The sequence below is a fragment of the Salvia hispanica genome, chromosome 4 (assembly GCF_029641045.1).
Source record: "Salvia hispanica isolate PSC_SH4W2 chromosome 4, Shi_PSC_v1, whole genome shotgun sequence".
NCBI lineage: Eukaryota > Viridiplantae > Streptophyta > Magnoliopsida > Lamiales > Lamiaceae > Salvia > Salvia hispanica.
In genome coordinates, this window is record NC_142695.1 from 6,791,784 (window position 1) to 6,842,798 (window position 51,015).

Consider the following 51,015-nt stretch of genomic DNA (forward strand, 5'->3'; position numbering starts at 1 on the left):
CTGAAAGTGATCTCTGCGAAAACTTTTTATGGCAGAAATTTTGGCTTCGTCAACCTGAATCCCAACTCCACTTATGACAAATCCTAGGAATAACAATTTGGACACCATAAATTCACACTTCTTGACATTTAAGAATAATTTGTTGGCCCTCAATGCTTCAAAAACTTGTCTTAAATGAGCAATATGTGCCACCTCAATTGGACTGAAAATTAGTATATCATCAAAATATACTACAACAAAAACACCCAAAAAAGGTTTGAGAACCTGATTCATTAGCCTCATAAATGTGTTTGGCGCATTTGACAACCCGAATGGCATTACAAGCCATTCATAGAGTCCCTCCTTAGTTTTGAACGCCGTCTTCCACTCGTCCCCCGGCCGAATCCGTATCTGATGATATCCATTCTTAAGGTCCAGGCGAGAGAACCATTGTGCTCCATGCAACTAGTCAATCATGTCATCCAAACGAGGGATTGGAAACCTGTACCCGACGGTGATTCTATTAATCACTCGACTACCAATGCAGATCCTTTGAGACCCATCTTTCTTCGGTGTGAGCAAAGCTGGTACGGAACATGGGCTCATACTCTCTCTAATTTGTCCTTTCTGTAGCAACTCCTCCACCTTATCTTTCAATATACCACTCTCTTGCGGACTCATTCGATAATGAGGGAGGTTCGGAAGGCTAGCACCAGGAATCAAATCGATGTGATGTTGAATATCTCGTAGTGGTGGCAATCCTGATGGTGTATCATCTAGTCCAATGCCAGAAAATTCAGCCAACAATAGTTGAACTCCATGCGGCAGCTCATGAGGTCGAGAGGTAGCTAATTTGGCTTCTTGTTTCACGATCAAGGCAAATCCAGTGTCAACACCTTTGAATTCCTGCTTCACGTCAAACCAAGAAGAGCACAAGGAAACCAATTCCTTGTCATCCGAGCCTGGTCGCTTGCAGTTTAATGGCAGCAAAACAAACTTTTTTCCTCCCTTTTCTATAGAATATTGAAAGTCCAGTTTTATCGATGTGTGTACTTGAAATATTGGTCAAACTTCCTAGATCCAGAGAATCCGCTAGATCACAGGGTCTAGGCAGGGAATCTTTGAAATCCCCAGTCGTTGGGCACACAATCTTTTTCTATTTCAAAACCCTCAACCCACAATACTAAAAACTAGTATAAGGAAGTAGGATCGAATCCCACAGAGATGGAAATGTAAATGATCTATTCTAATAGCTAGACCTAGGAAGAGGAAAAGATAACGAAGGCTTGCATAACGAAAACATAGATGTAAACAGAACAACACTCCAGTGACGAAATTTTACCAGACCTAGTGAATAATTTCCTTAAAATGACTAGACAGATGAAGAACAGACCATGGGGACCATTTCCTAAAATAGCAAAGGTACGAATGAAAAGCTGCAAATAACTAACTATGAATTTAAGTAACAACTAGCTTCATCTTCACCAACGATTCATGATCACAAATGCAGAAAAACAGAGTAAAAATCAAATTGGAACAGAGCATGTCGAATTACACGAACGAATTACGATTAACTACGAAAATAGAACAGATCTACTACAACTAGACGAGGTAAATGAGAAAACAGGAACTAAACTTCAAAACCCATGCAGAATTTAACAAATATAAACATCGAACGCTTTATCCGCTCCAGATCCAAGCCATCCACGACAAACCACAACACTTCCCATCTACGATCACTCCGATCCAACCAAATTCAACCGATCAACTACAATTCTGGCACAATTCAACTCAAACAACACAGATCAAGTGCGAAAAGCATCCAAGGTAAAGCAACAATCAACGCAAATATAATATGAAAACGTAACATAAACCTCCATAGCTAAACGATTATGAATTCAACAACGATTCAACAAAACAAGGCCGAGCTTCAAACGGCGAAGACTCGGGGAATTCAAAAGCAGAAATTAAAACTTAAAGCAGTAATTGTTTCTTCGCCTCACGTAGAGACGGTGGTACACGACGATGATCAAATTACGAACCCCAACCCCATGAATTCTGCAATCCCCAAGTGTATGTGTAGAAGTGTGAAAAGTGAGCTAAGAGCAAAAGTGAGAGAGAGCTCTTTCAGGTGTGTTGCGTGCTCTTATTTATAGGCGTGGAGTTGATCTTCTAGAATCTTCTTTTGAATTTTCCTTTTTGCCCTCCATCTAGAAATCTCCTCCGTCTGGTAACTTTTTCCTTCTTCTGCTCACTTTCCCGCCAGATTCCTTCACCAGGTGATTTCCTCCCTTCCTTCCTGGATCTGTTTTTTCTACACATCGGACATAAAAGTTATGTTAGACCTAGGAAACTGTTGAATTTAACCCCATAACCAATGCATGATATTAGCCTTATCAAACTGCTCACACTTAAACCATACTTATCCTCAAGTATAAAAACAAGAAAAAGAAATAAGGCGAATTTCAATGCATGGTTATCTTATGACCGACCATAAAGACACTTAGACACCTAGACCTAGACACACTACTTGACATAAGAAGAAAACACATACTTAAAGAAAAAAAAATACAAACAAATACATATGCATGAACTAGCTCCAACTTTTAAGAAGCCGTCCCCACAAGCTTAAGGTCATTTGAAAGAGCATGGGAACTTCTCGTGTGTAATAATAGTCAGACTTCTCAGATCCAGGAAATCCGCTAGATCACAGGGTCTAGGAACTCAAAGAACCTTTGAAACCTTCGGTCGTTGGGCACACAATCTTTTCCTGCTTTTCAAAACCCTCAACCCACAGTACTAAAAACTAGTATAAGGAAGTAGGGATCGAATCCCACAGAGATGGAAGCGTAAGAAAACATGCAAGAGATTTTGGACAAGGGTTTTGGCTGCTGCCACGCATTTTTTTGAGTTGAGAACTTAACTACTAGACTCGGGAAATGTAATGATCTATTCTAACAGCTAGACCTAGGAAAACATAACGGACACATGCATGATGAAAATAAAGATGCAGATAGCATAACACTCTAGTGATGAAATTTTACGAGACCTAGTGAATAACTTTTCCTAAAGTGCCTAGACAGATGAAAAGCAGATTGTGGGGACCATTTCCCAAAATACCAAGGTACGTATGAAAAGCTGTAATTAACTAACTAAGGATTTAACTAACCACTAGCTTCATCTTCTCAAACCAATTCTCGATCACAAAATGCAGAAAATAGAGTAAACCATGAATCAAAACAGAGCATATCAAATGAAGCTATCAGATTATGATTGACTAAGGAAATTAAACAGATCTACTACTACTAGACGAGGTAAATGAGAAAACAGAAACTAAACATCAAAAACCATGCAGGAATATAACAGATCTAGGCATCAGACGCTTCATTCACTCCGGATCCAAGCCATCCACAACAAACCACAACAATTTCCATCACCGATCACAACGATCCAACCAAATTTCAACCGATCAACTACAATTCAACACCATTCAACTCAAACAACTCAGACCAAGTGCGAAAAGCATCCAAAGTAAAACAACAAGCAACATAAACATGAAACGAGAACATGGCATAAACTTCCATAGCTAAATAAGTACGAATTCAACAAAGATTCAACAAAATAAAGCTGAGCTTCGAACAACGAAGACACGGGGAATTCACAACATAAATTAAGAACAGAAAATGGTAAATTGTTTCTTCGCCTCTCTTAGAGACGGTGGTACACGATGATGTTGCAAATTCTGAACCCCGAACCCCAAATTGGTACCCCTAATCTGTGTGTAGAGTGTGAGAAGTGAGCTATGAGCTAAAAAGATGATGGCATGATGCCCTCAGGCGTGTCGCGTGCTCTTATTTATAAGGGTGGAGTTGAGCTTCTAGATATTTCTTTGAATTCTCCATTCTGCCCTTCGTCTAGAATTCTCCTATGTCTGGTGATTTTTTCTTCTTTCTGCTCACTTTCTCTGCCAGACTCCTTCTCCAGGCAATCTTCTTCTTTCTTCCTGGATCTGGCATTTTTCTCTACACACCTGGCTTACAAACTGTGTTAGATCCAAGAATCTACAGAATTTAATCCCATAACCAATGCATGAAATTAGCCTTATCATCAATCCAATAGTCTACACACAAATCCTCCCCTCCCCTTCGTCCAGCTACTCGGTCTGTCAGTTCGTCCAGATAGCCTATAGCTTCACCAATTGTTGGATACACTCGATCACTCATTCCCCACCAGGGATGTTAGGATCGATTACTCTAAGTTATGCCCTACCACTGATGCGTCGGGTTTTGAGAATTTCTCCTTCTAAACCCCGTTTTTCTCTTAAACATTTTTTCTCCTGGCTTATACCTCCAAAATATATATTTATTTATTTATTTATTTTATATTTCCTCCCCTGGACTTCGTCCAGCTTATACCTCCTTTACTTGGACTTCGTCCAGCTTATTCCTCCAGATATATATTTATTTTTCTTTTTTTTTTCCACCACTATTTTCTCCTTTCTATATTCTCTCCCTAAGCATCAGATGACAGCCCCTCTTTTACATGTTAGCACACAGTATTTAGGCTTATAAACTCACTTATATACTAGAGCTTCACAACTAGGTTAGCTAAGACATTTTCTATCGTTCTTACTTCTTCCAAACCGATTTCAGCTTATTAAGGAAAGAGGCCTCAAAGTTGTAGTGCGTCCTATCTTCAATTACTCTTACTAAGGGGATCTTGCCTTATTATCTTCACCAGTTCATGCTAAAAACACATAAATCTTAAAAAAAACTAACTTCTAGAGGTAATGACTCTTACGCATGCTGAGCACAGATTGCACTAACTCCCTCCCCCCTCCCACTTCAATCCAGTTTGCTCCAAACTATCCTAGTGAAGGGGTAACTGTTAGAGTTTGTATACTAGAAATCACGTTTCGAGTGATTGAATACTGTAAAACTCTTATTTTATTTTCCAAGGAATAACACAGATTATTTTTGTCATAATGTTGTTATGTTTTACATTTAATGGATGTTAATGCATGTTTAAATGTATAAGTTAACTTAACAAAGTCTAAGTCTTTGTTTTAGTAGACCGGTTGTGGGCGTCGTCCACTTTAAGGTAACACGGTCAGTTCTAAACAAAGAAAAAGATGAATTTCACAACCTAGATGGAATTTGACTATCCATCGAGAAAGGTTGCAATGTCATTCCGCATATTTCTAAGCCTTACTGAAATAAGATGACATTGGTGTGGTATAGCACTAAGGATCTAACAGTAAGACTTCTCCTTGGGCTATCTACTGAAAGGCGAGCTCTTGATAATATTTGTTTCTTAATCAATGTAGGTTAGCATTGAGCATACGGTATTGATTATGCACTACTTTGACTTATCAAATGGTGCGGGTTTTTCGTAACCCAATTATCCTGATATATTGGGTAGTGGTGATCATTATCTAGCGGTGCTAGGATTGCTATTATATTGAATCGTGCACGAGGAGAGTCTCGTTTGATAATGTCCTCAAGAGGAGTGTGAAACAAGGTTTTATTATTCGGAACCTAGCTAGTTGGAGTTTGATTACTCTATGAATAATAAATAAGCGTTTCATGCTAAGTCCACTCTTGGAATTAATAAGAAGTTAATTAATTAAGTCAATAGCAGACATTAATTAATTAATGGACATTTTAATCTTAAGCACGGGAAATGAAAGTTAAACGGAAACCCAGATTACTTGTAATTTCGGATTTGGATGGGGAGAGTTCAATATTACTTCTGTAGTGGCTGCTCGTAATATTCCAATTATAACTTATATTAAATTGTGGGTTCAATTTAATTAGTAAAAAGTAAATTGGATGAGCCCATATCCAAAACCTTCCATAGATCCCTGTCTGGGCCCAAAAGGACCTTAATATAAATAGGAGAATAAAGGAGACAGAAAAATTTTAATTTCATTATTTGTGATTTTCGAAAATTTCAGCCTCCCCAGTCGTAGGAATTTTCTAATTCCACTCCAATTCTCAAAAGGATTTCTTCTGTCTTCTTTATTTAAGTCCTAGTATTCTAGTAAGATCAGCCCACACTGATATTGGGATACAGTTCGGGAACCAGAGAGAAGATTTGTGGTCTAGTATTCAAAGCATCACGTGGAGAAGGAGCTAGCCATCTTCAATTCTTTGGAGAATTAATTAGGTATTTTTCTGCTCCGTAGAAAAGCATGTTTTAGGTTTCAATATTCTTAAAGCATGATTAATTCAAGTTATGAGCATGATACATGTGATAATTACGCGAATAGGTTTTGTCTAAATAATCTGCTAAATAGATCTGATTATTATGTAATTGATTTATGTGAGCGCTTCCGCTGCCAGTTCCTTCAATTCTCACCGAGCCACTCCGCCATTTTCTTCATTAGCCTGACCGCATCAACCATTCTTTTATTTTGGGCTGATGATCTCTCGGCCAGGAAATCCATGCTCCCCTTTATGGCCTGTAACTCCAGTCGGCCTCTATCCCATCTGGTTCTCTCTTTCCCTTCTCCACCACCGTTCCTACATCGTAGAAACACACCTCCTGGCCCTCCATGTACAAATGCCCCTTGTTGAAGAAGTATTCCAAGCTGAACAGCTCGGGGGGCTCGCACATCATTACGTCGGGTTCCGCCTTTCCTATCTTCATTATAAAGTTGCGTTGAATGTAGGCACCGAGTAGATGGCATGTGAACATGTGTCGGGGGGGGGGGGTTGGCAGTCATCTGGTGGCAAGCTTGGGCCAAACAGTAACCGAGGTGGACCTTGATTCTCTTTGACATACACCAGGTGAAGTAAACTGAACTAGCGGTATCCATGAGGTTGTAGCCGATGTACTCCTGAGCAATCGGAGGAGGTGGTTTGTGATGTGGATCCCTTTAGAAACACTGGTCTTGAAGTTCCCACTCCGTCCATGTGTTATTGCCTCCCACGCCGACTGTAGTGCAAATCCCGGAGTGTTCCTCGGTGGGCCGAACATCCTCTCATTCCATATCCCTTCTTCGTCCTCTGCATTCGTACACAACCCCATTCGGAGGGACCACTCTCTTACACTCATTAGATGCTCAATGTTGAACAGGCGGAAGGAGATTGAATCAGCGTCTGGGTCTGTAGTAGCTTTGAATCGGAAGGTAGAGAAAAACTCCCTTGCTGTGACCAAAGGTACCTCATGGTCACTATGATTCAGCAATCATTCAACGCCGATGTCCTGAATATGGGAGATGAACTCTTCCTCCGACTCAATGTGTCTTAGGGACTATGAATCATAGCGCTTGTCCGACTTTGCCAATTTCCCAACTGCACTCCTTTCTTTGTAAGTCTGTGCTCTCTTGGAGTTATCAAACTTTTCCATGGACCCCAGCAGCTTTTTGGTGACCCATATCTCAATCCGCTCATAGTTGGGTACCCTCTCCTCCTCTAACTCTACTTCCTGTTCACTCTCAGCAGCTGGACTACCAAGTCAGTCCAGGAACCTTGGTTGGTGCAGGGAGTGGCACCTCAACCTCCTTGACGGAAGGAGTTCTTTTCGATTTCCTGGGCTGGGGAGTGGCCACATGCTTTCCTTTGCGTTTGCGTTCCATGTCCAAGCGGCGTTCTTCCGCATTATCAACCTCTTCGTCAGACCCAGGAGCTTCCTCCTCCTGCGCATCTCCTAACACCGGGGCAAGGAATTGGTTTGGTCGAGGTCATCCACCTCGTCCAGCAAGCTTCGGCGCGTCCTTCGCCTAGATTCCCTCGGATTTATCGGTGAGTCATCTTCTTCTGGTACATCCACTAGATCAACAATTTCCTTTAGCCCTTCCTCCTCGGGCTCCCGAACTTCAGTAATTACGGTAATCTCCTCCCCCACAGACTTTCCCAGGGTTTTCCCCTCACCAAACATAAACGGGGTTTCCCCCTCAGACATTTTCGGGGTTACCCCTCAGTAACCAAACCCGGGGTTTCCCCCACAATAGATGTAAATGGGGTTTCCTCCTCAACATACACAAACGGGGTTTCCCCCTCAGAATTCCTTAGGGTTTCCCCCACAGCAACTGACCTATGGGTTTCCCCCTCAATAAACTTTAACACAGGGGTTTCCCCCTCTACACTCTTCTCAACAAGGGTTTCCCCTGTTAGAGTTTGTATACTAGAAATCACCTTTCGAGTGATTGAATACTGTTAAAATTCTTATTTTATTTTCCAAATGAATAAACAGATTATTTTTGTCATAATGTTGTTATGTTTTACATTTAATGCATGTTTATTGCATATTTAAATGTATAAGTAACTTAACAAAGTCTAAGTCTTTGTTTTAGTAGACCGGTTGTGGGCGTCGTTCACTTTAAGGTAACACGGTCAGTTCTAAACAAAGAAAAAGAATAATTTCACAACCTAGATAGGCTTAGACTACCTATCGTGAAAGGTTGCAATGTCAGTCCGATTATTTCTAAGCCTTACTGAAATAAGATGACATTGGTGTGGTATAGCACTGAATGGATCTAACAGCGAAACAATCTTTATGCTATCTACTGAAAGACGAGGTCTCGTAAATTATTTCTCAATCAATGTACGTTAGCATTGAGCATACGATATTGATTATGCACTACTTTGACTTACCAAATGGTGCGGGTTTTTCGCAACCCAATAAGCCTGGTATATTGGGTAGTGGTGATTAATATCTGGCGGTGCTAGGATTGCTATTATGTTGAATCGTGCGCGAGGTGAGTCTCGTTTGATAACATCCTCAAGAGAAGCTTGAAATAAGGTTTTATTATTCGGAACCTAGCTAGTTGGAGTTTAATTACTCTATGAATAATAAATAAGATTTTCTTGCTGAGTCCTCTCTTGGAATAAATAAGATATTAATTAATTAAGTCCATAGCAGACAATAATTAATTAATGGATGTTTCTATCTTAAGCGCGGAAAATAAATATAAAGTATTGGAAACCCGAAGTACTTGTAATTTCGGATTTGGATGGAGAGTGCAGTATTACTTCTGTAGTGGCTGCTCGTAATATTCCAATTTTTAGCTTATATTAAATTGGGTTTAATTTTATTAGTAAAAAGCTAATTGGAGGAGCCCATATCCAAAGCCATCCATAGATCCTTGTCTGGGCCCAATATGTGACTTATTATAAATAGGAGAATAAAGGAGACAGAAAAGACACTTGTTTTTACTCTCAAATTTTCAGCCCCCCTACTCCTAGTAGAGGTCGAATTTTTCTCCTTCGTGGGAAAGGATTTCTGTCTTCTCTATTTAAGTCCTAGTGCACTGGTGAGATCAGCCCACCCTGATATCAGTTCACAGTCCAGGAACCAGTCAGAAGATCTGTGGTTTTGTACTAAAGTTCTTCACATGGAGAAGGCGCTAACTATCTTCGATTCTTTGGAGAATCATCAAGGTATAATGGCTGAACCTTAGAAAAGCATGTTTTAGGTTTCAATTAATTTAAAGCATGTTATTATTTGAGTTATGAGCATGATACATGTGATAATTATGCGAATAGAATTTGTCTAAATAATCCGCTAAATAGATCGGAATTATCTGTAATTGATTTATGTGTGCGCTTCCGCTGCCAGTCCCTTCATCCCCTTCATTTGCATCCTCATTCCCCAGATCATCTACCACCATCTTGTCCATCTCCTCTGCCAGATCACCACCATCCCCCTGAGGAGCTAGGTGTTTCGAAAATATTTTTGGAAGATTAATTTTTTTTCTTTGTTTGGATTTTTTTTTCTGAAAAAGCAATTAAACTATTTACACTTGCAGCTGAGTATTCTCGAGATCCCCTAGGCCAGTGCATAAAAGAAAAAACATTCACATTTTACCTGACCTAGAAATTCGCCGAGAATACTCACTTGCTTGACTAGTTAGGCGATAATAGAAGGTGTGTGTAGTGGCACTTTCTCCACTACACAACTCCGAATTATCCCTAAAGACTTTTACTCGATGACCATTAACAAGGAAAGGAACAGAGTTAGAGGCGCTTCCCTGGATTTCCATAGCTCCATTTGCTCGAAGGCCAACAATGGTGTATGGACCTATCCACTTAGACTTCAGCTTCCCAGACATTAGATTGAGCCGAGATTGAAAAAGGAGTACTTTCTGCCCAACTTGCAGTTCCTTGACCCGAAGGTTCTTGTCATGCCAGATTTTTTTTCTCTCTTTGTACCACATTGCCGAATCATATGATTCCAGCCTTAGTTCCTCCAGCTCTTGCAATTGCAGCTTCCTCTCTTCTTCACAGGCATGTGCCTTCATATTCACCTCCTTGATGGCCCAATAAGCCTTGTGTTCTATTTCCATGAGTAGGTGACACATTTTTCCAAAGACCAACCTGTAAGACGATATCCCGATAAGAGTTTTAAATGCAGTCCTATAGGCCCACAATGCATCGCCAAGCCTCCTGCTCCAATCTTTCCTTGACGGGTTAACAGTCTTTTCCAATATTGCCTTGATTTCCCTATTAGAAATTTCCGCCTGGCCATTAGACTGAGGGTGGTAAGGTGTAGATAACCTATGGTGGATACCATATTTCCTCATCAATGCTTCGATAGTGTGATTGCAGAAATGTGTTCCTTGGTCTGAGACTATAGCTCGAGGCATTCCATACCTGTTGAAAATATTTGCCTTTAGAAACTTTGCTACTTCTTTCGATTCACAGGTGAGTGTAGCTTTAGCCTTTATCCATTTGGACACATAGTCCACCGCGACCAATATATAAGTGTTACCATAGGAAGACGGAAATGGTCCCATAAAGTCCATCCCCCACACGTCGAAGATCTCGCAGACGATTACTGGAACTTGGGGCATTTCATCCCTCCTTGAAATTCCTCCCATTTGCTGGCATCTCTCGCAGCATTGACAGAATTCGAAGGAATCCTTGTTCGGCGTTAGCCAGTAGAAACCACTGTCTAAAACATTCCTAACAGTCTTCCTAGGTCCAAAGTGACCTCAACACGCCAGGGCATGCAGTGGTTAAGTACGACCTTCTGTTCCCATTTCGGAATATACCTTCTTATTACTTGATCTGAGCACATCTTCCAGAGGTAAGGATCGTTCCAAAAGTAGTACTTGGCCTCGCTCTTCAACTTCATCTTCTGGGCCCGGGAAATTTCTTGTGAACTCGGTACCTCTCCTGTGACCAAGTAGTTAGCCAAGTCATCGAACCATGGTTCTGTATTCAGTGGATATTTTCCTTTATCAGATTTTCCTGTTGCTGCTAACACCGCTACCCATATGATAGGGCCAGGAGATCCCTTTAAGTAGTACAAATGTTCCTCGGGAAATGCATAAGGTACGTCTTCCTCATCTTCTCCTTGTATAATCCTGCTTAAATGGTCTGTCACTTTATTTTCTATCCCTTTTTTGTCTCTGACTTCCCAGTCAAACTCTTGAAGCAGTAGCACCCACCTAATCAACCGTGGTTTGGAATCTTTTTTGGCTAGCAGATATTTAATGGTTGTGTGGTCAGTGAACCTATCGCCCTCGACCCCAGTAAGTATGGTCGAAAGTTTTCAAATGAGTACACCACAACCAGCATCTCCTTCTCTGTGGTGTCATAGTTTTTCTGGGCCTGGTTGAGAGTTTGTTAGGCATAAAAGATGACATAATTTTTCCCTTCGATCCTCTGGCCCAAGACTGCCCCTATTGCAAAGTCACTCGCGTCGCAAATTACCTCGAAGGGGTAATTCCAATCGGGTGCCCTGATTATTGGAGTAGAGATAAGCTTATCCTTCAGTACTTGAAATGCCTTTTTGCAATCTTCGCCAAAGACGAATTCAACATCGTTGTGCAGGAGATGAGTAGGTGGCTGAGCAATTTTCGCGACATCCCTTATGAATCTTCTATAAAAACCTGCATGCCCTAGGAATCCTCTGACTTCTTTCTGATTCGTAGGGTAAGGAAACTTCGAAATCACATCAACTTTGGCTTTTTCCACCTGAATACCCCTCTCTGAGACTACATGGCCTAGGACGATTCCTTCTGGCACCATGAAGTGGCACTTCTCAATGTTCAGAACCAAATTCTTCTCTTGACATCTCCTTAGTACGAGGTCTAGGTTGGCTAAGCAGGAATCAAAAGAATTCCCATACACAGTGAAATCATCCTGAAGATCTCAATACACACCTCTAGTAGATCTGAGAAGATACTCATCATGTAACGCTGGAAGGTGCCAGGTGCATTGCACAAACCAAATAACATTCTCCTGTACGTGTATATGTCAAACGGACATGTAAAAGTAGTCTTTTCTTGGTCATCGGGGTCTACATAGATCTGGAAATACCCACCGTATATGTCTAGGAAACAAAAATACTGCTTTCCAACAAGTCTCTCTAGTATCTGATCAATGAAGGGTAATGAAAAATGATCTTTTCTAGTGGCTTCATTCAACTTACGATAGTTGATACACATTCTCCATCCGGTCACCAGCCGAGTTGTTACCAATTCGTTTTTATCATTCTTGACCACTTGTATACATGACTTCTTGGGTACCATGTGGACTGGACTGACTCATTCACTATCCGGGATGAAATTGATAATGCCTAGAGACAGCAACTTCAAAACTTCCTTAAGAACTTCCTCCCTCATGTTCGGATTCAGCTTTCGTTGTGGATCCCTACGAGCCTTTGCACCTTCTTCCAATCCGATATGGTGCATGCAAAGATCGAGACTAATTCATACTAGGTCTGAGAGGGTCCATCCCATAGCTTTCTTGTTCCTTCTGATCACCTCCAGTACTTCCTTTTCTTGTTCATTGGTCAAGTTGCTGTTGACGATGACTGGGAACGTATCATTTTCCTCCAGATATGCATACTTGAGGCCAGGCGGAAGTGTTTTCAATTCCTTCTTAGGTATACTCTCTTCCTGTGGCAAAGGATTCTTTTCTGTTGCATCAGGTATCATTCCCTTCCCTGACCCCCTTGACCTGGCTAATTCTGGATCCCTACAAAACTCCGAAATAGCATTGGCTAGCTTTTCGTCTGTCAACTCCCTTGTGTGCATTTCCTCACACCAACCTGCTACCTCTTTATCAATAGAGTGGCTCAACTCTGAATTATCAATCTGCTCCTACATTAACTCAGTCTCAAGATATTCCTGGACCAGGGGGTTAATAACATCGATAGCATGCAAATTTTCAACATCCAACGGTTTTTTCATAGCTTCATCAATGCTAAATGTATATTTCTCCCCATGATAATTGATAGTGCGGCCTAGGTCTCTACGGTTCTTGATGGTTTCGCATGTGGAATTGGAGTGTATCCAACTGATCAGGAAGAGATTCCCGACCCAGCTGAGTCGTTGATACGACGACCGAGACCTGACTTCAAACAAATTTCCTCAACCCACTTCTACTGGCTAGTATAATGGAGGTAAGGGTCGAATCCCACGAGGATGGACACGTTTTGATAACTGTGGTGACTTTCCTGGGTGTTTTGGTTAGCTACCACGCTTGGGTTGAGATTTTACCTAGACGGGAAATAAAGGTGGTACTCTACTGACTAGTAGGCGGAAAAAATAACAGACATGTGGGAGTGTTCGTGAAAATGGGGGACAAGGTGTATCAGAGACATATGAAAGTGGACAGTTACTAAAAGAGGAAAGTTAGAAAACAAAGTGTTTCTGATGGCTGGGGGCTTCTGACAAGTCTGGATAGTACCTCTGAAAAGTAGGGAACAAAAGTAAAAAGTAACTTAAAAGTAAAAGTGGTTCAAACTAAAGTTGATTTTAACGTTTTCTTCTTCACCAAGTATTGACAGAATTCAGATAAACACAAACACCATAACTAAACTTCAGATTCATGAATTTAAACTTAATATCCATCGATTAAAATGCTTAAACTTAATTTAAACGGTAAACTGCAACTTTTACTTCTACTGACTGACATGCAAGGTGGTAATCACGGCTCAGAAAAGAAACTCATGCACGAAAACTTGGCTAACTTAGCTACAACTTCAAATCAACAGCTCTCGACAGGAAATAAAACTTAGAAATTGAAAGCAATGACTAAATCTAACTTTCCTAGGCTGAATGAAGCAAACTCAAACCAAAGTGACATGCGAAATAGAAACTTCATAACGTAAAAGCTGGAAAATAACAGGGTACTTCAAAAGAGCACTAACGATGAGTGTTTGCAAAATAACTAGCGACGAAAACAAGTAAACTTTAACTAAGAAAGCGATTAAGATTGTTTGTGCCACCCCGGGCGATGATACTACTATACTACTGCGATAACTGGCTGGAAAGGCGAACTGATGACTTCTCCGGCAGACTCTTGGACGTCAAGTGACCATGGCTGTGGCGAGGAACGAGAGTTAGGATAATGCTGAAGGATGGATCTTCTAGAGAGAATTCTACTAAGTGATTGTCAAACTCCGAATTGAACTGCGAACTTTTTCTCTCTCTCTCCAAGTGGCTCCTTTTATAGGGAGGCTTGCCCTTGCTTTTAGGGTAGACTTCTCCCACACTTTGACCTTTTTGCCCTTGTCAATGATCATCCCTGCTATCCTCCTTCTCCATCTCGAGCCTTTTCTCTGGCATGCATTCTGGTCAGTATCGTTCTAGTGCCCTTTTCGCTTGCGTCACCCGAATCGTCACCTACTAACTTGGATCCTTCAATCCTGCACACTTTAGCAACTGTTTTGCAGATAATACATGTATTTCACGACATACTGACCAGTAACCAAGGCTTAGAATACGACTTATCAATAATCCAGACATATGGTTCCATCAAAAACATTTTATTGTCTTAGTAGTGCGTAGAAATGGTCTACCTAAGAGCACGCCGCTAGACTCAGCAGATTCATTCTAACTCATTTTTATAACATGAAAATCAACAGGATACAAGAAATCATGCACTTTAACTATTACGTTTTCCAGCACACCTTCGGGGGAGATGCATGTTCTATCAGCCAATTAAATTACCACCTTCGTGTCAACCAATCTAACTCCTATCAACTTCTTGTAAATTGAAAGTGGTAAATGATACGCTCGGATTTTGCACTGTTTTAAGGCCATTATTTGGTCCGTTTTTGATGTCAAAGTCACTCTATACGTCCATTATTTGTATATTTTATCTATTTTGGTATTTTGACGTGTTTTGTGAGAAATGTGCATAATTGAGCCGAAAAAGGGAGTCAAAACGCAAAGTCTGGAAATCTGGAGTCAGACGGCGACCGACGACCGCCTCGAAGTTGTACAGCAACCGCTGGCGCCTGACGGTCAGAGCGATGAAGCGGTCCGCCTCGAAAAAATTACACTTGAAAGAGAGTCTCGCCCAGCGACCACCGAAAGTCATGCTGCGGTCCGCCGTCGAAGGAACAGAGACTCTGGACTCCAACGCGGCGACCGCCAGCCAAGGTGCGGCGGCTCGCCGGAAAAAGGCGGCGAATCTGAATTGCCCTAGATCTGTTCCAAGATTTACCATATTTTGAAGATCTTTTCCTTCTACAATAAGGATTGGCTTTTTCCTATAAATAGGACCTCAAGCTTCATCAACCAGAGAGCTTTTACATTGCAACATAAATTCTCAAAGATTAAAAGCTACAGTACGTCTTTGTGCAAGGAGTTGAAGAAGGATTTCATGAACATTAAGAACGACAAGGATTCAACCTAAGAGTTTTATTTGCTTTAGTTTTATGTTCAAATTGTCTTCCATTCAATATATGTGTTTAGCTTATTTCATTATGTGTAACTAAACTCATAGGATTCTAGGGATATGTTAGTAACGACTTTGGTTATACAATTCCAATTTTCTATTTAATATCCATTTTGTTTTTACTTTGTTTCTTCTCTAAGTAATTCTGATGTTGCATGATTGAGTGACACAATCTTGTATGATTTAATACAACTTGCTTCATAACTGTGATAGAGTTCTAGCGAGTTAGGTTCACTTAGTAGACGCTACAGTTAGCTTCCCTTAAAATGGCACTGTTAATTGAGAGTGAGAACTTTTCAAGGGTCTTAGGAACTTTTTGGAGTTACGTGTTAGGATTGACAACCCTAATCTTGTAATCAACGTTTGTATCGCATGAGCATAAGCTAAGCGACTCGTCCTATCAAAGTAATAACTGTGCTAGGGTATTGTAGTTTGGAATTTGTATAACCATAACTTTGAACACACATCCCTGGAATTCCCTTATCTCTATATTTTATCTCTGTGTTTTATTTGCAGTTAGTTGTTATTTGCCTTTCATTGTTTTCTGTTTTCAAAAAGCTTTCAAAAAGCAGTCCGTGTTCGATATTCAGTACTGACCTTTAGCTATACTATATATACTCTGTATACTTGCAGGTTTATTTAGTGCTAAAAAAGAGTGTATCAAGTTTATGGCGCCGTTGCCAGGGAAGACAATAATTTTACTACTTCGGATTTTAATTGCTTTCTGCTTTTATTTTTAGTTTTAATTTGTTTTTGTTTTTTATTCTTGCAGGTTTTGTATGTGAACGCGCTCTGGGAAGGACAGCCTAGAACTGCTCGATTTAGAAGTTGAAAGAACTCGTAGGAGAATAAGGAGTGAAAAAGGATCAGGATCAATGGGTGACAAAACGGATCTCGAAAAGCTGCAGGAGATGGTCCAGATGTTGATAGACGAGAGAGATGCGGAAAGGGCAGCCTAAGAGGCGCTGGAAAAGAAGAACAAAGAAATACTACCCGTGATGAACATGTTCAATCATGGGAATATGATTACTTTTCCCGAAGGTCCTCATATTGATGCTAACAGTTTCGAGTTACGCATGACCCTTATACAAAGGGTCGAGCAAACTCCTTTTACAGGTAGAGCCGCAGAGGACGCCAGCCACCATCTCTCCAAATTTGTGGAAATCGCAAACACACTCAAGTTAAATGGTGTCGACGACGATGCCATAAGGGTAAGACTCTTTCGTTTTCATTAACTAATTCCGCTAAAGAGTGGTTTGAGTGTATACCCTCAGAGAAGGTTTCCACATGGAAAGACATCGTAGCTACCTTCCTCGACAAGTATTACCCGCCAGGCACTATCTTGAAGTTGAAGAGCGAAATCTTTCAATTCATCCAAGGCCATGACGAGCCCCTTTATGAGGCATTTGCTCGTTTCAAAGCTCTCCTCCAAAAATGCCCTAATCACGGTTTTACCGTGGACCACCAGGTAGGAATCCTTTATAATGGATTTAACGAAAAAATTTGTGCTATGTTGGATTCAGGGGCAAGCGGAGGTTTCTTGAGAAGGTCAAGTGAAGATGCCATGGCAGTAATCGAGGAATTTTGCCACCAACAGCAAGGGGTGGTTGAAAGAAAGGCACAACATGAAGAGGATAGCTGCAATCGAAGAGGCCGAGGAGAGCTCTTTTGCGAAGGAACTGGCCGAGCTCAAGGTTAGGGTAGACCAAATGGACACATCGAGGAAGGAGGATCCGATTCCACCAACCTCCATCATAGCGGTCTCTAAACCCGAAGCCCCTGCCCCAATAGTGGAGGAAATCAACTATATGCAAGGAGACGGTTCCAACAGAAATTACAACAACAATTATCGCCCTAATCAGGGGGCGGTAATTTCAACAATTACATTGGAAACCGACCTCATCCAAACCTTTCCTATTCTAACAATAATTTCTTACAACCCCATGTAGGATTTAACGTTAGGAAGGGAGGAGTAGTTGAACCAATCAAAAAGGATGAGAAGTATGATCAAGGAATCACGAGGATCTTGGAAGTGATTACATAACACAGAAAAGTTAATGATGCCAAGATCGGAGTGGTTGAAGCTAGAATAAACAACCTCGAGCAAAGAATGAACGCGATCTCAACTGCCTAGCAAACATCAACACTCAAATGAAGCAAATCCAAAAGAAGTTAGATGAGGACAAGGCGAAGGCAGCCGCACGAGTGGAAGACATCAACAAGAAATGGTTGGCGAAACAGAAATCTGGGGACTGCCCAGACACCGGCGGACTGCCGCAACCACAGCGGCGGGCCGCCGCTTATCCACCGAATAAAGTCTGCCAGACCGCCGGCGGACTACCACACAGCCCGTGGCAAACCGCCACTGAGACGGCAGAACCATCTACTCAGCAGGGACTCGTGCGGCACGATGGGATTGTGTTCTCTTTTCAGCCAAAGAGGAAGTTTAAGCTCGAAGAGCAGTTCAAACACTTCTTGAACATGTTTTGTAAGGTTCATACTAACATTCCTTTAGTTGAATCGCTGCAGGAAATCCCCAAATACGCAAAGCTTCTAAGGGAGGCGGTGATGAGGAAGAAAAAGCCAACAAAAGCCGACCTTAAGCTACCGCATCATTGTAGCGAGAACATCCAGAAGGAGAGGGCGGTGAAGCAGAGAGACCCAGGCCAGTTCATTATCAGATGCCAGATTGGAGAAGGGAAAGTTGACAAGGCCCAGTGCGATCTAGGGTCATCCCTCAATCTCATGCCACTGAAGTACTACGAAAAGCTCAACATCGGGCCGCTCAAAACTTCAGACGTGACACTAAGGTTGGCCGACAATTCGTTAATCAAAACAATAGGTATGATTGAGGATGTCTTAGTGATGGTTGACGATTTCATTTTCCCTGCTGATTTTATTGTGCTTGGCATGAAAGTAGACAAGAATGTCCCTCTAATCTTAGGGAGAGATTTTCTAGTCACTTGCAAAGCTTTGATTGATGTAGGTCGTGGTGAGATCACAATTAGTGACAACTATAGTCACTCCACCTATAAGATCGAGAGCGTGATGCTCAAGTTTGATGAGGCAAAGCGGGTGAAGATGGAACGGCAGTGCAGGGCAATCATGGTCACGGACTTGACCAAGCCCCAAGACCCATTTGAAGTGGAGGATCCTTCTACCTCCACTATTTACATTGTCAACCAGGTCAGACGTTTTCCCAAAAAGGACGACCCTAACTCCCCTACCTCTGTTCCGCAGAAGAAGAAGCAAAAGAAGAAGAAAGCACCCAGGGAAGACCCTGAGATATATGTTATCAAAACCAATAAAGGGAAATACAAGTGGTGGAAGAAGCTAGGGACCAAGTTGCTCCCTATGCCAGTTTTCAACACTCGGGTCGCTGATCCGCCTAATTAGTGGGCCACTTCAAGTCGAGCTAACGACTAAAAACAAAAGCGTTTGTTGGGAGGCACCCCAATTTCTTTTTCGTTTTTGTTCTTTACCTTAGTTTCGTTTTTTTAAAAAATAAAATTTAACGAGTGGCGGTCACCGCACTTAACATGGCGGTCGCCACACATGTGTCCGCATGTACAGGATAGGTCGGGTCTAGGGCGGGCCAGAGAAACCGTTGTGTGGGCCGTGGCGGCCCGCCGGGAAGCACCGTTTTACGAAGGCCCGTGTGGCGGCACGCCACGCATCACGCGGAGACCGCCGCACGCAGTCCAGAGACGTGAATGGTTCAATATAAGGCATGTTTTCCATTCCTTTTCCCATTCCTTCTCAAATTCCTTCCTTGCACACAACCCCCACCTTTATAAATCACCGAATTCACACACTCACACTCTCATTCCCTCAATTCTCTCCAGGTTTAGAGTTCTTCTCCTACAATTCTCATCAACACAAGGTATGAATCATACACTCAATTTCTGAGTTTTGCTTTAATTCTTTCATGGAATTTGGTATGTATTGGATGAATTGTTCAATAAAAACTCTTATTCTATTATTAGAGATGATTGTGTGTGCTTATTTTTGAATTTCCATGGTTAATTTGTGTTATGGGTGGTGAATTGAAGCTTGGTGAATAGTGACCCCCTCTTGTTTATACTTGATAATATGTTGTAATCATGTTCATAGCATTGTGAGGCTATTATTACTACCATGAATTGCAATACTTGTGACTTTCTAAGAGATTGTTGATTAGTATTGATATATTGTTGATACATCTCTGCATGGGGGATGAATTCACGTTGGGGGATGGATTAAAGTGTCCTATTTTGGTTGATTATTGCTCTACATGTTTACATGCTACCCTATAGGATGCTATGATACACAAACTTGCACATGAATATTGATTCTTGGTTTTTAGTTATATTGAGTGCAAGTTTGAGGGACCCTTTGATTGCCTATTTGTTGGTATTCTTTTTAAGAATATAAATTTTCTTTTGGAGGATAATGGGATCAAAGGGAAAACCCGAGAATGCGAAGAACTATGGCATTAGCCTTGCCACGGATGAGCAAAAGGCTATGTGGAAGAAGGTATCGGCGAGAGAGACAACGCCCTCGAGATACCCCCACGATCTCCCTCTCCAAACTTTGGGGATCGCGGATGACTTTTGGGCGTTGTGCGACATAGGTGACGGTAACGGTCTCAGCTACATGTTCCAGAGGAACTGGCCGTCATTTAGGAAGTATACTCTTGAGTTTCTTAGCTCATTGAAGGTCACCAAGGATCGCCGTAAAAATGTCCCGCTTAGCATTGACTTCCGCCTAGGCAACCGTTGGCACTCGCTTACCATGGACGAGCTTAGTGGAGTGTTCCATTGCTTCGACCCCAACCCCGAGGAAGACAACGACTATGATTTTTACGAGGTTTGGGGTGCGATGACGAATGAGCACAAGCACGCCGCGGGCTATGCCAAGTCTTCATCGATTCACAACCTCGTTTTGAGGTACCTCCACCGTGCTATGACCCAACTCATGTTTGCTAGGGTCGATGGGGGAAGTGTCTCCTAAACGGAGCTCAATGTGATTTGGTGTCTTCTCAACAAGAAGGGATTCGACTATGGAACCCTCTTCACTCTCTATGTGGACCGGATTATATGTTGTGGGGGCTTGATCACGGCGATTGCCGAACACTTGGACATATCTTTCGTCGGATTGACGGAAGATGGCGGGGAGCGCTTTATCACTTATGAGGTGCTCTTCTCGGTGGGATTGTTGAAGACCGACTATTGGGGTCAAGGATTTTTCTCGCAAGTGGCAGGGGATCACTTCCCCATTCCGATCCCGCAATTGACCAATGTCGACGTTTGGGCAAACCAAGTCAATTGGAAGCTCGACACTCCAGCCCACGGAAGAGCCATTGAGGCCAACCCCATCAATGGGGAGTTTAGGAAGAGAAATATTCCGGCTCGTATCCCCGTCTTTGAGGCCGACGATGACTCCACTTATGAGGCCATTGATCACTATAATGAGGAAGGGGAGCACTCGCATGCCCAAGATAGTGGAGTGCCGCCGCCACTGCCGCCCCAACATCGCAAAGAAGAAGAAGAAGTGGAAGTGGAGGGCCATCGCCGCCGGACTCGAGTTTGGGGGGATGAAGTGGTGGACCGTGAGTTTAGGTTTTTGTTTTAGGGTTTTCTTTTTGTTTTAAAGTTTTTTGTTTTTGTTTTTTTTCAAAACCCCGTAAGAGAATTTTGTGTTCTAAAAATGTTTTCTTGAATCCATGTCGTGAACTTAACATGAAGAACTTAGAAACACGCATGCTTATGGACACACTTTAGACCGAGTTGCCAATGATATTACATTCCATCTATGTTTAAGTATGGCTTAACGTTTTGATTTGATGGTTTGGTGAAAAGGTGCATAATTAATGAATTGCTTGTTTGCCTTGATTCATGCTTATACCTTGTGAGGATTTGAGCCTTAATTTCCTTCTTGTGTTATTTATCTGTACTCGTCTATATGTTTCTAGAACTTGCTCTTAGTCTTGCCTAAATTTACATAGTGTTTAATTTGATTTAGGAGGATGATTGACCATCTTTTCTAGCCTACTTTTACCCAAAATTTTTGACTATCTCAAATTTTCAAAATTTTACCCTTTGGAGCCAATTTTGAGCCTTTAAGCCTTTTCTTTGGAAGCCAAAATAATGGGGACAATTCCTTGGGTTAGTATAGTTTCTATACCTTTTGTAAAGGAATTGGAGAGATAAGAAAGAAAATTATAAAAGTAATGTGCTTAATGTAAAGAAAATGCAAGATGCGAAATTGAGAAAAATTCCAAATATGTGCTTAATCTTAGAAATGATGCGTATGAAAAAGAAAGAAAGGTTAGAAAGAAAAAGGAAAAAGAAAAAAAATGTGAAAGGTAGTCAAAAGAAAAAAAAAAGAAATCAAAGGATTGGAAAGTGAGTTGAAGGAGAAAATAAAGTGTTAAAAGTGTCTTGGGATTATTAGAAAAGTGGAGTTATTCTTACTCTACTTGGGATATTTTTATTTTTAGTCACTTTTTAGCCAAATATTCCTCACCTACCAAAGAGCCTACATTACAATAAAAAATAAAGACCTTTCCAACTTTTGATGCTTAATCACATCTAGTAGAGGAGGGATTAGACTTTGAGCAAGCCTTTGGTAAACTTTGCATGATGCATGATTTGAGTGCTTATCCACATTACCTTTATACACTTTGAGAGTGAGAGAACACTTCTCATCTTTGGAAGTTTGCCACATATGAGTGCATGAATTCAAGGTTTTCCACGAGTTAGTAATGAAAGTGCACTAATAAGCCTTACTTGATTTGATTGCGTTAATACATGCTTAATCTGTTCATTCATTTTTTGAGGCAATTATGACGTCTAGTCCTTGTGCATTCCGTGCGTCTATTTTTGTGTATTTATTGTTTTGTTCGAGGACAAACAAAAATATAAGTTTGGGAGAGTTGATACGCTCGGATTTTGCACTGTTTTAAGGCCATTATTTGGTCTACTTGCAAAATAATTCATAGAGATCAAAAGCTAGAGTACTTCACTTGTGCAAGGAGTTGGAGAAGGATTTCAAGAACATCAAGAACGACAAGGATTCAACCTACGGATTTTATTTGCTTTAGTTTTATGTTCCAATTGTGTTCCCTTCAATCTATGTGTTTAGCTTATTTCATCATGTGTAACTAAACTCATAGGATTCTAGGGATATGTTAGCAACAACTTTGGTTATACAATTTCAATTTTCTATTTAATATCCATTTTGTTTTTACTTTGTTTCTTCCCTAAGTAATTCTGATGCTGCATGATTGAGTGACACAATCTTGTATGATTTAATACAACTTGGTTCATAACTGTGAGATAGTTCTAGCGAGTTAGGTTCACTTAGTAGACGCTACAGTTAGCTTTCCTTAACACAGCACTGTTAATTGAGAGTGAGGACTTTTCAAGGGTCTTAGGAACTTTTTGGAGTTACGTGTTAGGATTGACAACCCTAATCTTGTAATCAACGTTTGTATCGCATGAGCATAAGCTAGGCGACTCGTCCTATCAAAGTAATAACTGTGCTAGGGTATTGTAGTTTGGAATTTGTATAACCATAACTGTGAACACACACACATTCTTGGAATTCCATTATCTCTATATTTTATCTATGTGTTTTATTTGCAGTTAGTTGTTATTTGCCTTTCATTTTTTTCTGTTTTCAAAAAGCTTTCAAAACCTTTCATTCTTCCAGATAGTAATTGAGTCTTAGTAGAAGATAGACAATCCGTGTTTTCCTTCCCCGTGTTCGATATCCGGTACCGACCTTTAGCTATACTATATATACTCTGTATACTTGCAGGTTTATTTAGTGCTAAAAAAGAGTGCATCAGTAAAACATTTGTTGACGCTCCTAGATCACACATAGTATGTTAAATTTTTATGTCATCCAAAGAAATAGGTAAGGTAAACATACTTGGGTCTGTGCATTTTGAAGGCATTCTCTTCTTCTGTATCACAGCTGACACATTTTCTCCAATCACTATCTTCCCATCAGGCTTGGTTTTCCCAACAATGAATTCTTTGATGAACTTGCTAAAGGTAGACAACTTAAGAGCCTGCAGAAACAGCAGGTTGATCTCCAATTTGCCAAAAGTCTCTATGAAGTCCTCGGTATCATCCTACTTCTTTTTAGCTTCCCCTCGGTATGGAAACGGCTTCATGCGTTTCAATGAACCTCCAGCTGAAGGCTCTCCACTTTCCCTCCTTACCTCTTCACTCTCCACCTCTGGCTCTGGGTCTAGGAAAAATGGATCAGCCCGGGGTCGCGGTTTTTCCAAATCATCTTTTTGAAGACCGTCCTCTACTCTGATGCTCCTTATCTCAGTACTTCTTTGGTCAGGGACCAAACTTTCCTTCTCCTTGCTTATCACGGGGGGTACATCCTCATCATCTTTCATCAATAGACCTTCATAGCCACGCCCTGATCTCAGAGTAATCTGACTAATGTTTGCCATGTCGGGTGATTTCATCGAGGCTGGTATCCTTCCTTCATTCCCTCGCATTTCACTCAATGAAGTAGCGATCTGAAACATTTGCTTAGCCAACATGGCCAATGCAGCCTTCTGCTCCTGCTGTGTATCCTGAAGTTTATGCACCACGTCATTGTTGGATTGCATGTGATTCTGCATATGTTGTTGAGAGTTGACTAGGTCATGCACCATGTCATCTAGATTCCTCTGGGGTCTATAGTTGGGCTGGTTGGAACTTGATCCTTGACGATGGTTCGGTCCACTCCCCTGATCCTGGCGGAAGTTCCCTTGACCTCCCTGAATGTTGTTATGTTGGTTTCCTGACCCTTGATTCCCTTGGTGGTTAGGCTGGAAGTTCTGATTATTCCCGGTGGTATTTCTCTGGTGTGGTAGCACATAGGAACTTCCTTGGTTATTCTGGTTCCAATTGCCCCAATTAGGCTGGTCTCCTTGAGTTCGGTAGCCCCAGTCATTTTGCCCTTCTTGACTCCTCCCTGACCAGTTCGAGTTGTGTTGCGGCCCTTCTTGATTCCGGTAAGGCCAATTCTGTTGGTTCTCAGTTGGACCAGGATACTGAAGTTGAAGCTGTTGGTTCCCGTCAGCCCATCTGAAACAGAGGTTGTCTCTCCATGGGGCCTCTTTAATCTTCCACTCGTCCCAGCTTGTATTCTGGTTATTCTGATTCCAATTTCCCACAGCGTTCACCTGGGCTTGGAATTCTCCATCAGTTGACGGACCATAATAGAGTTGGAGTTGATTTTCTTCTCGACCTGGCAACTTCTCTTTCTCCTGCGAGACAGGGGAATTCTTCTTTTCAATTGCGCTTAGAAGTGCCTTCTCCAATCGATCTATTCTGTCTCCAACCCCTTCTCCTTCCTACTCTTTCACTGCATTTGTTGAGCTTCTTCCCATAAGAGTACATGGGTTATCATAAGCCTTCTTTGCATCGATCAACCTCCCAAGGGTTTCTCATGCTTCACTTGCTTTATTCTTAGTGAAATTCCCCCCGCTCGAGAAATTTCCCCGTTTCGGCCTCCATCATTCTGTGGTTGAGGCAAGCATCGAGTAATCCCTTAAATCGAGACCAATACTGACTCAAAGACTCATCGTAGTCTTGCTTGCTGATAAGGCTAATTTCATGCATCGGTTATGTGGTGAAAAACACTTTATTTTACTGGGTCTAACGCAGTTTTTAAGCCAGCTGTGTGAACGAATCGCTAGATCCAGGAAGAGCTGGAGGCAATGGACTAGCGAAGGAAAATGAAGGAAAGTGAGCAGAGTTGAAGAGAAAAAAATGGCTAGACGAAGGAAATCAATAGCTGAGGGCAACAAAGACTATTCATACCTCGCTGGACCCACTTCTACGCCTATATATAGAAGAGTATGTAGCACACGCAAAAGAGGATTTTGCTCTCAGCTCACACACTCACACACACACTAGGTAAAAATGAGAATTCTGGGATAGTTAAGGGTTTCTAGGGGTTCATCTTCGGCAAAAGCTAGTGGTAACACCGTCCTCACGGAGGGCGAAGAAACAATCAGTTTACATTCACTTTTTCTGCACTTTTATTCCGTCGAACTTCAACGTTTTGGAAGTCGATTGGGTTGTTTGTTGGCTACTTATCGATTATCTATGCATTTAGTTTATGTCATGATTTTATTTTGTGCTGATTTACGTTGATTCTGTGTTTTGAGGTTTAATTTCGGAAGTTGAATGTTATTCTCTGTTTTGGATAATTCTGTGCTTGATCTGGGAATAGGTTGTGGATTTGTGTTGTTGTTGTTGATCTGTGGTTGTTTGGCGAATCTGTAGCTATGGATATACTTTTGCTCGGACTTTGTTCGGATGCTTGGATCCGGAGTGGATTTAGCATCCGAGGTTGGATCTGAACAGGGGAATCAAGTTGTGCATGAATTTCGAACACTTTTGCTCTCTTTTCATTTTACTTCGTCTAGTAGTCGCAGATCTGCTTAGTTTTAATTGTTCTTCGTTTAATTGTTTTTAAATTCAGTCTGCTTCGTTTTTGATCCACTTTCCATCTCTGTTTCTACTCAAATTTTATGCAAATTGTTGGAGAAGATGATGTCGCCGTTAGTTAGTACTTCACCTTTTCAGCAAATGGTCTCCACCGTCAATTCATTTCCCAGGTCTAGGTAATTTAGAAAATAGTTTCTTAGATCTAGTGACTGTCTCGTTTTTCCAGTTATATGCATGATTTCTGTTCAGCCTAGATCTAGCTGTTAGCGTAGCAGATTTCACTCCAAGTTTAGTTTAATTTCCTCAACCCAAAAATGCGGGGCAGCAGCCAACCCAAAAATAGTCCTGAATCCTTGAGCATGTTTAATTACGCATTCAGGATCGATCCCTACTTCCCTGTGCTAATTTTAGTATACGTGGTTGAGGGTTTTTGAAGCGATATTTTGTGTCCGATGACCGAGATCTTCCAACGATCCGTGAGTTCCTAGACCCTGTAATCTAGTGGATTCGCTGGACCTAGGAGCCTTGTTATTCCTTTCTGAGCACACAGTCTAAACACAAAAAGTTGTAGTAGCGACTCAGCTTCACTTGCACTCCTGACTCTCTTTCTTAAGGGCATTGGTTTTGTTCGAAGGAAAGAAGTAATCCAGAACTTCCAACTTAAAATCCTTCCAGGTATGAATTGAGTCCGGTGGCAGCCTTAACAACCATGTGTTGGCTTCTACTTTCAAAGTGAACGGGAATGCGAGTAGGCGATAGTCCTCCTCCGTTGCATCATTTGGCCTCTTCTGGATGCTGCATAACTTGCTGAACTCGTTCAGGAACTCGTATGGACACTATTCCTTCGCCCTGGAAAAGTGGGTAAAACACCTAGCACGTTCGTCTTTATGTCGATGGACCTTTTATGCTGATTTTAGACAATAGCATGAGCCGGTTTGCCATCTAGATGTGCAGTGAGCGAACCGATCTCAGGATCAGGATCTACTAAGTTTGCCATGTCACCGACTGCTTTCTCCTCTGTTTCTGAGTACTCTGTTTCTGATGACGACTTGGGGTCCTCTCTGCCTGAGAAATTCCAATCTTTGTCACTGTCTTAACCCAACGGAAATGGATCTCCTGTCTTAACCCCGATCCGGTGGTGACTGTGGATGTTGACTCCTTAACTTGCCACTTGAATTGAGCGTTCCTTGACCCAGACGAGTTACTCCAGTTTCCAAACCGTGAGCCTCTGCTCATAAACTGAAAAGAAAGAAAAACAAAAAGGAAATTAAAACTATATACGCCAAAATCTCTAAGCACTCACACAAACTACGCCATCCATCCCCGACAACGACGCCATTTGAAAGTCCAGTTTTATCGTTGTGTGTACTTGAAATATTGGTCAAACTTCTCAGATCCAGAGAATCCGCTAGATCACAGAGTCTAGGAACTCAGTGAATCTTTGAAATCCTCGGTCCTTGGGCACAAAATCTTTTGCTGTTTCAAAACCCTCAACTCACGATACTAAAAACTAGTATAAGGAAGTAGGGATCGAATCCCAGAGATGGAAGCGTAAGGAGGCATTTAAGAGACTTTGGAAAAGGGTGTTGGCTGCTACCACGCAACTTTGGGTTGGGAACTTAATTATTAGACTCGGGAAATGTAAATGATCTATTCTAACAGCTAGACCTAGGAAGAGGAAAAGATAACGAAGGCATGCATGACGAAAACAGAGATGTAAACAGAACAACACTCCAGCGACGCAAACATAATACGAAAACGTAACATAAACCTCCATAGCTAAACGATTACGAATTCAACAACGATTCAATAAAACAAGGTCGAGCTTCGAACGGCGAAGACTCGGGGATTTCAAAAGCAAAAATTAAAACTTAAAGCATTAATTGTTTCTTCGCCTCACGTAGAGACGGTGGTACACGACGATGATCAAACTACGAACCCCAACCCCATGAATTCTGCAACCCCCAAGTGTATGTGTAGAAGTGTGAAAAGTGAGCTAAGAGCAAAAGTGAGAGATAGCTCTTTCAGGTGTGTTGCGTGCTCTTATTTATAGGCACGGAGTTGATCTTCTAGAATCTTCTCTTGTATTTTCCTTTTTGCCCTCCATCTAGAAATCTCCTCCGTCTAGTAACTTTTTCATTCTTCTGCTCACTTTCCCGCCATATTCCTTCACCAGGTGATTTCCTCTCTTCCTTCCTAGATGTGGTTGTTTCTTCTACACACCTGACTTAAAAGTTGTGTTAGACTCAGAAAGCTACTGAATTTAACCCCATAACCAATGCATAAAATTAGCCTTATCAAATATACATTTGTTATACCCTCATTACGAGAGTTAACATCAAATTGCCACAGTCTACCAAGAATTACATGGCACACATCTAATCCTTCTACCACATCACAAATAACTTCATCGGGATAATTTACAATTGAAAATGGTACCTTACATTGCTCCCCAACTCTAATTCCACCAGCTCCAGATGTGATCAAGCCCAACGTGTACGGATGTGGGTGAGTTTCAAATTTCAATCCCTGCTTTCGAGCCACTTTACCAGCAATGATGTTCCCCATACTCCCTCCATCCACCAACATGGTATAAAGTTGACCTCCAATTGTGCCTCTAGTTCGAAACAATTGATGTCGTTGAGTGTTAGCATCATCTACTTTGGGTGCGATTAGTAGACGTTGACACACTCCAGCCAATTGCTTAACTTCTTCATCACAATCATCATCATTGTCATCTCCATCTGGTTCACAAAAGTCTAACTCCTCGTCATCTATCTCCTTCCCAGGAATATTAACAGTGCGTCTCCCCGGGCACATATTTGATGTGTGACCCGTCTCCCCGCAACGAAAACTTTTACCCCCAAATGGTCGGGCATTTGGGTTTGTATTTGGTTTGTTACCCACATGCGGAGCACCCTTATTGAATTCACCATACCCTCTCTTTACCACCGGACCATTCACTGGATTACTCCCATCTCCGCCTGATTGGCTGTTTGGCTGACCCGTCATCCTACTCTTGTCACCTCCTGAATTGGTTCTAAACAAATTTTGTTGAATCATTTGTTCGGCATCCCTCAAAGAATGGATTGCCTGAATGCCGATCTTATTACGTATTCGGGGCTTCAACCCATCAAGGTATCGCGCCACCTTTTGCGCCATGGTTTCCGGACACTTATTCCTGGTTGTAAGACGATTAAACTCACATGTATACTCGTACACCGATCGAGTTCCTTGTGCGCAGCGTTGGTACTGTTGAAACAAGACTTGATCATAGTCCATTGGTAAAAATTCATCTACTAGCATCCCTCTCATTTTCCACCAAGTACAAACTCTTGCCTTCCCAAGTTTCTCACGCTCTTGCAGCGTCCGATCCCACCAAGCAGAGGCCTCTCCTTTCAAATGACAAGCAACCATGCTGACACGTTGTTTCTCTTGGACATCGGCATGCTCAAAGAACCTATCACTACAAAAAAAGGCGTGCAATAGTGACGTTTTCAATTCATAATTCAATAGCTCAACAATTAGTGACGGAATTAGTGACGAAAAAGTGTCAGTCAATAATTAGTGACAGATTTTCCGTCACTAATGTGATAAAATTGTCTATTATTTCCGTCATAGTAACTTTAGTGATGGAAAAATCCGTCACTAAAATTTTTACTGGCAAGTTATTAGTGACAGATCTGCTGAAACTTGATTTGGCACTAATTTATTTAGTGAAGAGATTTCACTGTTAGTGATGAATTTTTCCGTCACTAATTGGAGAATTTTTTGTAGTGTATCTACTTCAGCGACCCAATCTAAGAAACCTTCAATATTTAGTGTCCCGTCAAATGTGGGAATGTCAATCTTCAATCTAAACCCCGGTGGAGTCCTTTGCTTCCTCGGTCTTTCACAATCCCTTTCCATTACTACATGACGATCACCACCATGTCCCTTACGGAGATCCCTCATACGATTATTTCTTCGTATCAATGCAGATTCATTAACACTCTCCTCTAGCCCATCAGAAGTTTCACTATTAAGACGTCGTGAACCCCCTGATCTCGTCATTGATTTTGAATGTCTTGAGCGCCTTGATGGGCCCGATTCATCAGATTCTGACTCAGACGATACCTCCACTCGACTCTCTCTACGGAGACGCCGACCGTCCTCCAGTCTGATCCTTTCCGTCCTGGCTGTAGAGCCTACACCCACTTCCAAGAAATCCAGCCTTCTTCTTACCCCTTCAATCTGCATTTGTATGGTATCAAAACTCAAATCAAAGAGTTGCTCCAAACGGCGCAACAACGAGCAATCTCTCATCGGCATAGGACCATCGCCGTGATCATGTCCGCAAAGATTTCCTACCACGGAATCGTCAGCCATGGCTCTGGTAACATCTGACACAGAGTGCGCAGGGCGAGGGATCGAAGATCCGTTTTCTATTCATCTCAAAATCTAAGATTACGGCTAATGAGGATTACAACTTAATTTAAAGAAGGAATTCTAAACCCTAAAAGAGTCATTGACGTTGACTTTAAAAGAAAACTAACTAATAAAAGGAAACTAGCTAATAAATTATAGCTAATTAATTGGAGATTAACAATAAAAGGAAACTAACTAATAAAAGGAAACTAGCTAATAAATTATAGCTAATTAATTGGAGATTAAAATATTTAGAACAAATCACAAAGTTTCCTGCTCCGCATTAGGTAACCTTTTTCTCATTCTCATTTATTTTTTCATTTATGGGCTCACCGTCCATTCCACAATTTCAACAATTTTTTTTCTCCTTCTCTCTTACTTTATCAAATTACGCATTAAAACCCGTGTCAATCCTAAAGGGCTAATTTCCATGGGACGGAGGGAGTATAATTTGAGTGGAATGAGTTAGTGTAATGTAGGGTAGTGAAATGACACATTTTGTGGCGGACGGATGGAAAAGGAAAAATGAGATATTTAATGGCGAACAGAGGAAATACTCCCTCTGTACCTGCCAAAATGTATAAACTGGAGTTCACATTCCAATAACTCATATCCCTATTTTTTTTTCTTTATAAAATTAAATAATTTCTTAAAACTCGTATCATGTCAAAATGAAACTATAAGAAGATGAATGGATTAGTAGTAATATTAGTGTTACTCTTTTCCTGCCCCATTTTTTGGTCAATTTTTGTCATTTTCGTGCCCCATTTTTTGTCAATTTTTATCATTTTTCGTCTTTCCCTCGTTCAATTCCTCTCTTACTTTACTAATTTTGTATTAATATTCGTGTCATTCACATCACAACTTTATATATTTTATTTTTGGATGGAGGTAGTATTGTTTAACTACTTCCAAGAATTGACCGTGTCACATACTTCAGCTACCCGTTGACATATAGCTTAAAATAAAAAATGTTTCAACTATAGCAGATAAACCATTATTGAGATGAAATTTGTCTGTCTGTATTTCGGATTCGCGAGATGTGTAAAAGTGAGATGAAAGAGGAGCCAAAAGATATAAAAGCTGTAGGCCTTGATTATAATTAGGAAGAGATTCGAATTGAAAATGTAATGAAATTTAGGCCAGATCTGCGTACCGCGACCACGGCTCCATTGAAAATGTAAGAAATTTATAGTACTATGAATTGAAATATCATGTACAACCATAACCACATGCAATTGCTAACATCAAAATTTAACACATGTGAAAATAAGTAATTTGATCCATAGCACATATTACAAACAGAGAGACGCAGGTAAAGTAATGTTTTGCAAGTTTAAACATAACAAAGCAAATCAGCAAGTTTATTTGAAGAAGGGCAACCGTTCACCATATAACCGATTGTACACCTAAGAAGAACAAATTGAAGCCCAGCACTTATTCAATCAAGCCAGCCATGTTAATCCTACAATTGCAAACACCGCGAGTCATTGTTTTACAGTAAATGTTAACAACAAATTAAGCATAAAAATAGTTTGAGTGGTTGTCTAAAACTGCATATAATTGAAATACTGCAAATGAGAATTGACATATTAGATCAAATAAACTCATGCAAGGAGTTAGCATTTAAATGATGGGTTACCTGGCAAAGATAAATAAAAGTTGATTAATCAATGGGAGGATAGATGGAGAGCACGAATGCAGGTAGTGTCCTCTTCTTTGCTTCTGAAATTTCCTTGGCTGATTCAGCTGCAGATATGCAATGATACAACTCCAAGTTTTGCAGGCTTGGTATCTCAGCTAGCTCTACCGGAATTCCACGAAGCCTCTCGCAGGACTTGAGCACAAGGTTTTTGAGACTGGGGAAATGATCGGCCGAAGCTTTCCAAACAACTAAATCTGTGTCCTCAATGTGCAATAGTAAGAGACGCTCGAAAGCTGCACCAACTGCCTTGAAGATTCTCCCACTAAATGCATTATCCTTTAACTTAAGTACCTCGAGTTTCTCCAGTGATCCAAGGGTAGACATATGTTTCCAACTGAGGAAAGTACCACTTAAAGTAAGGCTTGTAAGGCCAGATGGAAATTGGTCACGTCTAGGAAATTGAACAATTTCTCCCCTTTGTGGTTTAGGATATGCGTCATTTATTAGTTTCAGCTTTTGAAGACTTATTTTCTTCAAACATTCGAGAGATCCGCTCCTCCCCTCAAAAAGCAAGCCTAGTTTCCCACGAATGCCCAAATTCTTCAAACTGGACGCCCTTTGAAAAAGTTCTTCCATGCAGCTTTCCACTGAGATATATCCGAGTGTTTGAAGCTCTGAACCGTATTTGCCACTTTCAGTTAACTCGGGCAAGGTAGCTGAGGCGTTTGTCTTGAAATGCCTCAACTGTTTCATCTTCCATATATCTGCCTCAACTTTAAGCATAGGAGATGTGGTGTCAATTATAAGAGTTTGTATGTTCCAAAGTTGGTTGAACTTAGAAGGAAGAACTGCCAATACAGACGACAAGGCAAGGTACCTTAAATGATTCAGATTATATATGTCACTGTCAATCTTGGTGAACTTGAAGGGCTGCTGAACATCTAAAACTCTGAGCAATTTGAAGAATCCAAAGATTTTGTTTTCCGGACATCCGACATAGTTGTCACTAGAAAAACAAACAAATGAGCGAACTCGAGGGGCAGTTGGAGGTCTTGATGAGATGAAGTCCAAGCAATTGGAATTAAGATAAATGCGACGACCAATTATCTCATCCATTGAAGGTGTGGGCCCTTCGTTGCTCCGACCCTTGATTTCTTGGAGAAAGATTTCATCTGCAGCTTCAGTTTGGAGGAGATCATATATTATAGAATAAACCCAGCATCTTTTAACTCTACCAACATTGCAACTTTGCACTAAGTTTCTATTGATAAGATCCTCCAAATATGACTCTGCAGTTTCCTCCAAGCTGTGGGAACTATGTGGTTGTACGAATCCTTCAGCTATCCACATGCAGATCAATTTTGACACTTGAATTTTATAGCCTTTTGGGAACAACCATAAATATAGAAAACATTGGATTGCGTTGTAAGGTAATATATCATAACTCAGATGTATAGACTTTTTAATGCGATCTTCCGGATCCATCTCACTGATCTCAGTGAGAACTGAGCTCGCATATAGGGACTCTATTTCAAAAATTGTACGACTTATTTTATATAAATCTGAGCTAAATTTTCTCAAAAGGGCACTTCCTATGACTGCTATTGCAAGTGGCAGTCCATCACAAAGTTTTGCAATTTCCCGTCCAATAACTTCCAAATCAGAAGGGCAGTCAAGTTTTTCAAATGCCTCCAACCGGAGCAGCTCCCAACTTTCTTCAAATTTAAAGAGGCGCAAATTGTAGGGAGGTCTTTCCCCACTGGCATAGCTGCCCACTTCCTTACTACGACTAGTGATCAACACTTTACCTTTTGTGTTGTCATTTGGCAGAGCCTGTTGAAGTCTATCCCAATCATGACTGTTCCATACATCGTCCATGACGATCAGGAATTTTTTTGTCTTGAGATAATCAGCAACCAAATAAGCTAACTCTACCTCCGATTTGGAATATACTATATCGTAGTCGTTTATAGTGGTGAGTTCTTTGAGAATTCGAAAAATGATCTCTCTGGCTGAGAACCGTTGTGATATAGTAAGCCATATACGGATGGGGAACTTGTCCACAATGTTGGGATCGTTAAAAATCTTCCATACCACGGACGTCTTGCCTGATCCAAACATACCAATCACAGGAATCACATCAAAATAGTTGGTTTCTTGAATCAGACGGCGTATCAGAGCATTGGTCACATCTGCGAATCCGACCATATTCTTCTTTCTTGGCGGTCGAATCTGTTTGAAAATTTTACCAGCCCAAAGTAAGAAATTAGAATAATTGTTGCGCTCATGCATGCCAATTGTATTAAACCAACAATCAATTATACTACTTGTACAAGGTATTTATTGTATTTTCGTTATATCTTATTATGTGATTATATCGTGTACCCAAGTCAAATACAAAAAAGGAAATATTTATAAACTATCAAATCACGTAAGGTACTTATTACTATCATAAATTAACCTCAACTCAAGTCTGAACTACGTTTAAATACTACTGCAGTCTGCAGTCCACAACTATTTTGATTCAACCACAATCTAATGACTTGTTTCATTATTGTATTTTGATTTTCTATGAAGTCACTTAATACGTTGATTAATTTGTTAGAATCGTGACCGCCAATGGTTTTGACTGAGTCATAAATGTCACGGAACATTTAATTTTGTGATATTAAATAATATATATATATATATATATATAGTGTCAATTTACGTTTGAATTAGATAACCGTCATGTATTAATTTTCTCCAAACCTATTCCAGGTGATTGAGAAGTAATGGATTAAAATTGGTCAATCAAGCTATAAAGGAACTATGAGAAAAACCAAGTTATAAATTAATACTTCCTCCATCCCAAAGAGTATGAACTATTTCCTTTTTTGTCCATCCCTGAAGAGTATGAACTTTCTAAACTTGATACTCCCTCCGTCCCAAACGACATACTACTCATACACATCATTTTATTTACAACTTATACCATTATAATAATATGGACCCCACTCTCCACTAAAATTATTTCAACTACCATTTCTCTCTCTCTCTTACTTTTTCCCTTATTTATTAAAACTCGTGTCAAACCCAAAGTTCATACTCTTTGGAGATGGAGGGAGTAGTATTAATTATTTCACATTGGTGGTGAGAGCTTCATTAAACATGTACTTCCTCCATCACATTATAAATGACACATTAAGGTAATGACACGGGATTTTAGAAAATGTTATTTTATGTGTGTTAAATTGAGAGAGAAAATAATATATTTATATTAATATAAGAGAGAATTTTTTTTTCATAAAAGGAAATGTGACATCTTTTGTGGGATAACTAAAACGGAACGTGTGACATCTTATATGGGATGGAGGGAGTATTTAATAAGCCAAATTATTACATGTAATAATTAGGGTGAACTAAGATGGGCCGTAGAGCCCGTACACCTCACCGAGGTTGCGGCCGTGGGCCCCGGGTCCGGCGCAGGTACGCAGGTACCTGACCGTGTGGCGTGAATTTGGATCTTGGCAATTGGTCTTTGGACGATCGCTTGGGCTTTATCCGAGCCCGGTGTAATAATTTTAGACCACCTCACCAGTCCAAGTCAATAAGTCACATTGTTAACATTACGCGACAAAGAAAATGTGACTGACACGTTGGATGTACACATCCGTGAACGAATCTAGACGCGCAGCATGTGAAGAAACGTCCATCTAGGTTCAGCCTCTAGCTCCAGCTCTAACACTTGTAACAGCTTGTGAGCCTTGGCGGTTATAATCAAACCATGATTACATACATAAAGTCTGCACTGACGCCGACCTCCATATGAATTGGACTACACCAATAAATAGGGTAGTCGTCCATGCATTTGAACACACAACTAATAATCATTCTCTCTACATAGATGATGAAACCTTGTTCTTTGCCATCATCCCATTCACTGGAGCTCTGCTGCTACTTCAGAGATGAAACCATTTTATCTTTGGAGACGACACGCCAATTCGAGAACACTACCAGGGCGTATCTCGTCTTGTGGAAATAGGACTCCTCGACTCAACATACAACTATATTACTCACTCCGTTCCATGTTAATAGAGTCATTTTTTTTATCTTGGGAAGTTCTAAGTTAATTCAGTCATATCTATTTTTGGCAAAAATTAATTTTCCCGAATACTTTATTCTCACTTCAACTCTCTTACTTTTTTCACCAACTATTTTATACATTATTCTTAAACTCCATGTCGAAAAGAAATGCCTCTATTAACAAGGAACCAGAGGGAGTACAGTTTAAAGTTTTGATTTGTATTTTTCTATTTAGTTTATTTCCGTGTAATTTCTCTTTTCTTCTTTGGGTTGTATTACATTCGACTAGTGTTTTATATCTCTACACAGTTCCTAAATTAAAAGCAATCGTAAGATGAGATACTATTGTCGTCTGACTCTTAAATAGTACTCCCTTCGTCCCAAGATATTAGACGCCTTCTTTTGGGCACATGAATTTAGGAGATGTTGTTTAGTGGTGTAAGCGAAGTTGGTAATAAATTAATTTTTTACCATAAATAGAAATGGCTCAAGTATGTTGGGACAACCCAAAATGGTATATGAGTCTAATATCTTGGGACGGAAGGAGTATCTAAAATTTCAAAACTAAGACCTTTGCGGAGATGTCTTCCGTTGTTGCATTCTCCATCGCTGATTTCCCGGAATCCGGCACCACCATGCCCACTGTTCCCCCCGCCGGTTCCATGATGTTGCCAATGATTACCCCAATGAATCCAACAATGTTCTCCCATCCATCGGGAGACGTTTGGCACTTGTCCGTCAACTAGGAGATGCGGGGATACATTTGGCACTCGCCCGTCCACTAGGATATGTGGGGAGACATTTGGCACCCGTTCGTCCCTTGTAAGATATCGAGAGGCATATTCCACCAAACATTGGCGGAACTTGGTAGATGAGACAAGGGGCTTAAACACCTAATCAAAACATTCTTTTAAATATTTTTTTAATTATGTATTTTAAATTTATCTAAATTTTGTGTAAATTGTTATACCAAATCCTCTATTAATAATCTAAATAACTCAAAATTATACTTTAAATTAGTATTTAGAAAATATAACTCCTGCGCGAGTTTTTTTCTACATCCGTCCATGACATCGAAATGAAGCCACTAATTAAGAAGCCTGGTGGAGCCAACTTCACGAAAAGATGTTGTTATGTTTAACAACAATGGACATTGAGTTGCCTGCGCCAACTGCACAGACGACGTGTTTGTCGTCTGAGATGCATACAATAGTTAGCACTATGAGAAATACCTATATTAAAATGTTATTCTAAATGTTTTAGATTTTAGTGTGTATTATTGTATTCTGTTGTAAATACATCAAAAGTGATGTGGGAAAAAATTAAGAAAAACTTCATCGAACGTGACGAAAGCGACATAGCCGTCGTGGTCACTAACCACGTCGAGAAAAAAATTGTTCGCTACTGCTCATGTGTGTGCCAATCGAAGTAAGTTCTATACTTACAGAAATGTTTTTTGGGGGAAGCTCAACAAGGAGAACCAATCCTCGTCCGAAGTTTTCGGCATTGGAGATGTGGCCACAAGATGACGTACAACGTGGCAATCAATTTGAAGGAAGTGTTGCATGTACCGAAAATCCGCAAGAACCTTATTTCTAATATGTTTTAAACTTGTATTTGAGTCTAATATGTTTTTGTATACTAGTTTGGAAAGCCCTTTGAAATAGCTTATGTAACCGGGGGTCTTTTCAAACTATGTGCATCAGCTAATTCCGTGCAAAAAAGTTATTTGCTAAGTCATATGAATTCTAATGAAGTTAGAATTCTAATGAAATATCTTTGGATTTACTAGACACAAAATGAAGTTAATACCTAAAAAAAATGTGATATTTGTCTTGATGCAAAAATGACTAAGTTGTCGTTTCATTCTATAGATGGAACACAACACGAATGTGTGTAATTTAAAATTCATGCAAACTATAGGTTGTAAAAAATATTTTATCATGATCTGAAGTTATAGAAGAGGCGGGTATGTAGACATGTTTGAGGAATTATGCAGCGCAAATGGTATAATTCATCAAACAACTGCTTCATTTTCACCACAATCTAATGGTGTTGCACAATGCAAGAATCAGACTCTTAAACAAATGACGAATGTGTTACTGATCAGTTCAGGGATGCCCCATATCATGTGGGGAAATTGTTTTGACAAACAACTCATCCTAAACAAGATCTCACTCAAAGATAAAGATGTTACTCCTTATGAGTTGTGGAAAGGAAGGAAGTCATCCTACAAATAACTCGAAGTGTAATGGTGTCCACAAGTCTAATATACCAAATGTGATTGTACGAATGATACACTCAGATTTTGCACTGTTTTAATGCCATTATTAGGTCCGTTTTGAGTATCAAAGTTACAATTCATGTTTATTATTTATACATTTTATTTATTTTGGTATTTTTACGTGTTTTGTGAGAAATGTGCTAAAAGTCGAAGTTGGAAGTCTGGAGCTTTCGAGCCAGTGAACGGTCTGCTGGACCTTACTTAGTGACCGCTTGCACCCATCGACCGCTAACTCTGCAACGGCCTGTCTCAAAAATCTGTACTTGAAGATGACATACTTGGATTTTGTATGGTCTTAGAGAGTAGTCTAGGACAATTTAAATTATATTTTGTCTTTGTTTGAAATGATTATGGCTATATTTCTCTATTTTGGTATTTTGACTTGTTTTTTTAAATATGATTGAAAAAGATTAGAAAAAGGTACAAAATATATAGATGTGCAATAGCTTTAGTTCGAGGATATTCTGCTGGCAATATTGAAGTCCAATCAGCCCCCAATGCACATCATTCTCTTCTTTTTTGAAAGAGCTTTGCATGGGTACCTCGTACGTCTCAATCGGAGTCCGGTAGAAGAAGTTATGGCCGTTATAAGAACACCGTTGTTTAGAAAATTTCACGTGGCCGGGTAATTTATTACCTTGTAAATCCACCCGGCCGGGTACAAGTGATATAGCGTTGGACTTCCAGTTAGGGGTCGAAAAGCTTCACGCGGCTGGGTGAATTTTAACCTTATAAATCACGCGGCCGGGTGCGCTGTTTTGGCTAGTTAATTTTGTTGAAACACAACTTTTTGAGGAGAAAAAGGCTAGGGTTGCAAAGACTACACATCTATTCATGACCGACCACATTCTACACTCTCACACACCCCAAGAACACCTTTGAGAGACAGAATTGAAGATTGAAGACTCAACATAGGAAGATTGAAGCTTCACTCCATATATTCGTTCCACGGGAGTTCTTAGTATTTATCTTTCATGTTTTTGTTTGGATTCTTTGTGTTAAACTTAGTTTTCTCCATGAACATGAGTATCTAAACCTTTTCTTGTAGAATTCTTGATGATGATGCACTAAATTCATTGTTTTTATCTAATTGGTCTTGTTCTTACCTTGCTCTTGTAGTTTTTCACACCTTAATTCAATAGAACTCGGGAGAGTTGATCTTTTGAGTGAGGTCTTTGATCTTTCATACTTTTGGGAGTTAGGGGTTTAGGATTAGAAGGGGACTTACCTAATCTACAGGTTTTTCACCTCGGGAGGGGGTTTAATCTATAATTGTGATCGACTTAATAACTCTAGGGACACCTAAAGGTAAGGCAAATAGATTGAATAAGAGCTTGGAATTGTGCATCGAATCCTTGAGTTCTACAATTTTCTCCATACTATCTTTTCACATCTTGTTTACATGTTTTCATTTATTTACTTGCTTATTATATGCTTTCAGTGGTGTTAGAACAAACCAACCTTTTTTCCGATTGTCTAGATAGTAGTTAATATTGTTCTTGGTAGTTAAGTTAGTACAAATTTATCTCTGTGGGATACAATACTTTTGCTTATTAATTGTTGCACTAGCCCCGTACACTTGCGGGTATTACTTGTGTTAGAATAAGTTGAGTCAAAAGATCACGTCCAACGACCGCTCATTGAGATACGGTAGGTCCTAGAAATTTGGGTTAAAAAGAAAAATATGTTCAGCGACCGCTGGACAACATGTATCAACCGTTAATCGGACTCTAGAAGCTACGGCATGATCCACAACGATCAATGGGAATTCCCCAGCGGCCCGCTGGGGAACCGAGGGGCAGAATTTTACCAAATTTCTCTCCAAGACTTACCAAATTGGGTTAGGAAATTTACCATACTATTATGCTCAACTTTTGGGCTAAAAATAGCCCCTCAATACTTCATCAAAGGAGAATTTTTTGTTCCATAATACACCAGAGAAGATAGTTGAGAATCCTTTCCACCATTCATCATCATTCATCATTGTTCAGTGATTTTGAAGCTCAGAATCAAGAGAAGATCAAAGCTACGAAATTCAACCTTTGGGTTTTATTATCTTAGTACTTATGTTTTCTATGTTTTCCCAACAAACTATGAGTTTAGATTATTTCATTATGAGTAGCTAAATCTGTAGAATTCTGGGGATCTGTTAATAACGACTTTGGTTTGTATAGTTTCTATTTATTTAATATCCATTTTGATCATTACTTGCTTCAATTCTAAGTGCGTTGAGTGACACATTCGGTGATGATTTATTAATTCGCATAATATTCGAGAGAAGTTTTGCATGTTAGAAGAGCTTAGTTGACGACACTACAATTATTTTCCCTTGAAACGGTACTTTTAATTGAGAGCGAGAACAATAGGAGTCTTGTGTGCTTTTGGGAGTTGCAAATCTAGGATTGACGTCTAGTGTATGTGATCTACTTTGTGCCGCAAGGGCAATATTTATGTGACTCGTTCTAGTAAAGTATGAACTTTGTTAGGGTTTTGAAATTGGAACTTGTGTAAATCAAACCGTGAAGACACATCCTTGGAATTCCCTTTTCTCATCTGATTTACCTCTGTGTTTTATTTGCAACTGTTTATTACTTTTTGTTTTATTTACTATTTTTACAACCATATCATGTTTCTAAACAATGAAAGAAGCTTAGTAAGAGATAATCAATCAGTGCTAGCATTCCTTGCGTTCTATATCTATGTGCTTACCTTAGCTATATTGCACCTACCTTATACACTAGCAAGTAGTCGTAAGCTAAAAAATAGTACATCAATGAATAATAATCGAGTCAAAGAATGTTGTATATGTAGAAGATATATTTCTTTGAAAGGACAAAGATAATGGTGAATCCAATTCTAAGATAAAAATTGAAGATAAAACCACTAGTTTTAAATCAGTTGATATAAAGCTAGAATCGTGCAAGTGATCGAGGCCTGATCCAAAGGATGTAGAACTAAGACGTGATAGTAAGGTCTGAACACCAAAGACTTTTGGCTCTGACTTTGTAGCGTTCATGTTGGATAAATAACCTATATCCCTAAGAATATCCTTTACTGGCACTAATGGGTTGCACTGTTCAAAGCGAAATTGATTTATTTTTGCTAAATCATACTCCCTTCGTCCACTCATGATGTTCTCTTTTCATATTTAGTTTGTCCCACTTAAGATGTCCACTTTCTATATTTAGAAATAAATTTCTCTCTCATTAAAATTAAAACTATTTTTGTCTCTCTACTTACTTCACCTAACAACTCTTTTTAAAATCAAGTGTCACTCAAGAATATGGACATCTTGAGTGGGACGGACGGAGTACTTGGTTGTTGGTTGATCTACATGGAGGTTCAAAACCTTTAGGATACAAACGGGCCCCTAAAATAAAATTTAAGGGTGGTGGAACAGTTGATTAGTAAAAGGCTCGCTTGGTGGTCAAAAGCCTTAAACAAAAGGGAGGGTACGATTTTTTCAATAGCTACTCACCTGTCACGAGGATTTTTTTCCATTCGACTGCTTCTCATGATCGCTACATTGCAAAATCTTGAAATTCATCAAATTGATGTTAAGACTACATTTCTAAACGGTAACCTTGAATATGAAATCTATAGATAACAACCTAAAAGGTTTGTAGTACCTAGATAAGAGAAAAAGGTTTGCAAACTGGTTAAGACCCTCTATGGATTGAAACAAGCTTCGTTACAATGATATTTGTAATTTGATAATGTGATGTTATCAAATGGGTTTAAAATAAATAAGTGTGACAAATATGTCCACATTACGATCACTCTGATAATGGATACATTATAGTATGTCTCTATGTTGATGACAAGTTAATCATGAATAACAACCCAGAGTGATTAAGGACACAAAAACCATGTTAAAGAGAAACTTTGACATGAATGAATTAAATCTAGCTGATGTAAATCTTGGAATGAGAATCATAAGAACATTCGATGGAAACGTCTTGACACAATCTCATTCTGTTGAGAAAGTTCTAAACAGATTCAACGCTATTGATAGTGTGTCGACTAAGACGCCTATAGAGCTCAACATTCATTTGAGCAAGAATCAAGGCGAGCCCATTGCACAAGAAGATTATGTGCGGTTTATTGGGTGCATAATGTATCTTACTAATTGCAGTCGGCCTAACATTGCTTGCGTTGTGAACAAGTTGAGTCGTTACACGAGCAATCCAAGAAGAGAGTAATGGAAGGCTCTTGTAAAGGTTTTAAGGTGCTTGAAGTATACTCAAAATCATGGGCTACACTTGTCGACATACTCATGGTACTTGGAGGATATTGTAATGCCAACTAGGTATCTAATAACAAACACTCACTTTCTACAAATAATCTGTATCTTTACTATTGGAGGTTGTGTTGTCTAATGAGATGCATAGGACGATTAACCATGGAATCTGAATTCATAGCTTTAGATGAAGAAGTCTAGTATATTAAAACCTTCCTAGAAGATATTACATGTTGGTCACAGCCAGTGTCCCTGTGTTTATTCACTATGATTGTCAAGTTGCTATTGAGATGGAAAAAAGTGGCTTGTACAATGGTAAGTCTCGACATATTCGTCGATGACATAATATCGTAAGACATTTGATTACAACAGGGGTTATTTCAATTGATTATATGGAGTCATTAGATAATCTAGCATATTAGTTAACTAAAGGGTTAAGTTGTGATCAACTGAACCGGGACTTCTTCACGGACGGAAGGAGTAATAATTATAGTGGACTAAAATAATCTAAAGAGCCCACGTGTGCACCGCCGCCATGTTCTCCGAGGCCGGATTCCATGGGCCCGTGCTCGGTGCAACATGCACTATGCCCCATGATCAGCGCGTATAATTTAAAATTAATAGCTTGTCCTTGTCTATTTTATAAAAAAAGAGAAGTGTTGACAAAACAAAAGAGCTAGATACAAATTATGGCCATCATAAGTGTTAGTCAGAAATTCCAGCCGCTTGCGCTAGCCGGTGTATATTTATCAGTTGTGAACCTAATCTATATATAGGTAAAAACACAAAAGTTGGGGGTTTCATGGGACCCCCAAGGCTCCATGTAGGTCCGCTTGCTAACGGTGCTGCTACTTTAAAGATGAAATTGTTTTATATTTGACGACAATACGCCAATTCGAAAGTACTACTGGGGCGTATTTCGTCTTGAGATAAGATGACTCCTTGACTCGGCTTACAAATGTATTACAGCTTAAATTTTTTATTTATATTTTTCAATTTAGTTTATTTCCGTATAATTTCTCTTTTCCTCTTTGAGTTAGTTGTATTATGCTCGTCTAATATTTTATCTCTCTACATAGTTCCTAAACCAACAACTTCAAAACCAACAACATAATTTAACCCATCATAATAAAAGTGGAGTGTGATCGATGTTCAATTTCTTATTCCTGTGCCAACCTAAAGATGGTTTTATAGTTATTGTAAGCTTGACACCGAATTTGTTTGGTAAATTTAAAGTTATACTCCATTATTCTAATTCAATTCACAAACTCACACCACAAATGTCTTCACAGTATAATCTTAGACGATGATAAACTAGTTTGTGAATAAGTAAAAATGCATAACATAAAAACGAAGGGGTGAAGAGGTCACCTCATAGCCGCCTGCATAGTCGTCACTGCTGATGTTGACTCTATTTCTTAAAATCTCTTCTCTAATGTGGTTAACCTTGTGGCTAATCTGCTCAAACTGTCTGGAAAGGACGTGAAGATTATTGACTGCATTCTTCCGGTGTCTCCATAAGAATCTCTTTTGGACGCCTTTGGAAACAAAGGCGTCAATGATTTCTTCAACCTCATAAAAAACATCTCCAATATCGCGTTTAATCTCATTAAAAACATCTCCATATGATGTCCGCCTCTTCACTGTGTTCCTCTGGAAGCGGTCCAAGAAGCCGAGATCCCTCTCTAAACACTCGAAATCGTCCCTCTCCAACCACTCGATACCGTGCTTCTTAGCGCGTTTGATTAGTTGGGTGTAGTTTACTTGAAGATCCCGGAGCTTTTCAATTGCAATTGCAGTCGTTGCATCCTCCATCAATCTCTCTCTAGATTGGTATGGAGCGGGATACAATATTCAACGCCATCTTAATTGTCATGTACATACTCTCCTACATGAAAATAAATAATATATATTTTTTATTTTTTATTTATTAATTTACTGGAAATTATGCGGATACAACTAATGCTCAACTAGTACTATGGTCATCCACGTCCGTGTCTCAATACCGTCTCTTAACCGTCTCATCCCGTAACTATTCATGGACTCTACTGCACTTTTTACCCCATCTTTTAACTAAAAGACAACACATGTATCCATCCATCTTTTAACCATCTTATCCCTTAATTATTCATTCAATTTCATTTTTTATTTTTATTTTCAACAAATTCAATTAATAAAAACACACTTCATTAAATAAAAGAAAATTACAATTTAAAATCCTAGGAAAAAAACAAATAATTAAAATCTAAAAAAAAATAAAAAAGACAAACTTTAAAACACTAGAAATTAAAATTCCCCCCTTAAATTATAGATGAATGTGGGAAAAAAAAAAAAAAGAATTGTGTGTGGAAAATTGGTGGGGGAATTGGGTTATTTATAGATGAATGTGGGAAATAAGAATTTTTTTAAAAAAAAATGGTAAAAAAACAGTAAATAAAACAGTCAAAATTTTTTAATTTTTTATTTTTCTGATTTTTTTTAAAAAATAAATATAAATATTCTAAAATCGACGCCCACTCGCAGAGCCGGCGAGTGAGCGTCACACCCCAACCGCTGCTCGCCACATGGCCGGCGAGACAGCCTGCAACCCAGCCCTCCCCCCCGAGCTACGAGACGCGACGAATAGGCTGCATCGGCGTCTCGATGCGGTCTCGTCCCTCCAGGATGAGATAGAGCCCGCATCAGGATGCTGACGCAGATCCTCTAATTAACAAACACTCAATACTTATCCAATTCATAAATGCACTCGCCACGAAACGTTGGCTGTTGATTACACGTGATTTACGTAATGCGCTCCGCTTTGTCAACGCGAATATGACCATGTGCATCTCCAGATCTGCTGCTTCCAACAATGATTGCTATTTAAAAATGACCTGCTGTCTAATTTAATTACATCCAACTAGCTATTTATTTGACAATTTTCGTAAAGGTCACATCATATTTTAAAATAATTCTCATTCAACATCTTCCCATTCATTTTTTTCAAAATCGATTCTCAGTTATGACGGCGTCACCTATATTTGGAAAAATAGTGAATTAAATAAATACTACTCCAAATTTGATACTCCCTCCATCTCAACTTAATTGTTTTTTTTGGATTGAACACGAATTTTAAAAAATGTAAAGAAAAGTTGATTAGAAAAGTTAGGGGAATGTATTAATTTTATAATAAAATATGATTGAAGTGGGTTAGTGGAATATAGGACCTACTTACCATTTATGGTAAAAATGAAGTGTAACAAATAAGTTGGGACTGACTAAATGGTAAAGAGTAACAATTAAGTTGGGACGGAGGAGTATTTTGTTTCTGCACAAAAATAATATTTAATCTTTGCTTTATATAATTTTGGGTATTTAAAAATCACATTTTGAGTACTTGATGTTGATTTTCACCCCAAAAGAGTCCCATTATATGGAAATCCATTCCTTATTGCAAGACCGCAGAACTAGACAAAATTAGGATTTTTAGATCTAGTTTTGTATGGATGAGCTGCGCAAATATATAAAATATTTGCGCTTTCATCACGAGCTTATTTTACTTCAGCTCAGGGCAAATAAGTCACTAACATATTAGGAGGATTAAATTTCATTCAATAATATATTATTTCATTCCAATAGGACTATTAATTCATTCCAGTACGTACAGACGGTTTCGCTGTCGCATACCGTTCTTTCTCTCTATCACCGCCGCCATGCCTTTGACAACAAAATGGAATGATAGTCTAATTGAATGATGTAATAAGCACATGGAATGAAATGGATGTATTAAGATGACAACCCTCTTTATTGTAACACCATACCACCATTTTAGGCCATTGGATCTGAAAATCGTGTGTTTATCATGTTGCCAAGTGTAAAAAGACGGAGGGGTAAAATAGGAAATTTCTAATTTTACGTTACCATATTGCAGTGTTATTCACTGAATATTGCAGTCTTACCACAACAATATTGCAGTTTACCACGACTGCAATATCTAATACAATAGACTGCAACCCGTGTTTTATCACGAAATTTAATCCTAGGTGTCCATAAATGAGATCTAACGGACTATATTGGTGGTATGGTGGCACCATAGTGCGCCCCTATATATATATAGGGATGTATTCAAATCCTTTTCTAATATTATGTTCTATTGTTCTTTTTAATCTTGGTCTTCCATTTTAGAGATCTAATGGCCCAAAATAAAGGCTGATTTATTTACTTTTAATCCTTAAAATTCACGACAAGGGCTGATTAGTAATACATAATGGAGTTGGTTATGGTAACTCCTTGATTTTCTCCATATCATGATCCCAACGGTTTTTTTTACAGAAATAAACGATACACTCTTTTTCTTTCTCGAATCTTTCTCTCTTTTTCTCTGTTGAAGACATTCCAACGTTGAAGACAAGCATTGTTGAAACATTCTCCGCAAATTATTATTTTTGGTTTGTCGTCGAAAACCGTTTTTGGGAGCAATCATTGATTGATTTCGTTTTCTACAAAATGGAAGAAGGTAATTAAATTTCTCCATTGTACGATTATAAAACCGATTGGCTCACTTGAATACTGATTAGTTGTAGTAATGGTTCATTGCAAATAATTTTTTGTGATCGATACAATAAGTTTTTATGATCGTTTTCGTAGTCTGTACGTTTTGTATATTTGGCGCAAGTTTCATTTATTCCCCAAGGGTTTAGCAATGCTTGGGGGCTAGGGTGTAGTACGTAGTAATTACCACGTCTTCTCTTCAAAGTGAACGAGTTCCTCTAGGGTTTACAACTCCGCTGGGTTAGGTAGTTCTTTTTACCTATACACGTAATGGACATGTAGCATTATATAATGCCTATAATAGACTCTGTAATGAACGATTTATGATATGTAATGCATATGTTTGCTGAGGCATTTTTTCTCTCGTTTTATATAGTGTTGTATGTTTGGCGCAAGTTTCATTTATTCCCCAAGGGTTTAGCAATCCTTGGGGGCTAGGGTGTAGTATGTAGTAAGTACCCCATCTTATCTTCAAAGTGAATGAGTTTCAGTGGATCCTCTAGGGTTTTCAATTCGGTTGGGTTAGGGAGTTCTTTTAACATATACACATACTGGACATGTAGCATTATATAATGCGTATATTAGACTCTGTAATGAACGATTTATGATACGAAATGCATATGTTTGTTGAGTCATTTTTTCTCTCGTTTTATATACAGTGTTGGTTGTACCTAAATGTTCTCCAGATTTGAAGCATGTGGTTGGTCAGAAGTTCCAATCGCTTGATTTTGGTTTCGCGTTTTACGATGTATATGCCCGCGCTGTTGGTTTTGATACGCGCAAACAAGGCATGAGGAAGACAGACGGTGTTACTACTTGGTACTCTGTCGTATGCAATAGGGAGGGCAGCAAGAAGTCGAGCGAGGGTCATGCTAGCAGCTCTGCGAGCCGCCTGATTTCAAAGAGAGAAAAGGCTATAAAGAAGGCGAAAAGACCTCTTAGACAGTGTAAGGCGTGCTATGAGATGGGCCATCACGACTCTAGAAACTGTCCAATGCTTAAAGAGATGGCGAAGGAGAAAGAGCTTTGCAAGGGAAAGAGGAAATCTTGATGTTTTTTTACCTACAAACATTGTTAGTTTTCATTTTCGGCCTAGTCTTATTAAAACCAACAGTTTATGCATAATAAATGTGCATTTTTTGGACGTTAATGTGCATTATAAGTGAAGAAATTGTTCATTATTTTTTTCTAGCTGTTAACTTATCACTTTAAACGTTAAATGCATAGTAAATTTGCATTTTAAGACCGTTAATGTGCATTACAATTACAGATGTTTTCATTATTTAGTTGTAGCGTTTAACTTTATATTACAAAGAAATGTATTAGTCTTGCATTATTAACCTTTTACCGTACATTATCATTCACGAATATGTACATTATTGCAAACAACGAATAAACTTGTTGTAGATTCCATTTCTGGATCAGGTCATCAATAAGCACATTATGTTCATTATTCGATTTATTTCTCCAATTAATCCTTAACAAGCCTAGCAAGTGTTCATCAAAATCCAGTTAACTTGTTAGCCTTTTTCACATTATTAATCAGTACATTGGCATTACTTGGATCATTACATACATTATATATGCTTTAGTTATCAAGAGCTATGTATTGTTCAAAACTGGCCAACAAATAAGTCGTCTTTTCTACCTTCTAAAAATGCATTATCCCAAAAAAACTACATTGTTCAAAATAATGTAAATATCGTTTCAATGACTGCTACTCCAATCAATTCAGCCCGTACTCTTCGATCCACTTCTCGAAGATGAACTTAGGCGGCCTCTCCTTCCAAAACTCGGTGGCATATCTATGGTTGTTTGCACCTTTGGAGTTATGTGCGGAAGTCAGTAGCGCAGTAGCAACCTTAATTCTGAACATTTCCAAGTCGCCTTAGCACCTTCTGGGCTAAGGCAATTGGAATCAAATTGTCAATCGCTTGGTCAAAAGCAGTTCGTCATTGCTTAGATGCTGTAGTAAAGATTAGCAAACAAAGATGTATAAGTTTGTGTTTTGTGTAATGCATAAACCAATGGTCAGTGAAAACATAATGCCAAAAACCTAATAGAGTAATGCTCACATTCCAGCACATAATGCACGAAATTAAATGACATTCACTACACCAAACACCAGTTATGCAAACCAACCCATAGACTCTACAGATCACACGATGCACAACCGATGCTAATATAATGCAATGAATCAGACATATAATGTAATTAACAGTAAGTCATGCTTCTCATTTTATAATGCAATAAATCAGATTACTAATGCAGTAATGTCCAATGTGTAATGCAACATACCAAAATAATAATGCCTAATTGAAATTAATACCAATCATAATGCACAGATTAGCCTACATAATTCACAAAACCAACAAATAATATATCAAAACAGGGGCACCAAGTATGTAACCTTCAAATAATTCATGCTATCATATAACATTTACTAAACCAAATACCGATTGCTTATTGATTCTCAAAATTAATCAAAGAATGAACTCAGGAGCATTGAGCTTCTCCAGTTATGCAAACCAACCCATAGACTCTACAGATCACACGATGCACAGCCGATGCTAATATAATGCAATGAATCAGACATATAATGTAACTAACAGTAAGTCATGCTTCTCATTTTATAATGCAATAAATCAGACTACTAATGCAGTAATGTCCAATGTGTAATGCAACATACCAAACTAATAATGCCTAATTAAAATTAATACCAATCATAATGCACAGATTAGCCTACATAATTCACAAAACCAACAAATAATGCATCAAAACAGGGGCACCAAGTATGTAACCTTCATCATCTGTTGGTTGGCTTGTGTATGTTCTGTCTCTCTTCGTCATTTGTTCTCTGTAAGACACAAAATCGACATCAATTTCATTCTTGAATCCAAATCCACTACAAACCCAGAAAGCTACCGAAAACGACGCAATTTTACAGAATCGAAAACAAAAACGACCAAATCAGTAAAGGTTTGAACCCTAAAATCGACGAAGCAAAAAAATAACTCAAAAATCAACTACACACTTCAATAATGGGAAGAACCCTAAATCAAATGCTCACAATCACATATTTTCCAAAAGAAAACAACCACAACTTTTGTGCATTATTCGAAATCGAAGTCCAATGGACGCTAAAAACTGTGAATCGCCTACTACATTGTCTCCTAAAAGTAGACAATCGACGATTAGGAGTGTTTCTAACTCAAGAAAGGGATTTTTGAAGCACACTGTTTTCGTTAGTTCCTCTTTAATCGACGACCGGCGGCACGCTCAAAACAAATCCGAAACTTTGTAGTTGTGAATCGTCGATCCACGGTGCTCTTCACAACGAAAATCGACGGTGAGTGCATTTTCGACAGTGAAACGGCGTCGGAGGGTTGAATAAATGGTGAAAATCGTCTTCTGGATTGATTTTGGTGGGAGGAAGTGGCGGCTAGGGTTTGGAAATGGGTGGGAATTGGGGGAGACGAGATTGAGTCGTGGGTTTGAGGAGTGAGATGGTTGGAATGAGAGAGAGAGAGTGAGTAGATGGAAGGTCTATGAAAATCCCACTGAAATCTCGCTCCTTCCGTTTTAATTCATGGTTGTTTTACAATTTTACCCATATAATGCACAGAAACAATCTAATAATGCAACACGGGATGATTTTGTGAGGCTTCATCTAATCCGTCCATCATACTAATCTAATGGTTGATATTAAGAAGGAAATAGACTCTAAGGGGGCAATAGGACCCTAAGACTCCCATATATATATATATATA

General features: G+C 39.5%; 2 protein-coding genes across 2 annotated transcripts; both read right to left on the bottom strand.

The window, feature by feature from the left end:
* Positions 1-444: 444 nt before the first annotated feature.
* LOC148927154 (uncharacterized) lies at positions 445-30,442 on the bottom strand. The gene is made up of 4 exons (XM_089056504.1): positions 29,859-30,442; positions 28,382-29,540; positions 12,252-12,264; positions 445-992 (listed from the first exon to the last, which is right to left on the bottom strand). The coding sequence occupies exons 1-4, from the start codon at positions 30,440-30,442 to the stop codon at positions 445-447; spliced, it is 2,304 nt and encodes a 767-aa protein (XP_088912630.1).
* A 1,207-nt stretch (positions 30,443-31,649) lies between these two features.
* On the bottom strand, positions 31,650-44,572 carry LOC125192538 (putative late blight resistance protein homolog R1A-3). Its single transcript, XM_048090142.2, has 3 exons — positions 44,087-44,572; positions 32,124-34,358; positions 31,650-31,946 (listed from the first exon to the last, which is right to left on the bottom strand). The coding sequence occupies exons 1-2, from the start codon at positions 44,528-44,530 to the stop codon at positions 32,148-32,150; spliced, it is 2,655 nt and encodes an 884-aa protein (XP_047946099.1). The 5' UTR covers positions 44,531-44,572; the 3' UTR covers positions 31,650-31,946; positions 32,124-32,147.
* Between the last annotated feature and the right edge of the window lie 6,443 nt (positions 44,573-51,015).

Excerpts from the sequence above, each read along its gene's own strand:
- LOC148927154 (XM_089056504.1), bottom strand. The coding sequence starts at position 30,442 with ATGGCTGACGATTCCGTGGTAGGAAATCTTTGCGGACATGATCACGGC. Across the intron at positions 29,541-29,858 it reads TTAGATTGGGTCGCTGAAGT|TGATAGGTTCTTTGAGCATG; the intron begins AGATACACTACA and ends CTTTTTTTGTAG.
- LOC125192538 (XM_048090142.2), bottom strand. The coding sequence starts at position 44,530 with ATGGAGGATGCAACGACTGCAATTGCAATTGAAAAGCTCCGGGATCTT. Across the intron at positions 34,359-44,086 it reads ACTATGCAGGCGGCTATGAG|ATTCGACCGCCAAGAAAGAA; the intron begins GTGACCTCTTCA and ends ATTTTCAAACAG.